The sequence below is a fragment of the Mesoplodon bidens genome (genome assembly GCF_964165515.1).
Source record: "Mesoplodon bidens genome assembly, chromosome: Y".
NCBI lineage: Eukaryota > Metazoa > Chordata > Mammalia > Artiodactyla > Ziphiidae > Mesoplodon > Mesoplodon bidens.
The window spans coordinates 27145346-27215308 of NC_138180.1; the positions used below are offsets into that span (position 1 = coordinate 27145346).

The 69963-nt window shown below is 51.8% G+C and overlaps 1 protein-coding gene across 1 annotated transcript; it reads right to left on the reverse strand.

Annotated features, from left to right (window-relative positions):
* Nucleotides 1-33744: 33744 nt before the first annotated feature.
* LOC308609662 (bromodomain-containing protein 3-like) lies at nucleotides 33745-56332 on the reverse strand (the record flags this gene model as incomplete). The annotated part of the gene is made up of 8 exons (XM_081223388.1): nucleotides 56237-56332; nucleotides 41301-41626; nucleotides 40313-40450; nucleotides 39587-39734; nucleotides 38632-38846; nucleotides 36463-36834; nucleotides 34042-34170; nucleotides 33745-33825 (listed from the first exon to the last, which is right to left on the reverse strand). The coding sequence occupies exons 2-8, from the start codon at nucleotides 41511-41513 to the stop codon at nucleotides 33745-33747; spliced, it is 1296 nt and encodes a 431-aa protein (XP_081079514.1). The 5' UTR covers nucleotides 41514-41626; nucleotides 56237-56332.
* Between the last annotated feature and the right edge of the window lie 13631 nt (nucleotides 56333-69963).

Here is a 69963-nt window from a genome sequence, read left to right on the forward strand (position 1 = left end):
GGGCGGCCTGTGGCCCGGGCAGGAGACTCTCCGCGTGTGTACCAAGGACCCATCAGCCTGCGAACTTCGGTCACCTGGCAGGAAGATACGATGCCCAGATCTATGGTTAGCTGTGCAGCGAGGTGTATTGCGTGGACAGGTTTCACACACACTTCAAGTAAGAGGGCGGCCTGAGTGGATAGGTGAGAGTTTGGGTATCTGTGCCGACAAAGAAGGCGCTCTTGGCATGGGCCTAAATGCTTGTGACACACCACTGGGACTGCCGGGCTCTGAGGGCCCTGCCCCGGGCCCCTGCTCCCCTGCCCTTTGTTCAGTCACAGCAGAGATGGCCACTCCCACTCCCTCAGTGAGGGAAGTGTTCCAACCTCCCTCACCCACCCTCCTCTCCGCATGTTACCATGGACTACAGATGCTGCATTCTGAGGCCAGGGCGTTCCGAGAATGCCAAGGGCAGACATGATGACTTTAAGTGACTTCCTCTTGTGTCAGTTTTGGTAAACTTTAGGAGCTAGGAAATGGTCCACTTTACAGAAATGTTCTAATTTACTGGCATTTCCTATATTCTCTGCTGTAACATTGTCCTGATTCTTTCTGTATATTCTTTACTTATGTTTGTGTTTTCCTAAATCAAAGTGTGTCTTTAAATCTTTTCAAAGAATATTCTTTGGACTTACTACATCACCTGAATTTTATACGTTTTCTGTTGTATTAAGTTCTGCTCATATTTTTACTTATCTTTTTTCTATGTTCTCAGGGTTTATTGTTTTGATCTTCTGATGTCAATTAAAACACTTGGTTATTCATTTTCATAAATCTATTTACTTATAAAGATTTGAACTTTTGAAGATTCCAGCTTACTTGTAAGTTTCTAAGGGTCAGGTCCTCTACATTGTTGTAGGCCTAAGGCTTAGTTCACCATATAGCAATGTATATATTGACCTATTTTCCCCTCGACTTTCTGTGATTCCCTACATCTCACCTTTCTTTGCAGACAAGCCATTTGAAATACACAACTTATTTCACAGCCAATAAGTCTTTGAAATAATGTGTATTTTTTAGCGAAATCTTCTTATATAATTAGGCAGAAAATCTGACATGCCAGAGTTTTCAAAACAGCATAATTTCACGCTTTTCTATGATGAATCTGTTGTATTACACAACCTTTTAATATTTAGCTTTGTCAATGATATGTACTTTAAATATGCTTTAGAGATCCTTCCAGACTTTGAAAACATCCTTGTTCCTTGTTTCAGTTCCAGTTTTATGTATATTATCTGCCTTGCACCTGATTATTCCAACATGTGATGAATGGCCTAGGGAATCTAATTCTGGTATTGATTGTTTTTGCTAATTGTCTCCCCCTTGTAGCTGATTTCTTCATTATTGTGTACATTTAGATCATGAGCTCATGTTTAGCTAAACAGTTGACATTGTAAGAGGCTTAGGTGTGAACGCTCGTAAGCTACATCAGAAATTCGCAAAGATTTATTTGTGTCCTTCCAAAGAGTTGCCCGCTAGGACCCCGTTTTCTACAAGTGTTGGTCCTATACTTCCTCTAGAGGCAGGGACTCAGACAGGGCTGCTTTGCGGCCCCCGATCTGGGGCCGGGGCCGTGAGCGGCCTGTGGCACGGTCAGGAAGCTCTCCGCGTGTGTCCCAGGGACCCATCTGCCTGCGAACTTCGGTCCCCTGGCAGGAAGCTACGATGCCCAGACGTATGGTTAGCTGTGCAGCGAGGGGTACTGCGTGGACAGGTTCCACACACACTTTAAGTATGAGGGCGGGCTGAGTGGAAAGGTTAGTGTTTGGGCAGCTGTGGAGACAAAGAAGGCGCACTTTGGCCAGGGCCTAAATGCTTGTGACACCCCATTGGGCCTGCCGGGCTCTGAGGGCCCTGCCCTGGGACCCCTGCTCCCTTGGCTTTGTTCAGTCACAGCAGAGATGGCCACACCCACTCCCTCAGTGAGGGCAGTGTTCCAACCTCCCTCAGCCCCCCCCCTGCCCGCAGGTTACCATGGACTACAGATGCTGCATTCTGAGGCCAGGGCATTCCGAGAATGCCAAGGGCAGACATGATGACCTTAAATGATTTCCTCTTGTGTCAGTTTTGGTAAACTTTAGGAGCTAGGAATTGGTCCACTTTACAGAAATGTTCTAAATTACTGGCATTTCCTATATTCTCTGCTATAACTTTGTCCTGATTCTTTCTGTATATTGTTTACTTATGTTTTTGTTTTCCTTAATCAAAGTGTGTCTTTTAAATCTTTTCAAAGAATATTCTTTGGACTTACTAAATCACCTCAATTTTATACGTTTTCTATTGTATTAAATTCTGCTCATATCTTTATTTATCTTTTTTCTATGTTCTCAGGGTTTATAGTTTGGATGTTCTGATGTCAATTAAAACACTTGGTTATTCATTTTAATAAATCTTTTTACTTATAAAGATTTGAACTTTTGAAGATTCCAGCTTACTTGTAAGTTTCTAAGGGTCAGGTCCTCTATATTGTTGCTGGCCTAAGGCTTAGTTCACCCTATAGCAATGTATATATTGACCTATTTTCCCCTCGACTTTCTGTGATTCCCTACATCTCACCTTTCTTTGCAGACAAGCCATTTGAAATACCCTTATTTCACAGCCCATAAGTCTTTGAAATAATGTGTATTTTTTAGAGAAATCTTCTTATATAATTAGGCGGAAAATCTGACTTGCCATAGTTTTCAAAACAGCATAATTTCACTCTGCTCAATGATGAATCTGTTGTATTACACAATCTTTGAGTATTTACCTTTGTCAATGACATGTTCTTTAAAAATGTTTTAGAGATCCTACCAGTCTTTGAAAACATCCTTGTTCCTTGTTTCAGTTCCAGTTTTATGTATATTTTCTGTCTTGCACCTGATTATTCCAACATCTGATGGATGGCCTAGGGAATCTCATTCTGGTATTGATTGTTTTTGCTGATGGTCTCCCCCTTGTAGCTGATTTCTTCATTATTGTGTAAATTTAGATCATGAGCTCATGTTTAGCTAAACAGCTGACCTTGTAAGAGGCTTAGGTGTGAACGCTCGTAAGCTTCTTCAGAAAGTCGGCAAAGATTTATTTGTGTCCCTCCAATGAGTTGCCCGCGAGGACCCCGTTTTCTACAAGTGTTGTTCCAATACTTCCTCTAGACGCAGGGAGTCAGACAGGGCTGCTTTGCGGCCCCCGATCTGGGGAAGTGGCAGTGGGCGCCCTGTGGCCCGGGCAGGAGACTCTCCGCGTGTGTACCAAGGACCCATCAGCCTGCGAACTTCGGTCACCTGGCAGGAAGCTACGATGCCCAGACCTATGGTTAGCTGTGCAGCGAGGTGTATTGCGCGGACAGGTTTCACACACACTTCAAGTAAGAGGGCGGCCTGAGTGGATAGGTGAGAGTTTGGGCAGCTGTGCAGACAAAGAAGGCGCTCTTCGGCCTGTGCCTAAATGCTTGTGACACCCCAATGGGACTGCCGGGCTCTGAGGGCCCTGCCATGGGCCACTGCTCCCCTGCCCTTTGTTCAGTCACAGCAGAGATGGCCACTCCCACTCCCTCAGTGAGGGCAGTGTTCCAACCGCCCTCAGCCCCGCCCCCTCTCCCCAGGTTACCATGGACTACAGATGCTGCATTCTGAGGCCTGGGCGTTCCGAGAATGCCAAGGGCAGACATGATGACCTTAAATGATTTCCTCTTGTGTCAGTTTTGGTAAACTTTAGGAGCTAGGAAATGGTCCACTTTACAGAAATGTTCTAATTTACTGGCATTTCCTATATTCTCTGCTGTAACATTGTCCTGATTCTTTCTGTATATTCTTTACTTATGTTTGTGTTTTCCTAAATCAAAGTGTGTCTTTTAAATCTTTTCAAAGAATATTCTTTGGACTTACTACATCACCTGAATTTTATACGTTTTCTGTTGTATTAAGTTCTGCTCATATTTTTACTTATCTTTTTTCTATGTTCTCAGGGTTTATTGTTTTGATCTTCTGATGTCAATTAAAACACTTGGTTATTCATTTTCATAAATCTATTTACTTATAAAGATTTGAACTTTTGAAGATTCCAGCTTACTTGTAAGTTTCTAAGGGTCAGGTCCTCTACATTGTTGTAGGCCTAAGGCTTAGTTCACCATATAGCAATGTATATATTGACCTATTTTCCCCTCGACTTTCTGTGATTCCCTACATCTCACCTTTCTTTGCAGACAAGCCATTTGAAATACACAACTTATTTCACAGCCAATAAGTCTTTGAAATAATGTGTATTTTTTAGCGAAATCTTCTTATATAATTAGGCAGAAAATCTGACATGCCATAGTTTTCAAAACAGCATAATTTCACGCTTTTCTATGATGAATCTGTTGTATTACACAACCTTTTAATATTTAGCTTTGTCAATGATATGTACTTTAAATATGCTTTAGAGATCCTTCCAGACTTTGAAAACATCCTTGTTCCTTGTTTCATTTCCAGTTTTATGTATATTATCTGCCTTGCACCTGATTATTCCAACATGTGATGAATGGCCTAGGGAATCTAATTCTGGTATTGATTGTTTTTGCTAATTGTCTCCCCCTTGTAGCTGATTTCTTCATTATTGTGTACATTTAGATCATGAGCTCATGTTTAGCTAAACAGTTGACATTTTAAGAGGCTTAGGTGTGAACGCTCGTAAGCTACATCAGAAATTCGCAAAGATTTATTTGTGTCCTTCCAAAGAGTTGCCCGCTAGGACCCCGATTGCTACAAGTGTTGGTCCTATACTTCCTCTAGAGGCAGGTACTCAGACAGGGCTGCTTTGTGGCCCCCGATCTGGGGCCGGGGCCGTGAGCGGCCTGTGGCACGGTCAGGAAGCTCTCCGCGTGTGTCCCAGGGACCCATCTGCCTGCGAACTTCCGTCCCCTGGCAGGAAGCTACGATGCCCAGACGTATGGTTAGCTGTGCAGCGAGGGGTACTGCGTGGACAGGTTCCACACACACTTTAAGTATGAGGGCGGGCTGAGTGGAAAGGTTAGTGTTTGGGCAGCTGTGGAGACAAAGAAGGCGCACTTTGGCCAGGGCCTAAATGCTTGTGACACCCCATTGGGCCTGCCGGGCTCTGAGGGCCCTGCCCTGGGACCCCTGCTCCCTTGGCTTTGTTCAGTCACAGCAGAGATGGCCACACCCACTCCCTCAGTGAGGGCAGTGTTCCAACCTCCCTCAGCCCCGCCCCCTCTCCGCAGGTTACCATGGACTACAGATGCTGCATTCTGAGGCCAGGGCATTCCGAGAATGCCAAGGGCAGACATGATGACCTTAAATGATTACCTCTTGTGTCAGTTTTGGTAAACTTTAGGAGCTAGGAATTGGTCCACTTTACAGAAATGTTCTAATTTACTGGCATTTCCTATATTCTCTGCTATAACTTTGTCCTGATTCTTTCTGTATATTGTTTACTTATGTTTTTGTTTTCCTTAATCAAAGTGTGTCTTAAATCTTTTCAAAGAATATTCTTTGGACTTACTAAATCACCTCAATTTTATACGTTTTCTATTGTATTAAATTCTGCTCATATCTTTATTTATCTTTTTTCTATGTTCTCAGGGTTTATAGTTTGGATGTTCTGATGTCAATTAAAACACTTGGTTATTCATTTTAATAAATCTTTTTACTTATAAAGATTTGAACTTTTGAAGATTCCAGCTTACTTGTAAGTTTCTAAGGGTCAGGTCCTCTATATTGTTGCTGGCCTAAGGCTTAGTTCACCCTATAGCAATGTATATATTGACCTATTTTCCCCTCGACTTTCTGTGATTCCCTACATCTCACCTTTCTTTGCAGACAAGCCATTTGAAATACCCTTATTTCACAGCCCATAAGTCTTTGAAATAATGTGTATTTTTTAGAGAAATCTTCTTATATAATTAGGCGGAAAATCTGACTTGCCATAGTTTTCAAAACAGCATAATTTCACTCTGCTCAATGATGAATCTGTTGTATTACACAATCTTTGAGTATTTACCTTTGTCAATGACATGTTCTTTAAAAATGTTTTAGAGATCCTACCAGTCTTTGAAAACATCCTTGTTCCTTGTTTCAGTTCCAGTTTTATGTATATTTTCTGCCTTGCACCTGATTATTCCAACATCTGATGGATGGCCTAGGGAATCTCATTCTGGTATTGATTGTTTTTGCTGATGGTCTCCCCCTGTAGCTGATTTCTTCATTATTCTGTAAATTTAGATCATGAGCTCATGTTTAGCTAAACAGCTGACCTTGTAAGAGGCTTAGGTGTGAACGCTCGTAAGCTTCTTCAGAAAGTCGGCAAAGATTTATTTGTGTCCCTCCAATGAGTTTCCCGCGAGGACCCCGTTTTCTACAAGTGTTGTTCCAATACTTCCTCTAGACGCAGGGACTCAGACAGGGCTGCTTTGCGGCCCCCGATCTGGGGCAGTGGCAGTGGGCGGCCTGTGGCCCGGGCAGAAGTCTCTCCGCGTGTGTCCCAGGGACCCATCTGCCTGCGAACTTCGGTCACCTGGCAGGAAGCTACGATGCCCAGACCTATGGTTAGCTGTGCAGCGAGGTGTATTGCGCGGACAGGTTTCACACACACTTCAAGTAAGAGGGCGGCCTGAGTGGATAGGTGAGAGTTTGGGCAGCTGTGCAGACAAAGAAGGCGCTCTTCGGCCTGTGCCTAAATGCTTGTGACACCCCAATGGGACTGCCGGGCTCTGAGGGCCCTGCCATGGGCCACTGCTCCCCGGCCCTTTGTTCAGTCACAGCAGAGATGGCCACTCCCACTCCCACAGTGAGGGCTGTGTTCCAACCTCCCTCACCCCACCCCTCTCCGCAGGTTACCATGGACTAAAGATGCTGCATTATGAGGCCAGGGCGTTCCGAGAAGGACAACGGCAGACAAGATGACCTTAAATGATTTCCTCTTGTGTCAGTTTTGGTAAACTTTAGGAGCTAGGAAATGGTCCACTTTACAGAAATGTTCTATTTTACTGGCATTTCCTATATTCTCTGCTGTAACATTGTCCTGATTCTTTCTGTATATTCTTTACTTATGTTTGTGTTTTCCTAAATCAAAGTGTGTCTTTTAAATCTTTTCAAAGAATATTCTTTGGACTTACTACATCACCTGAATTTTATACGTTTTTTGTTGTATTAAGTTCTGCTCATATCTTTATTTATCTTTCTTCTATGTTCTCAGGGATTATTGTTTTGATCTTCTGATGTCAATTAAAACACTTGGTTACTCATTTTCTTAAATCTATTTACTTATAAAGATTTGAACTTTTGAAGATTCCTGCTTACTTGTAAGTTTCTAAGGGTCAGTTCCTCTACATTGTTGCGGGCCTAAGGCTTAGTTCACCATATAGCAATGTATATATTGACCTATTTTCCCCTCGACTTTCTGTGATTCCCTACATCTCACCTTTCTTTGCAGACAAACCATTTGAAATACCGTTAACTTATTTCACAGCCAATAAGTCTTTGAATTAATGTGTATGTTTTAGCGAAATATTCTTATATAATTAGGCAGAAAATCTGACCTGCCAGAGTTTTCAAAACAGCATAATTTCACTCTTCTCTATGATGAATCTGTTGTATTACACAACCTTTTAATATTTAGCTTTGTCAATGACATGTACTTTAAAAATGTTGTAGAGATACTTCCAGACTTTGAAAACATCCTTGTTCCTTGTTTCAGTTCCAGTTTTATGTATATTATCTGCCTTGCACCTGATTATTCCAACATGTGATGGATGGCCTAGGGAATCTAATTCTGCTATTGATTGTTTTTGCTAATTGTCTCCCCCTTGTAGCTGGTTTCTTCATTATTGTGTACATTTAGATCATGAGCTCATGTTTAGCTAAACAGCTGACCTTGTAATAGGATTAGGTGTGAACGCTCGTAAGCTTCATCAGAAAGTCGCAAGGATTTATTTGTGTCCCTCCAATGAGTTGCCCGCTAGGACCCCGTTTTCTACAAGTGTTGGTCCTATACTTCCTCTAGAGGCAGGGACTCAGAGAGGGCTGCTTTGCGGCCCCCGATCTGGGGCCGGGGCAGTGAGCGGCCTATGGCCCTGTCAGGAAGCTCTCCGCGTGTGTCCCAGGGACCCATCTGCCTGCGAACTTCGGTCCCCTGGCAGGAAGCTACGATGCCCAGACCTATGGTTAGCTGTGCAGCGAGGGGTACTGCGTGGACAGGTTTCACACACACTTCAAGTATGAGGGCGGGCTGAGTGGAAAGGTTAGTGTTTGGGCAGCTGTGCAGACAAAGAAGGCGCCCTTTGGCCTGGGCCTACATGTTTGTGACACCCCATTGGGCCTGCCGGGCTCTGAGGGCCCTGCGTGGGACCCCTGCTCCCTTGCCTTTGTTCAGTCACAGCAGAGATGGCCACACCCACTCCCTCAGTGAGGGCAGTGTTCCAACCTCCCTCAGCCCCGCCCCCTGCCCGCAGGTTACCATGGACTACAGATGCTGCATTCTGAGGCCAGGGCGTTCCGAGAATGACAAGGGCAGACATGATGATCTTAAATGATTTCCTCTTGTGTCAGTTTTGGTAAACTTTAGGAGCTAGGAAATGGTCCACTTTACAGGAATATTCAAATTTACTGGCATTTCCTATATTCTCTGCTATAACTTTGTCCTGATTCTTTCTGTATATTGTTTACTAATGTTTTTGTTCTCCTTAATCAAAGTGTGTCTTTTAAATCTTTTCAAAGAATATTCTTTGGACTTACTAAATCACCTCAATTTTATACATTTTCTGTTGTATTAAATTCTGCTCATATCTTTATTTATCTTTTTTCTATTCTCTCAGGGTTTATTGTTTTGATCTTCTGATGTCAATTAAAACACTTGGTTATTCATTTTTATAAATCTTTTTACCAATAAAGATTTGAACTTTTGAAGATTCCAGCTTACTTGTAAGTTTCTAAGGGTCAGATCGTCTACATTATTGCTCGCCTAAGGCTTAGTTCAACATATAGCAATGTATATATTGACCTATTTTCCCCTCGACTTTCTGTGTTTCCCTACATCTCACCTTTCTTTGCAGACAAGCCACTTGAAATACCTTTAACTTATTTCACAGCCAATAAGTCTTTGAAATAATGTGTATGTTTTAGCGAAATCTTCTTATATAATTAGGCAGAAAACCTGACATGCCATAGTTTTCAAAACAGCATAATTTCACTCTTCTCTATGATGAATCTGTTGTATTACACAAACTTTGAATATTTAGCTTTGTCAATGGCATGTACTTTAAAAATGTTTTAGAGATCCTACCAGTCTTTGAAAACATCCTTGTTCCTTGTTTCAGTTCCAGTTTTATGTATATTTTCTGCCTTGCACCTGAGTATTCCAACATGTGATTGATGGCCTAGGGAATCTAATCCTGGTATTGATTGTTTTTGCTGATTGTCTCCCCCTTGTAGCTGATTTCTTCATTATTGTGTAAATTTAGATCATGAGCTCATGTTTAGCTAAACAGCTGACCTTGTAAGAGGCTTAGGTGTGAACGCTCGTAAGCTTCTTCAGAAAGTCGGCAAAGATTTATTTGTGTCCCTCCAATGAGTTGCCCGCGAGGACCCCGTTTTCTACAAGTGTTGTTCCAATACTTCCTCTAGACGCAGGGACTCAGACAGGGCTGCTTTGCGGCCCCCGATCTGGGGCAGTGGCAGTGGGCGGCCTGTGGCCCGGGCAGGAGACTCTCCGCGTGTGTACCAAGGACCCATCAGCCTGCGAACTTCGGTCACCTGGCAGGAAGATACGATGCCCAGATCTATGGTTAGCTGTGCAGCGAGGTGTATTGCGTGGACAGGTTTCACACACACTTCAAGTAAGAGGGCGGCCTGAGTGGATAGGTGAGAGTTTGGGTATCTGTGCCGACAAAGAAGGCGCTCTTCGGCATGGGCCTAAATGCTTGTGACACACCACTGGGACTGCCGGGCTCTGAGGGCCCTGCCCTGGGCCCCTGCTCCCCTGCCCTTTGTTCAGTCACAGCAGAGATGGCCACTCCCACTCCCTCAGTGAGGGCAGTGTTCCAACCTCCCTCACCCGCCCCCCTCTCCACAGGTTACCATGGACTACAGATGCTGCATTCTGAGGCCAGGGCGTTCCGAGAATGCCAAGGGCAGACATGATGACCTTAAATGACTTCCTCTTGTGTCAGTTTTGGTAAACTTTAGGAGCTAGGAAATGGTCCAGTTTACAGAAATGTTCTAATTTACTGGCATTTCCTATATTCTCTGCTGTAACATTGTCCTGATTCTTTCTGTATATTCTTTACTTATGTTTGTGTTTTCCTAAATCAAAGTGTGTCTTTTAAATCTTTTCAAAGAATATTCTTTGGACTTACTACATCACCTGAATTTTATACGTTTTCTGTTGTATTAAGTTCTGCTCATATTTTTACTTATCTTTTTTCTATGTTCTCAGGGTTTATTGTTTTGATCTTCTGATGTCAATTAAAACACTTGGTTATTCATTTTCATAAATCTATTTACTTATAAAGATTTGAACTTTTGAAGATTCCAGCTTACTTGTAAGTTTCTAAGGGTCAGGTCCTCTACATTGTTGTAGGCCTAAGGCTTAGTTCACCATATAGCAATGTATATATTGACCTATTTTCCCCTCGACTTTCTGTGATTCCCTACATCTCAACTTTCTTTGCAGACAAGCCATTTGAAATACACAACTTATTTCACAGCCAATAAGTCTTTGAAATAATGTGTATTTTTTAGCGAAATCTTCTTATATAATTAGGCAGAAAATCTGACATGCCATAGTTTTCAAAACAGCATAATTTCACGCTTTTCTATGATGAATCTGTTGTATTACACAACCTTTTAATATTTAGCTTTGTCAATGATATGTACTTTAAATATGCTTTAGAGATCCTTCCAGACTTTGAAAACATCCTTGTTCCTTGTTTCATTTCCAGTTTTATGTATATTATCTGCCTTGCACCTGATTATTCCAACATGTGATGAATGGCCTAGGGAATCTAATTCTGGTATTGATGGTTTTTGCTAATTGTCTCCCCCTTGTAGCTGATTTCTTCATTATTGTGTACATTTAGATCATGAGCTCATGTTTAGCTAAACAGTTGACATTGTAAGAGGCTTAGGTGTGAACGCTCGTAAGCTACATCAGAAATTCGCAAAGATTTATTTGTGTCCTTCCAAAGAGTTGCCCGCTAGGACCCCGTTTTCTACAAGTGTTGGTCCTATACTTCCTCTAGAGGCAGGGACTCAGACAGGGCTGCTTTGTGGCCCCCGATCTGGGGCCGGGGCCGTGAGCGGCCTGTGGCACGGTCAGGAAGCTCTCCGCGTGTGTCCCAGGGACCCATCTGCCTGCGAACTTCGGTCCCCTGGCAGGAAGCTACGATGCCCAGACGTATGGTTAGCTGTGCAGCGAGGGGTACTGCGTGGACAGGTTCCACACACACTTTAAGTATGAGGGCGGGCTGAGTGGAAAGGTTAGTGTTTGGGCAGCTGTGGAGACAAAGAAGGCGCACTTTGGCCAGGGCCTAAATGCTTGTGACACCCCATTGGGCCTGCCGGGCTCTGAGGGCCCTGCCCTGGGACCCCTGCTCCCTTGGCTTTGTTCAGTCACAGCAGAGATGGCCACACCCACTCCCTCAGTGAGGGCAGTGTTCCAACCTCCCTCAGCCCCGCCCCCTCTCCGCAGGTTACCATGGACTACAGATGCTGCATTCTGAGGCCAGGGCATTCCGAGAATGCCAAGGGCAGACATGATGACCTTAAATGATTTCCTCTTGTGTCAGTTTTGGTAAACTTTAGGAGCTAGGAATTGGTCCACTTTACAGAAATGTTCTAATTTACTGGCATTTCCTATATTCTCTGCTATAACTTTGTCCTGATTCTTTCTGTATATTGTTTACTTATGTTTTTGTTTTCCTTAATCAAAGTGTGTCTTAAATCTTTTCAAAGAATATTCTTTGGAATTACTAAATCACCTCAATTTTATACGTTTTCTATTGTATTAAATTCTGCTCATATCTTTATTTATCTTTTTTCTATGTTCTCAGGGTTTATTGTTTGGATGTTCTGATGTCAATTAAAACACTTGGTTATTCATTTTAATAAATCTTTTTACTTATAAAGATTTGAACTTTTGAAGATTCCAGCTTACTTGTAAGTTTCTAAGGGTCAGGTCCTCTATATTGTTGCTGGCCTAAGGCTTAGTTCACCCTATAGCAATGTATATATTGACCTATTTTCCCCTCCACTTTCTGTGATTCCCTACATCTCACCTTTCTTTGCAGACAAGCCATTTGAAATACCCTTATTTCACAGCCCATAAGTCTTTGAAATAATGTGTATTTTTTAGAGAAATCTTCTTATATAATTAGGCGGAAAATCTGACTTGCCATAGTTTTCAAAACAGCATAATTTCACTCTGCTCAATGATGAATCTGTTGTATTACACAATCTTTGAGTATTTACCTTTGTCAATGACATGTTCTTTAAAAATGTTTTAGAGATCCTACCAGTCTTTGAAAACATCCTTGTTCCTTGTTTCAGTTCCAGTTTTATGTATATTTTCTGCCTTGCACCTGATTATTCCAACATCTGATGGATGGCCTAGGGAATCTCATTCTGGTATTGATTGTTTTTGCTGATGGTCTCCCCCTGTAGCTGATTTCTTCATTATTCTGTAAATTTAGATCATGAGCTCATGTTTAGCTAAACAGCTGACCTTGTAAGAGGCTTAGGTGTGAACGCTCGTAAGCTTCTTCAGAAAGTCGGCAAAGATTTATTTGTGTCCCTCCAATGAGTTTCCCGCGAGGACCCCGTTTTCTACAAGTGTTGTTCCAATACTTCCTCTAGACGCAGGGACTCAGACAGGGCTGCTTTGCGGCCCCCGATCTGGGGCAGTGGCAGTGGGCGGCCTGTGGCCCAGGCAGGAGACTCTCCGCGTGTGTACCAAGGACCCATCAGCCTGCGAACTTCGGTCACCTGGCAGGAAGATACGATGCCCAGATCTATGGTTAGCTGTGCAGCGAGGTGTATTGCGTGGACAGGTTTCACACACACTTCAAGTAAGAGGGCGGCCTGAGTGGATAGGTGAGAGTTTGGGTATCTGTGCCGACAAAGAAGGCGCTCTTCGGCATGGGCCTAAATGCTTGTGACACACCACTGGGACTGCCGGGCTCTGAGGGCCCTGCCCCGGGCCCCTGCTCCCCTGCCCTTTGTTCAGTCACAGCAGAGATGGCCACTCCCACTCCCTCAGTGAGGGCAGTGTTCCAACCTCCCTCACCCGCCCCCCTCTCCACAGGTTACCATGGACTACAGATGCTGCATTCTGAGGCCAGGGCGTTCCGAGAATGCCAAGGGCAGACATGATGACCTTAAATGACTTCCTCTTGTGTCAGTTTTGGTAAACTTTAGGAGCTAGGAAATGGTCCACTTTACAGAAATGTTCTATTTTACTGGCATTTCCTATATTCTCTGCTGTAACATTGTCCTGATTCTTTCTCTATATTCTTTACTTATGTTTGTGTTTTCCTAAATCAAAGTGTGTCTTTTAAATCTTTTCAAAGAATATTCTTTGGACTTACTACATCACCTGAATTTTATACGTTTTTTGTTGTATTAAGTTCTGCTCATATCTTTATTTATCTTTCTTCTATGTTCTCAGGGATTATTGTTTTGATCTTCTGATGTCAATTAAAACACTTGGTTATTCATTTTCATAAATCTATTTACTTATAAAGATTTGAACTTTTGAAGATTCCTGCTTACTTGTAAGTTTCTAAGGGTCAGTTCCTCTACATTGTTGCGGGCCTAAGGCTTAGTTCACCATATAGCAATGTATATATTGACCTATTTTCCCCTCGACTTTCTGTGATTCCCTACATCTCACCTTTCTTTGCAGACAAACCATTTGAAATACCGTTAACTTATTTCACAGCCAATAAGTCTTTGAATTAATGTGTATGTTTTAGCGAAATATTCTTATATAATTAGGCAGAAAATCTGACCTGCCAGAGTTTTCAAAACAGCATAATTTCACTCTTCTCTATGATGAATCTGTTGTATTACACAACATTTTAATATTTAGCTTTGTCAATGACATGTACTTTAAAAATGTTGTAGAGATACTTCCAGACTTTGAAAACATCCTTGTTCCTTGTTTCAGTTCCAGTTTTATGTATATTATCTGCCTTGCACCTGATTATTCCAACATGTGATGGATGGCCTAGGGAATCTAATTCTGCTATTGATTGTTTTTGCTAATTGTCTCCCCCTTGTAGCTGCTTTCTTCATTATTGTGTACATTTAGATCATGAGCTCATGTTTAGCTAAACAGCTGACCTTGTAATAGGATTAGGTGTGAACGCTCGTAAGCTTCATCAGAAAGTCGCAAGGATTTATTTGTGTCCCTCCAATGAGTTGCCCGCTAGGACCCCGTTTTCTACAAGTGTTGGTCCTATACTTCCTCTAGAGGCACGGACTCACAGAGGGCTGCTTTGCGGCCCCCGATCTGGGGCCGGGGCAGTGAGCGGCCTATGGCCCTGTCAGGAAGCTCTCCGCGTGTGTCCCAGGGACCCATCTGCCTGCGAACTTCGGTCCCCTGGCAGGAAGCTACGATGCCCAGACCTATGGTTAGCTGTGCAGCGAGGGGTACTGCGTGGACAGGTTTCACACACACTTCAAGTATGAGGGCGGGCTGAGTGGAAAGGTTAGTGTTTGGGCAGCTGTGCAGACAAAGAAGGCGCCCTTTGGCCTGGGCCTACATGTTTGTGACACCCCATTGGGCCTGCCGGTCTCTGAGGGCCCTGTGTGGGACCCCTGCTCCCTTGCCTTTGTTCAGTCACAGCAGAGATGGCCACACCCACTCCCTCAGTGAGGGCAGTGTTCCAACCTCCCTCAGCCCCGCCCCCTGCCCGCAGGTTACCATGGACTACAGATGCTGCATTCTGAGGCCAGGGCGTTCCGAGAATGACAAGGGCAGACATGATGATCTTAAATGATTTCCTCTTGTGTCAGTTTTGGTAAACTTTAGGAGCTAGGAAATGGTCCACTTTACAGGAATATTCAAATTTACTGGCATTTCCTATATTCTCTGCTATAACTTTGTCCTGATTCTTTCTGTATATTGTTTACTAATGTTTTTGTTCTCCTTAATCAAAGTGTGTCTTTTAAATCTTTTCAAAGAATATTCTTTGGACTTACTAAATCACCTCAATTTTATACATTTTCTGTTGTATTAAATTCTGCTCATATCTTTATTTATCTTTTTTCTATTCTCTCAGGGTTTATTGTTTTGATCTTCTGATGTCAATTAAAACACTTGGTTATTCATTTTTATAAATCTTTTTACCAATAAAGATTTGAACTTTTGAAGATTCCAGCTTACTTGTAAGTTTCGAAGGGTCAGATCGTCTACATTATTGCTCGCCTAAGGCTTAGTTCAACATATAGCAATGTATATATTGACCTATTTTCCCCTCGACTTTCTGTGTTTCCCTACATCTCACCTTTCTTTGCAGACAAGCCACTTGAAATACCTTTAACTTATTTCACAGCCAATAAGTCTTTGAAATAATGTGTATGTTTTAGCGAAATCTTCTTATATAATTAGGCAGAAAACCTGACATGCCATAGTTTTCAAAACAGCATAATTTCACTCTTCTCTATGATGAATCTGTTGTATTACACAAACTTTGAATATTTAGCTTTGTCAATGGCATGTACTTTAAAAATGTTTTAGAGATCCTACCAGTCTTTGAAAACATCCTTGTTCCTTGTTTCAGTTCCAGTTTTATGTATATTTTCTGCCTTGCACCTGAGTATTCCAACATGTGATGGATGGCCTAGGGAATCTAATTCTGGTATTGATTGTTTTTGCTGATTGTCTCCCCCTTGTAGCTGATTTCTTCATTATTGTGTAAATTTAGATCATGAGCTCATGTTTAGCTAAACAGCTGACCTTGTAAGAGGCTTAGGTGTGAACGCTCGTAAGCTTCTTCAGAAAGTCGGCAAAGATTTATTTGTGTCCCTCCAATGAGTTTCCCGCGAGGACCCCGTTTTCTACAAGTGTTGTTCCAATACTTCCTCTAGACGCAGGGACTCAGACAGGGCTGCTTTGCGGCCCCCGATCTGGGGCAGTGGCAGTGGGCGGCCTGTGGCCCGGGCAGGAGACTCTCCGCGTGTGTACCAAGGACCCATCAGCCTGCGAACTTCGGTCACCTGGCAGGAAGATACGATGCCCAGATCTATGGTTAGCTGTGCAGCGAGGTGTATTGCGTGGACAGGTTTCACACACACTTCAAGTAAGAGGGCGGCCTGAGTGGATAGGTGAGAGTTTGGGTATCTGTGCCGACAAAGAAGGCGCTCTTCGGCATGGGCCTAAATGCTTGTGACACACCACTGGGACTGCCGGGCTCTGAGGGCCCTGCCCTGGGCCCCTGCTCCCCTGCCCTTTGTTCAGTCACAGCAGAGATGGCCACTCCCACTCCCTCAGTGAGGGCAGTGTTCCAACCTCCCTCACCCGCCCCCCTCTCCACAGGTTACCATGGACTACAGATGCTGCATTCTGAGGCCAGGGCGTTCCGAGAATGCCAAGAGCAGACATGATGACCTTAAATGACTTCCTCTTGTGTCAGTTTTGGTAAACTTTAGGAGCTAGGAAATGGTCCACTTTACAGAAATGTTCTAATTTACTGGCATTTCCTATATTCTCTGCTGTAACATTGTCCTGATTCTTTCTGTATATTCTTTACTTATGTTTGTGTTTTCCTAAATCAAAGTGTGTCTTTTAAATCTTTTCAAAGAATATTCTTTGGACTTACTACATCACCTGAATTTTATACGTTTTCTGTTGTATTAAGTTCTGCTCATATTTTTACTTATCTTTTTTCTATGTTCTCAGGGTTTATTGTTTTGATCTTCTGATGTCAATTAAAACACTTGGTTATTCATTTTCATAAATCTATTTACTTATAAAGATTTGAACTTTTGAAGATTCCAGCTTACTTGTAAGTTTCTAAGGGTCAGGTCCTCTACATTGTTGTAGGCCTAAGGCTTAGTTCACCATATAGCAATGTATATATTGACCTATTTTCCCCTCGACTTTCTGTGATTCCCTACATCTCACCTTTCTTTGCAGACAAGCCATTTGAAATACACAACTTATTTCACAGCCTATAAGTCTTTGAAATAATGTGTATTTTTTAGCGAAATCTTCTTATATAATTAGGCAGAAAATCTGACATGCCATAGTTTTCAAAACAGCATAATTTCACGCTTTTCTATGATGAATCTGTTGTATTACTCAACCTTTTAATATTTAGCTTTGTCAATGATATGTACTTTAAATATGCTTTAGAGATCCTTCCAGACTTTGAAAACATCCTTGTTCCTTGTTTCAGTTCCAGTTCTATGTATATTATCTGCCTTGCACCTGATTATTCCAACATGTGATGAATGGCCTAGGGAATCTAATTCTGGTATTGATGGTTTTTGCTAATTGTCTCCCCCTTGTAGCTGATTTCTTCATTATTGTGTACATTTAGATCATGAGCTCATGTTTAGCTAAACAGTTGACATTTTAAGAGGCTTAGGTGTGAACGCTCGTAAGCTACATCAGAAATTCGCAAAGATTTATTTGTGTCCTTCCAAAGAGTTGCCCGCTAGGACCCCGTTTTCTACAAGTGTTGGTCCTATACTTCCTCTAGAGGCAGGGACTCAGACAGGGCTGCTTTGTGGCCCCCGATCTGGGGCCGGGGCCGTGAGCGGCCTGTGGCACGGTCAGGAAGCTCTCCGCGTGTGTCCCAGGGACCCATCTGCCTGCGAACTTCGGTCCCCTGGCAGGAAGCTACGATGCCCAGACGTATGGTTAGCTGTGCAGCGAGGGGTACTGCGTGGACAGGTTCCACACACACTTTAAGTATGAGGGCGGGCTGAGTGGAAAGGTTAGTGTTTGGGCAGCTGTGGAGACAAAGAAGGCGCACTTTGGCCAGGGCCTAAATGCTTGTGACACCCCATTGGGCCTGCCGGGCTCTGAGGGCCCTGCCCTGGGACCCCTGCTCCCTTGGCTTTGTTCAGTCACAGCAGAGATGGCCACACCCACTCCCTCAGTGAGGGCAGTGTTCCAACCTCCCTCAGCCCCCCCCCTCTCCGCAGGTTACCATGGACTACAGATGCTGCATTCTGAGGCCAGGGCATTCCGAGAATGCCAAGGGCAGACATGATGACCTTAAATGATTTCCTCTTGTGTCAGTTTTGGTAAACTTTAGGAGCTAGGAATTGGTCCACTTTACAGAAATGTTCTAATTTACTGGCATTTCCTATATTCTCTGCTATAACTTTGTCCTGATTCTTTCTGTATATTGTTTACTTATGTTTTTGTTTTCCTTAATCAAAGTGTGTCTTAAATCTTTTCAAAGAATATTCTTTGGAATTACTAAATCACCTCAATTTTATACGTTTTCTATTGTATTAAATTCTGCTCATATCTTTATTTATCTTTTTTCTATGTTCTCAGGGTTTATTGTTTGGATGTTCTGATGTCAATTAAAACACTTGGTTATTCATTTTAATAAATCTTTTTACTTATAAAGATTTGAACTTTTGAAGATTCCAGCTTACTTGTAAGTTTCTAAGGGTCAGGTCCTCTATATTGTTGCTGGCCTAAGGCTTAGTTCACCCTATAGCAATGTATATATTGACCTATTTTCCCCTCCACTTTCTGTGATTCCCTACATCTCACCTTTCTTTGCAGACAAGCCATTTGAAATACCCTTATTTCACAGCCCATAAGTCTTTGAAATAATGTGTATTTTTTAGAGAAATCTTCTTATATAATTAGGCGGAAAATCTGACTTGCCATAGTTTTCAAAACAGCATAATTTCACTCTGCTCAATGATGAATCTGTTGTATTACACAATCTTTGAGTATTTACCTTTGTCAATGACATGTTCTTTAAAAATGTTTTAGAGATCCTACCAGTCTTTGAAAACATCCTTGTTCCTTGTTTCAGTTCCAGTTTTATGTATATTTTCTGCCTTGCACCTGATTATTCCAACATCTGATGGATGGCCTAGGGAATCTCATTCTGGTATTGATTGTTTTTGCTGATGGTCTCCCCCTGTAGCTGATTTCTTCATTATTCTGTAAATTTAGATCATGAGCTCATGTTTAGCTAAACAGCTGACCTTGTAAGAGGATTAGGTGTGAACGCTCGTAAGCTTCATCAGAAAGTCGGCAAAGATTTATTTGTGTCCCTCCAATGAGTTGCCCACGAGGACCCCGTTTTCTACAAGTGTTGGTTCAATACTTCCTCTAGAGGCAGGGACTCAGACAGGGCTGCTTTGCGTCCCCAGATCTGGGGCAGTGGCAGTGGGCGGCCTTTGGCCCGGGCAGAAGTCTCTCCGCGTGTGTCCCAGGGACCCATCTGCCTGCGAACTTCGGTCACCTGGCAGGAAGCTACGATGCCCAGACCTATGGTTAGCTGTGCAGCGAGGTGTATTGCGCGGACAGGTTTCACACACACTTCAAGTAAGAGGGCGGCCTGAGTGGATAGGTGAGAGTTTGGGCAGCTGTGCAGACAAAGAAGGCGCTCTTCGGCCTGTGCCTAAATGCTTGTGACACCCCAATGGGACTGCCGGGCTCTGAGGGCCCTGCCATGGGCCACTGCTCCCCTGCCCTTTGTTCAGTCACAGCAGAGATGGCCACTCCCACTCCCTCAGTGAGGGCAGTGTTCCAACCGCCCTCAGCCCCGCCCCCTCTCCCCAGGTTACCATGGACTACAGATGCTGCATTCTGAGGCCTGGGCGTTCCGAGAATGCCAAGGGCAGACATGATGACCTTAAATGATTTCCTCTTGTGTCAGTTTTGGTAAACTTTAGGAGCTAGGAAATGGTCCACTTTACAGAAATGTTCTAATTTACTGGCATTTCCTATATTCTCTGCTGTAACATTGTCCTGATTCTTTCTGTATATTCTTTACTTATGTTTGTGTTTTCCTAAATCAAAGTGTGTCTTTTAAATCTTTTCAAAGAATATTCTTTGGACTTACTACATCACCTGAATTTTATACGTTTTCTGTTGTATTAAGTTCTGCTCATATTTTTACTTATCTTTTTTCTATGTTCTCAGGGTTTATTGTTTTGATCTTCTGATGTCAATTAAAACACTTGGTTATTCATTTTCATAAATCTATTTACTTATAAAGATTTGAACTTTTGAAGATTCCAGCTTACTTGTAAGTTTCTAAGGGTCAGGTCCTCTACATTGTTGTAGGCCTAAGGCTTAGTTCACCATATAGCAATGTATATATTGACCTATTTTCCCCTCGACTTTCTGTGATTCCCTACATCTCACCTTTCTTTGCAGACAAGCCATTTGAAATACACAACTTATTTCACAGCCAATAAGTCTTTGAAATAATGTGTATTTTTTAGCGAAATCTTCTTATATAATTAGGCAGAAAATCTGACATGCCAGAGTTTTCAAAACAGCATAATTTCACGCTTTTCTATGATGAATCTGTTGTATTACACAACCTTTTAATATTTAGCTTTGTCAATGATATGTACTTTAAATATGCTTTAGAGATCCTTCCAGACTTTGAAAACATCCTTGTTCCTTGTTTCAGTTCCAGTTTTATGTATATTATCTGCCTTGCACCTGATTATTCCAACATGTGATGAATGGCCTAGGGAATCTAATTCTGGTATTGATTGTTTTTGCTAATTGTCTCCCCCTTGTAGCTGATTTCTTCATTATTGTGTACATTTAGATCATGAGCTCATGTTTAGCTAAACAGTTGACATTTTAAGAGGCTTAGGTGTGAACGCTCGTAAGCTACATCAGAAATTCGCAAAGATTTATTTGTGTCCTTCCAAAGAGTTGCCCGCTAGGACCCCGATTGCTACAAGTGTTGGTCCTATACTTCCTCTAGAGGCAGGGACTCAGACAGGGCTGCTTTGTGGCCCCCGATCTGGGGCCGGGGCCGTGAGCGGCCTGTGGCACGGTCAGGAAGCTCTCCGCGTGTGTCCCAGGGACCCATCTGCCTGCGAACTTCGGTCCCCTGGCAGGAAGCTACGATGCCCAGACGTATGGTTAGCTGTGCAGCGAGGGGTACTGCGTGGACAGGTTCCACACACACTTTAAGTATGAGGGCGGGCTGAGTGGAAAGGTTAGTGTTTGGGCAGCTGTGGAGACAAAGAAGGCGCACTTTGGCCAGGGCCTAAATGCTTGTGACACCCCATTGGGCCTGCCGGGCTCTGAGGGCCCTGCCCTGGGACCCCTGCTCCCTTGGCTTTGTTCAGTCACAGCAGAGATGGCCACACCCACTCCCTCAGTGAGGGCAGTGTTCCAACCTCCCTCAGCCCCGCCCCCTGCCCGCAGGTTACCATGGACTACAGATGCTGCATTCTGAGGCCAGGGCATTCCGAGAATGCCAAGGGCAGACATGATGACCTTAAATGATTTCCTCTTGTGTCAGTTTTGGTAAACTTTAGGAGCTAGGAATTGGTCCACTTTACAGAAATGTTCTAATTTACTGGCATTTCCTATATTCTCTGCTATAACTTTGTCCTGATTCTTTCTGTATATTGTTTACTTATGTTTTTGTTTTCCTTAATCAAAGTGTGTCTTTTAAATCTTTTCAAAGAATATTCTTTGGACTTACTAAATCACCTCAATTTTATACGTTTTCTATTGTATTAAATTCTGCTCATATCTTTATTTATCTTTTTTCTATGTTCTCAGGGTTTATTGTTTGGATGTTCTGATGTCAATTAAAACACTTGGTTATTCATTTTAATAAATCTTTTTACTTATAAAGATTTGAACTTTTGAAGATTCCAGCTTACTTGTAAGTTTCTAAGGGTCAGGTCCTCTATATTGTTGCTGGCCTAAGGCTTAGTTCACCCTATAGCAATGTATATATTGACCTATTTTCCCCTCGACTTTCTGTGATTCCCTACATCTCACCTTTCTTTGCAGACAAGCCATTTGAAATACCCTTATTTCACAGCCCATAAGTCTTTGAAATAATGTGTATTTTTTAGAGAAATCTTCTTATATAATTAGGCGGAAAATCTGACTTGCCATAGTTTTCAAAACAGCATAATTTCACTCTGCTCAATGATGAATCTGTTGTATTACACAATCTTTGAGTATTTACCTTTGTCAATGACATGTTCTTTAAAAATGTTTTAGAGATCCTACCAGTCTTTGAAAACATCCTTGTTCCTTGTTTCAGTTCCAGTTTTATGTATATTTTCTGCCTTGCACCTGATTATTCCAACATCTGATGGATGGCCTAGGGAATCTCATTCTGGTATTGATTGTTTTTGCTGATGGTCTCCCCCTGTAGCTGATTTCTTCATTATTCTGTAAATTTAGATCATGAGCTCATGTTTAGCTAAACAGCTGACCTTGTAAGAGGATTAGGTGTGAACGCTCGTAAGCTTCATCAGAAAGTCGGCAAAGATTTATTTGTGTCCCTCCAATGAGTTGCCCACGAGGACCCCGTTTTCTACAAGTGTTGGTTCAATACTTCCTCTAGAGGCAGGGACTCAGACAGGGCTGCTTTGCGTCCCCAGATCTGGGGCAGTGGCAGTGGGCGGCCTTTGGCCCGGGCAGAAGTCTCTCCGCGTGTGTCCCAGGGACCCATCTGCCTGCGAACTTCGGTCACCTGGCAGGAAGCTACGATGCCCAGACCTATGGTTAGCTGTGCAGCGAGGTGTATTGCGCGGACAGGTTTCACACACACTTCAAGTAAGAGGGCGGCCTGAGTGGATAGGTGAGAGTTTGGGCAGCTGTGCAGACAAAGAAGGCGCTCTTCGGCCTGTGCCTAAATGCTTGTGACACCCCAATGGGACTGCCGGGCTCTGAGGGCCCTGCCATGGGCCACTGCTCCCCTGCCCTTTGTTCAGTCACAGCAGAGATGGCCACTCCCACTCCCTCAGTGAGGGCAGTGTTCCAACCGCCCTCAGCCCCGCCCCCTCTCCCCAGGTTACCATGGACTACAGATGCTGCATTCTGAGGCCTGGGCGTTCCGAGAATGCCAAGGGCAGACATGATGACCTTAAATGATTTCCTCTTGTGTCAGTTTTGGTAAACTTTAGGAGCTAGGAAATGGTCCACTTTACAGAAATGTTCTAATTTACTGGCATTTCCTATATTCTCTGCTGTAACATTGTCCTGATTCTTTCTGTATATTCTTTACTTATGTTTGTGTTTTCCTAAATCAAAGTGTGTCTTTTAAATCTTTTCAAAGAATATTCTTTGGACTTACTACATCACCTGAATTTTATACGTTTTCTGTTGTATTAAGTTCTGCTCATATTTTTACTTATCTTTTTTCTATGTTCTCAGGGTTTATTGTTTTGATCTTCTGATGTCAATTAAAACACTTGGTTATTCATTTTCATAAATCTATTTACTTATAAAGATTTGAACTTTTGAAGATTCCAGCTTACTTGTAAGTTTCTAAGGGTCAGGTCCTCTACATTGTTGTAGGCCTAAGGCTTAGTTCACCATATAGCAATGTATATATTGACCTATTTTCCCCTCGACTTTCTGTGATTCCCTACATCTCACCTTTCTTTGCAGACAAGCCATTTGAAATACACAACTTATTTCACAGCCAATAAGTCTTTGAAATAATGTGTATTTTTTAGCGAAATCTTCTTATATAATTAGGCAGAAAATCTGACATGCCAGAGTTTTCAAAACAGCATAATTTCACGCTTTTCTATGATGAATCTGTTGTATTACACAACCTTTTAATATTTAGCTTTGTCAATGATATGTACTTTAAATATGCTTTAGAGATCCTTCCAGACTTTGAAAACATCCTTGTTCCTTGTTTCAGTTCCAGTTTTATGTATATTATCTGCCTTGCACCTGATTATTCCAACATGTGATGAATGGCCTAGGGAATCTAATTCTGGTATTGATTGTTTTTGCTAATTGTCTCCCCCTTGTAGCTGATTTCTTCATTATTGTGTACATTTAGATCATGAGCTCATGTTTAGCTAAACAGTTGACATTTTAAGAGGCTTAGGTGTGAACGCTCGTAAGCTACATCAGAAATTCGCAAAGATTTATTTGTGTCCTTCCAAAGAGTTGCCCGCTAGGACCCCGATTGCTACAAGTGTTGGTCCTATACTTCCTCTAGAGGCAGGGACTCAGACAGGGCTGCTTTGTGGCCCCCGATCTGGGGCCGGGGCCGTGAGCGGCCTGTGGCACGGTCAGGAAGCTCTCCGCGTGTGTCCCAGGGACCCATCTGCCTGCGAACTTCGGTCCCCTGGCAGGAAGCTACGATGCCCAGACGTATGGTTAGCTGTGCAGCGAGGGGTACTGCGTGGACAGGTTCCACACACACTTTAAGTATGAGGGCGGGCTGAGTGGAAAGGTTAGTGTTTGGGCAGCTGTGGAGACAAAGAAGGCGCACTTTGGCCAGGGCCTAAATGCTTGTGACACCCCATTGGGCCTGCCGGGCTCTGAGGGCCCTGCCCTGGGACCCCTGCTCCCTTGGCTTTGTTCAGTCACAGCAGAGATGGCCACACCCACTCCCTCAGTGAGGGCAGTGTTCCAACCTCCCTCAGCCCCGCCCCCTGCCCGCAGGTTACCATGGACTACAGATGCTGCATTCTGAGGCCAGGGCATTCCGAGAATGCCAAGGGCAGACATGATGACCTTAAATGATTTCCTCTTGTGTCAGTTTTGGTAAACTTTAGGAGCTAGGAATTGGTCCACTTTACAGAAATGTTCTAATTTACTGGCATTTCCTATATTCTCTGCTATAACTTTGTCCTGATACTTTCTGTATATTGTTTACTTATGTTTTTGTTTTCCTTAATCAAAGTGTGTCTTTTAAATCTTTTCAAAGAATATTCTTTGGACTTACTAAATCACCTCAATTTTATACGTTTTCTATTGTATTAAATTCTGCTCATATCTTTATTTATCTTTTTTCTATGTTCTCAGGGTTTATTGTTTGGATGTTCTGATGTCAATTAAAACACTTGGTTATTCATTTTAATAAATCTTTTTACTTATAAAGATTTGAACTTTTGAAGATTCCAGCTTACTTGTAAGTTTCTAAGGGTCAGGTCCTCTATATTGTTGCTGGCCTAAGGCTTAGTTCACCCTATAGCAATGTATATATTGACCTATTTTCCCCTCGACTTTCTGTGATTCCCTACATCTCACCTTTCTTTGCAGACAAGCCATTTGAAATACCCTTATTTCACAGCCCATAAGTCTTTGAAATAATGTGTATTTTTTAGAGAAATCTTCTTATATAATTAGGCGGAAAATCTGACTTGCCATAGTTTTCAAAACAGCATAATTTCACTCTGCTCAATGATGAATCTGTTGTATTACACAATCTTTGAGTATTTACCTTTGTCAATGACATGTTCTTTAAAAATGTTTTAGAGATCCTACCAGTCTTTGAAAACATCCTTGTTCCTTGTTTCAGTTCCAGTTTTATGTATATTTTCTGCCTTGCACCTGATTATTCCAACATCTGATGGATGGCCTAGGGAATCTCATTCTGGTATTGATTGTTTTTGCTGATGGTCTCCCCCTGTAGCTGATTTCTTCATTATTCTGTAAATTTAGATCATGAGCTCATGTTTAGCTAAACAGCTGACCTTGTAAGAGGATTAGGTGTGAACGCTCGTAAGCTTCATCAGAAAGTCGGCAAAGATTTATTTGTGTCCCTCCAATGAGTTGCCCACGAGGACCCCGTTTTCTACAAGTGTTGGTTCAATACTTCCTCTAGAGGCAGGGACTCAGACAGGGCTGCTTTGCGTCCCCAGATCTGGGGCAGTGGCAGTGGGCGGCCTTTGGCCCGGGCAGAAGTCTCTCCGCGTGTGTCCCAGGGACCCATCTGCCTGCGAACTTCGGTCACCTGGCAGGAAGCTACGATGCCCAGACCTATGGTTAGCTGTGCAGCGAGGTGTATTGCGCGGACAGGTTTCACACACACTTCAAGTAAGAGGGCGGCCTGAGTGGATAGGTGAGAGTTTGGGCAGCTGTGCAGACAAAGAAGGCGCTCTTCGGCCTGTGCCTAAATGCTTGTGACACCCCAATGGGACTGCCGGGCTCTGAGGGCCCTGCCATGGGCCACTGCTCCCCTGCCCTTTGTTCAGTCACAGCAGAGATGGCCACTCCCTCTCCCACAGTGAGGGCTGTGTTCCAACCTCCCTCACCCCACCCCTCTCCGCAGGTTACCATCGACTAAAGATGCTGCATTATGAGGCCAGGGCGTTCCGAGAAGGACAACGGCAGACATGATGACCTTAAATGATTTCCTCTTGTGTCAGTTTTGGTAAACTTTAGGAGCTAGGAAATGGTCCACTTTACAGAAATGTTCTATTTTACTGGCATTTCCTATATTCTCTGCTGTAACATTGTCCTGATTCTTTCTGTATATTCTTTACTTATGTTTGTGTTTTCCTAAATCAAAGTGTGTCTTTTAAATCTTTTCAAAGAATATTCTTTGGACTTACTACATCACCTGAATTTTATACGTTTTCTGTTGTATTAAGTTCTGCTCATATTTTTACTTATCTTTTTTCTATGTTCTCAGGGTTTATTGTTTTGATCTTCTGATGTCAATTAAAACACTTGGTTATTCATTTTCATAAATCTATTTACTTATAAAGATTTGAACTTTTGAAGATTCCAGCTTACTTGTAAGTTTCTAAGGGTCAGGTCCTCTACATTGTTGTAGGCCTAAGGCTTAGTTCACCATATAGCAATGTATATATTGACCTATTTTCCCCTCGACTTTCTGTGATTCCCTACATCTCACCTTTCTTTGCAGACAAGCCATTTGAAATACACAACTTATTTCACAGCCAATAAGTCTTTGAAATAATGTGTATTTTTTAGCGAAATCTTCTTATATAATTAGGCAGAAAATCTGACATGCCAGAGTTTTCAAAACAGCATAATTTCACGCTTTTCTATGATGAATCTGTTGTATTACACAACCTTTTAATATTTAGCTTTGTCAATGATATGTACTTTAAATATGCTTTAGAGATCCTTCCAGACTTTGAAAACATCCTTGTTCCTTGTTTCAGTTCCAGTTTTATGTATATTATCTGCCTTGCACCTGATTATTCCAACATGTGATGAATGGCCTAGGGAATCTAATTCTGGTATTGATTGTTTTTGCTAATTGTCTCCCCCTTGTAGCTGATTTCTTCATTATTGTGTACATTTAGATCATGAGCTCATGTTTAGCTAAACAGTTGACATTTTAAGAGGCTTAGGTGTGAACGCTCGTAAGCTACATCAGAAATTCGCAAAGATTTATTTGTGTCCTTCCAAAGAGTTGCCCGCTAGGACCCCGATTGCTGCAAGTGTTGGTCCTATACTTCCTCTAGAGGCAGGGACTCAGACAGGGCTGCTTTGTGGCCCCCGATCTGGGGCCGGGGCCGTGAGCGGCCTGTGGCACGGTCAGGAAGCTCTCCGCATGTGTCCCAGGGACCCATCTGCCTGCGAACTTCGGTCCCCTGGCAGGAAGCTACGATGCCCAGACGTATGGTTAGCTGTGCAGCGAGGGGTACTGCGTGGACAGGTTCCACACACACTTTAAGTATGAGGGCGGGCTGAGTGGAAAGGTTAGTGTTTGGGCAGCTGTGGAGACAAAGAAGGCGCACTTTGGCCAGGGCCTAAATGCTTGTGACACCCCATTGGGCATGCCGGGCTCTGAGGGCCCTGCCCTGGGACCCCTGCTCCCTTGGCTTTGTTCAGTCACAGCAGAGATGGCCACACCCACTCCCTCAGTGAGGGCAGTGTTCCAACCTCCCTCAGCCCCGCCCCCTGCCCGCAGGTTACCATGGACTACAGATGCTGCATTCTGAGGCCAGGGCATTCCGAGAATGCCAAGGGCAGACATGATGACCTTAAATGATTTCCTCTTGTGTCAGTTTTGGTAAACTTTAGGAGCTAGGAATTGGTCCACTTTACAGAAATGTTCTAATTTACTGGCATTTCCTATATTCTCTGCTATAACTTTGTCCTGATTCTTTCTGTATATTGTTTACTTATGTTTTTGTTTTCCTTAATCAAAGTGTGTCTTTTAAATCTTTTCAAAGAATATTCTTTGGACTTACTAAATCACCTCAATTTTATACGTTTTCTATTGTATTAAATTCTGCTCATATCTTTATTTATCTTTTTTCTATGTTCTCAGGGTTTATTGTTTGGATGTTCTGATGTCAATTAAAACACTTGGTTATTCATTTTAATAAATCTTTTTACTTATAAAGATTTGAACTTTTGAAGATTCCAGCTTACTTGTAAGTTTCTAAGGGTCAGGTCCTCTATATTGTTGCTGGCCTAAGGCTTAGTTCACCCTATAGCAATGTATATATTGACCTATTTTCCCCTCGACTTTCTGTGATTCCCTACATCTCACCTTTCTTTGCAGACAAGCCATTTGAAATACCCTTATTTCACAGCCCATAAGTCTTTGAAATAATGTGTATTTTTTAGAGAAATCTTCTTATATAATTAGGCGGAAAATCTGACTTGCCATAGTTTTCAAAACAGCATAATTTCACTCTGCTCAATGATGAATCTGTTGTATTACACAATCTTTGAGTATTTACCTTTGTCAATGACATGTTCTTTAAAAATGTTTTAGAGATCCTACCAGTCTTTGAAAACATCCTTGTTCCTTGTTTCAGTTCCAGTTTTATGTATATTTTCTGCCTTGCACCTGATTATTCCAACATCTGATGGATGGCCTAGGGAATCTCATTCTGGTATTGATTGTTTTTGCTGATGGTCTCCCCCTGTAGCTGATTTCTTCATTATTCTGTAAATTTAGATCATGAGCTCATGTTTAGCTAAACAGCTGACCTTGTAAGAGGATTAGGTGTGAACGCTCGTAAGCTTCATCAGAAAGTCGGCAAAGATTTATTTGTGTCCCTCCAATGAGTTGCCCACGAGGACCCCGTTTTCTACAAGTGTTGGTTCAATACTTCCTCTAGACGCAGGGACTCAGACAGGGCTGCTTTGCGTCCCCAGATCTGGGGCAGTGGCAGTGGGCGGCCTTTGGCCCGGGCAGAAGTCTCTCCGCGTGTGTCCCAGGGACCCATCTGCCTGCGAACTTCGGTCACCTGGCAGGAAGCTACGATGCCCAGACCTATGGTTAGCTGTGCAGCGAGGTGTATTGCGCGGACAGGTTTCACACACACTTCAAGTAAGAGGGCGGCCTGAGTGGATAGGTGAGAGTTTGGGCAGCTGTGCAGACAAAGAAGGCGCTCTTCGGCCTGTGCCTAAATGCTTGTGACACCCCAATGGGACTGCCGGGCTCTGAGGGCCCTGCCATGGGCCACTGCTCCCCTGCCCTTTGTTCAGTCACAGCAGAGATGGCCACTCCCTCTCCCACAGTGAGGGCTGTGTTCCAACCTCCCTCACCCCACCCCTCTCCGCAGGTTACCATCGACTAAAGATGCTGCATTATGAGGCCAGGGCGTTCCGAGAAGGACAACGGCAGACATGATGACCTTAAATGATTTCCTCTTGTGTCAGTTTTGGTAAACTTTAGGAGCTAGGAAATGGTCCACTTTACAGAAATGTTCTATTTTACTGGCATTTCCTATATTCTCTGCTGTAACATTGTCCTGATTCTTTCTGTATATTCTTTACTTATGCTTGTGTTTTCCTAAATCAAAGTGTGTCTTTTAAATCTTTTCAAAGAATATTCTTTGGACTTACTACATCACCTGAATTTTATACGTTTTTTGTTGTATTAAGTTCTGCTCATATCTTTATTTATCTTTCTTCTATGTTCTCAGGGATTATTGTTTTGATCTTCTGATGTCAATTAAAACACTTGGTTATTCATTTTCATAAATCTATTTACTTATAAAGATTTGAACTTTTGAAGATTCCTGCTTACTTGTATGTTTCTAAGGGTCAGTTCCTCTACATTGTTGCGGGCCTAAGGCTTAGTTCACCATATAGCAATGTATATATTGACCTATTTTCCCCTCGACTTTCTGTGATTCCCTACATCTCACCTTTCTTTGCAGACAAACCATTTGAAATACCGTTAACTTATTTCACAGCCAATATGTCTTTGAAATAATGTGTATTTTTTAGCGAAATATTCTTATATAATTAGGCAGAAAATCTGACCTGCCAGAGTTTTCAAAACAGCATAATTTCACTCTTCTCTATGATGAATCTGTTGTATTACACAACCTTTTAGTATTTAGCTTTGTCAATGACATGTACTTTAAAAATGTTGTAGAGATACTTCCAGACTTTGAAAACATCCTTGTTCCTTGTTTCAGTTCCAGTTTTATGTATATTATCTGCCTTGCACCTGATTATTCCAACATGTGATGGATGGCCTAGGGAATCTAATTCTGCTATTGATTGTTTTTGCTAATTGTCTCCCCCTTGTAGCTGCTTTCTTCATTATTGTGTACATTTAGATCATGAGCTCATGTTTAGCTAAACAGCTGACCTTGTAATAGGATTAGGTGTGAACGCTCGTAAGCTTCATCAGAAAGTCGCAAGGATTTATTTGTGTCCCTCCAATGAGTTACCCGCTAGGACCCCGTTTTCTACAAGTGTTGGTCCTATACTTCCTCTAGAGGCAGGGACTCAGACAGGGCTGCTTTGCGGCCCCCGATCTGGGGCCGGGGCAGTGAGCGGCCTATGGCCCGGTCAGGAAGCTCTCCGCGTGTGTCCCAGGGACCCATCTGCCTGCGAACTTCGGTCACCTGGCAGGAAGCTACGATGCCCAGACCTATGGTTAGCTGTGCAGCGAGGGGTACTGCGTGGACAGGTTCCACACACACTTCAAGTATGAGGGCGGGCTGAGTGGAAAGGTTAGTGTTTGGGCAGCTGTGCAGACAAAGAAGGCGCCCTTTGGCCTGGGCCTACATGTTTGTGACACCCCATTGGGCCTGCCGGGCTCTGAGGGCCCTGCGTGGGACCCCTGCTCCCTTGCCTTTGTTCAGTCACAGCAGAGATGGCCACACCCACTCCCTCAGTGAGGGCAGTGTTCCAACCTCCCTCAGCCCCGCCCCCTGCCCGCAGGTTACCATGGACTACAGATGCTGCATTCTGAGGCCAGGGCGTTCCGAGAATGACAAGGGCAGACATGATGATCTTAAATGATTTCCTCTTGTGTCAGTTTTGGTAAACTTTAGGAGCTAGGAAATGGTCCACTTTACAGAAATATTCAAATTTACTGGCATTTCCTATATTCTCTGCTATAACTTTGTCCTGATTCTTTCTGTATATTGTTTACTAATGTTTTTGTTCTCCTTAATCAAAGTGTGTCTTTTAAATCTTTTCAAAGAATATTCTTTGGACTTACTAAATCACCTCAATTTTATACATTTTCTGTTGTATTAAATTCTGCTCATATCTTTATTTATCTTTTTTCTATTCTCTCAGGGTTTATTGTTTGGATGTTCTGATGTCAATTAAAACACTTGGTTATTCATTTTTATAAATATTTTTACTTATAAAGATTTGAACTTTTGAAGATTCCAGCTTACTTGTAAGTTTCTAAGGGTCAGATCGTCTACATTATTGCTCGCCTAAGGCTTAGTTCAACATATAGCAATGTATATATTGACCTATTTTCCCCTCGACTTTCTGTGTTTCCCTACATCTCACCTTTCTTTGCAGACAAGCCACTTGAAATACCTTTTACTTATTTCACAGCCAATAAGTCTTTGAAATAATGTGTATGTTTTAGCGAAATCTTCTTATATAATTAGGCAGAAAATCTGACATGCCATAGTTTTCAAAACAGCATAATTTCACTCTTCTCTATGATGAATCTGTTGTATTACACAAACTTTGAATATTTAGCTTTGTCAATGGCATGTACTTTAAAAATGTTTTAGAGATCCTACCAGTCTTTGAAAACATCCTTGTTCCTTGTTTCAGTTCCAGTTTTATGTATATTTTCTGCCTTGCACCTGAGTATTCCAACATGTGATGGATGGCCTAGGGAATCTAATTCTGGTATTGATTGTTTTTGCTGATTGTCTCCCCCTTGTAGCTGATTTCTTCATTATTGTGTAAACTTAGATCATGAGCTCATGTTTAGCTAAACAGTTGACATTGTAAGAGGCTTAGTTGTGAACGCTCGTAAGCTTCATCAGAAAGTCGGCAAAGATTTATTTGTGTCCCTCCAATGAGTTGCCCGCTAGGACCCCGTTTTCTACAAGTGTTGGTCCAATACTTCCTCTAGAGGCAGGGACTCAGACAGGGCTGCTTTGCGGCCTCCGATCTGGGGCCGGGGCAGTGAGCGGCGTGTGGCCCGGTCAGGAGCCTCTCCGCGTGTGTCCCAGTGACCCATCTGCCTGCACACTTCGGTCCCCTGGCAGGAAGCTACGATGCCCAGACCTATGGTTATCTCTGCAGCGAGTTTTACTGCACGGACAGGTTCCACACACACTTCAAGTAAGATGGCGGCCTGAGTGGAAAGGTGAGAGTTTGGGCAGCTGTGCAGACAAAGAAGGCGCTCTTTGGCCTGGTCCTAAATGCTTGTGACACCCCACTGGGACTGCCGGGCTCTGAGGGCCCTGCCTTGGGCCCCCTGCTCCCCTGCCCTTTGTTCAGTCACAGCAGAGATGGCCACACACACTCCCTCAGTGAGGGCAGTGTTCCAACCGCCCTCAGCCCCGCCCCCTCTCCCCAGGTTACCATGGACTACAGATGCTGCATTCTGAGGCAAGGGCGTTCCGAGAATGCCAAGGGCAGACATGATGACCTTAAATGATTTCCTCTTGTGTCAGTTTTGTTAAACTTTAGGAGCTAGGAAATGGTCCACTTTACAAAAATGTTCAAATTTACTGGCATTTCAGATATTCTCTGCTATAACATTGTCCTGATTGTCTCTGTATATTCTTTACTTATGTTTTTGTTTTCCTTAATCAAAGTGTGTCTTTTAAATCTTTTCAAAAATATTCTTTAGACTTACTACATCACCTGAATTTTATACGTTTTCTGTTGTATTAAATTCTGCTCATATCTTTATTTATCTGTTTTCTATGTTTTCAGGGTTTATTGTTTTGATCTTCTGATGTCATATAAAACACATGATTATTCATTTTAATAAATCTTTTTCCTTATAAAGATTTGAACTTTTAAAGATTCCAGCTTACTTGTAAGATTCTAAGGCTCAGGTCCTCTACATTTTTGCAGGCCTAAGGCTTAGTTCAACATATAGCAATGTATATATTGACCTATTTTCCCCTCGACTTTCTGTGATTCCCTACATCTCACCTTTCTGTGCAGACAAGCCATTTGAAATATCCTTAACTTATTTCACAGCCAATAAGTGTTTGAAATAATGTGTATTTTTTAGAGAAATCGTCTTATAGAATTAGGCAGTAAATCTGAGCAGCCATAGTTTTCAAAACAGCATAAATTCTCTCTTCTCAAAGATTAATCTGTTGTATTACACAACCTTCGAGTATTTATCTTTATCAATGACATGTACTTTAAAAATGTTTTAGAGATCCTACCAGTCTTTGAAAACATCCTTGTTCCTTGTTCCCACGTGCCATCTGCCTTGTGGTCGGGAAAGCAACAGGCTGCACAAACAGCCGTCCCCCACTACGACGCCCACGGGCCTCACAGGCAGGCTCCTGACAAAGGGCCCTCGGCCCGCGGTGAAGTGCAGGGCAACGGGTGTCTGCCTTCTCTCCGCCTCTGCCCTGGCTAGAATGCCTGCTAGCCCCCAGCTGCTTGCCGCTGCCCACCTGAGCCTGCAGCTCCCAGGAGGCAGAAACTGGCCTCTTGGCCATCGCGTCCCTGGGGAGCAGGCTCGGGGCCTGGCCTCCACTTGGCCGCCGCTCAGGGGAAACGTGCCCGTGGATTAGGTCCCCAGACACCCCACCCCTCGACCCCACACCTCCCCTGGGAGACATGCCCTCCCCGACACCCATGTCCTTCCTGGGCACCTGCCCTGAGCTGCTGATCCCTCCTGTGCCCAGGGGATCCCTCCCCACACAGAGCACCTGGGGTTACCTGCAGCTTCCTGGCCATGGCCACCACCTCGTGGTCTGGGGGCTTGTACTTGTAACAGTTGGAGAACATCAACCGGATGTCGGCTGCAAAGCCCTGTGCGTCTGGGTACTCACGGCTGTCCATCTTCTTCTGTAACACACAAGCCACGGGGCGTGAGGGCACCGCTGTGCCTCGGGACCCTCCGCATGTCCACCGCCAGCCCGAAACCTCGTCTGGGAGCCCAGGGAGAAGGTGGAAGGGTGGCCCCGAGGGCTTGGAGGGGAGGGTCCAGGACCCCACAGAGAGGCTGACACTCTGGGAGAAAGAAAAAGGTGCTCCCAAAAGTCCCAGCTCCCGCAACCAAAGTCCCCAGCTCTACGTTTCGGCTAACTTTTCACACGCCGATATCCCCATTGGCAGGAGCTCCGGTGGGGAGTAAGCAACTTGTGGTGAAAAGTCACTCTCTACCAGTTTAGGGGGCTACTCAGTCCTCAGAATGAGACATTTAATTTTCTCCCCTGAGAATTCAGGTGCTGTTAGCTAGCCTGCTTCACAGAGCACCAGGTCGTCCCACTGCCCCGCCGGGAGCACGGGATGACTGGCTCTGCATGTGGGGACAGAAGTGCAGCCAGCCAGGGACCACAATGTGGCAGCTAAGATCGGGGCAGACGGGGCAACGGCTCTCGAGGGAGAGAGCTCCCCACGCCTAGACGGGTTCACACAGATATGAGCTCATCGGTCAAGGACCTCGTGTCGGGGGTATGAGGCGCCCGCTCATGCTGGGGGCCATGCTCTGCTGCAGCAGGACACTGTGAGCTGGAGCCTAACCACCTACCTCGCCGGCACCTAGACTAACAAAGTCCTGGCCTCGATGGAGGGGTTGGTGGTGGTCAGACTCTACAGCCTAGGACAAAACCGTCCTCCTCTGCCCCGCCTGGAGAGCTTCCAACAGCACTGGGGCTGCCTAGCTCCAGCCCTCTGCACAGCCTCCCCAGTCTGGGGTAGCTCAGCCAGGAAGGAGAAATGGGCACCCGAGACCCTCTCAACTTCTGTAAGATTCTCAGACTCTGGCCCTAATCTGACAGCCGGCCACTTTCCTGGTGCATGTGGGAGCCCAAGTACCACTGCCCCACAGTCAAAACCTGCTGGAAAGAGCCAGCCTGAGCCAGGAGCTAATCCAGAGAGATGGAACCAAACCATTAGCTAGAAACATCTCTGGAAAGGGTGGCAACGATACCAGAGGTTAGGTCTTCTCTCCACCCACCTCTGCTTTGCTTGGATTTTTGACCCTCTGTTCCTATCTTACTCACACAAATTAAAAGAAAAAATCAGTCAAAGAAAAGTAGCTGACACCCCTGGGCTCCCAGTAGGAACAGGGCCACTGCAGCACTGAGCGAGTCCAAGAAAGCCGGAGCCCTGCCCTCGCAGTCAGGAGGTGGATCAGAGAAGGTGACGAAGCTGCTCAGTCACCCAGCCCAGCCAGGCCCTCCTGACTCAGCCAGTTCCCCGGGAACCACTGCCCTAGGTGGCCAGGTCTGTCCTGTCCCTTGGCGGGGAGAAAGACTTCCATTAAGGAGAGTCCGCCCCAGACAGGTACTCGAGGCAGAATGACTGAACCCAGCGGCTCAGGGCCCAGACCCCATGGGTGCAAAGAAACCACCTGCCCCTTTTGTGGGGTTACCGTTCCAGGTAACGGTCCAATGGCGAGGGACGTTCCTCAGACCGTCAGAGACTGATCCAGACCGAGGAAGGGCAGCCGTGCTGGGGCCCAAGCCCGACGGGGGCTCAGGAAGCCCTCCTGCATGCACTCAGGGAAGACCCCGGGTCCCCTGCCCTCGAGGCTGCCGCTGCCAGCCGGGGAATTTTCTCCATCTCTGCCTGGCCCAGACCTGCTCTTCTCTGCTTGTACACAACTGAGCTGACCTGGAGGAAACCCCACAAAAGCCAAGGGGGAAGCCCCCAGTGCAGGAAGACCCTGCTGCGGGAATCGGGAGGCCGGGGCTCCTGGTCTCAGCTCCGCCACCACCCCCTCCAGCGCCCACTTCTGTCCAGGGAGGGGCTGGGCCGTGGGAAAGGGCCACCTTGCCTAACATTATGACAAAGACCTGCAAACGCACTGGGATGAAAGTGAACGAGATGACGAGACCGGCTCAAGAGGAACAGATGACCAGGAAGCTGCCGGTCCCGTGAGCGTAGGGCAGAGCACACTTTCCTCCCCGACCCTGCCAGACCCACGCCAGGGCCCCAGGCCGGCCCTGAGGCCCCGTGTGCTGCTGGAGGGCAGGCCAAGGGAGCCGGGCGATGCCCCAAGCCTACCGAGCTGCCCCCAGGCTGGCATAAGACACCAGCACCGCGACAGCCGCTCGGGACGCCAGGCCGCCCTGCAGATGCCAGGGGCCGCCCAGACGGGGAGCGGGCCCGGCCGGCTCGCCGCCCGCGTACCTTGACGGTGCTCAGGTCCATCGGGTGCTTGACGATGTCATGGTAGTCGTGCAGCTCCAGGGCCGCGGCATCCACTGGCTTGTAGAAGGGCCAGGCGTAGGCCGCATGCTTCTTGGACAGCATCTCCCTGAGGATACTGTCGCAGTGCCGCAAGTGCTCCGAGAGCCGGCCCTTCTTGCCCGCGTGCTGGGGCACCTCGCCATCCTCTAGGTCCTTCTTGGGTGGCTTGATGGGGCGGCCCCCGCTCTCCCACCGCACCACCACCTTGGCCTGCTTGGGGTCCGACAGCGGCGGGGGCGACTCGCTGCGGCTGGCGGTGATGGCGGACGTCGTGGGCGTGGTCGTGTCTGCTTTCCGCTTCACGCCCTTCTTCTGCGACAGCAAAACAACAGTGAGCCCCGGGATCCGGGATCAGAACCGCTGCGGTGGCGCCCCTGGAGCGCGGACCAGCTGCCGGGCACCGTGCGAAGCGAGGACATGCATGGCCGTGGCCATCCTCCCGGGGCCCCGCGCCACGCAGGACGCCGAGGCTCAGAGGGGCCACGTTGCCGACCCGAGGTCACACAGCTGGCAGTGGTGAAGCTGGACTCCGAACCTACCCCCGGGCCGTCCCTGGGCCCCGCCCACCCGCCAAGACCCCAGGCCCTGCGCCGTCACGGCGGGCGCTCACCACCACAGCAGTGTGAGATGCAGCACACGGCCCGCCCGCGCCCAGGGTTGGGCCGCGGCTCAGGGACTCGCACAACCGAGGTGGCACCGTGACTGGGACCATCGCCAAGTGGGGCTGGGGCTTGGGGACAGCAGGGACGAGAGGACCCCCGCTGGTCAAAGGCCAGAGGGGCGTCCCAGACGCGGGCCTCAAAGCTGGCGCTCCCAGGACAGTGGCAGCCACGGGACGAGGGGTGCAGGAGGAGCATGCGGGGGGCGGGGCAGGGGCAGCGGCCCAGCCGGGAAACACAAGCAGCAGCACAAGTTTGGGGACCGAGGACTCCGGGGGGCTAAGTGCCTGGGCAGAGCTGGACTTGACCCTGAGGGCAGCAGACGTCACAGAGCTACTTCCCACCGGGGAGGAAACACTGAAATGACCAACGAGCACTTGGTGGGTGTGTCCAGTGCATGAAAGCGTGTTTCGTGCCTGGGTGGCCAGGGTCGCTGTGACCCCGAGGCCAGCCCGGGGGGCTCCCCTCCCCTCAGCTCGGGCGGACGGAGCAGCCCCTGGGAGCCAGGCGCACCTGGGCCGCCGGCCTCACGGGGGTCTGCCGTCTGAGCGCCACCAAAGTCGCCGCCCCAGCCAAGCCGCTGCCCCCAGGCTGGCGGGCACGAGCCAGCCACCCACACACACTTCACGGGCGCCCACGGAGGCCAAGCAGGTGCCACGGGGCCCGTGGGCTCATTGGGCCATGGCAGACGGGACATGCTCCAAGACAGCCGGGAGCTGAGTGAGGCGGCCGGGCCAGGCGCCGCCCGAGTACAGGCAGTGAAGGCCACGGGGGAGAGGAAAGCGATGGAGATGGCATTTTACCTTGGGGGAGCCATTTAACCCCTCTGAGCGCCTGCTTCCTCATCTGTAAGATGGGGGAAATACTGCCTGCCCCAGAGGGTCGCTCGCTGTGAGGGTCAAATCGGAAAAGACGATACACATCAGTGGCCGGCGCGGGGGCCTGCTCAGAGCAGGAGACTCAGCCGTCCTCGCTGGCCCCGGATCTCGCGGGGAGCGCCCGCTCGGAGCCCAGGCCCGGCCGTGGAAAGCCCCCAGGGAGCCGGGGGAGGGACGTGCGCGCACACTCATGGCGGCCGCGAGGAGCGGGCGGAGGCCGCCACCGCCCTCCCCACGCCCAGGCAATCCGAGCGCAAGCGCGGGCGGCGAGGGCCGGGACGCCCCTCCTTTCTGCACCCCCCGCCTCGGCCCACGCCCTGCAAAGGCCGGCGAAGCTGGGGCTCAAGCGCAGCCGCCCTCACCAGCTGTGTGACCTGCCGCTCCGAGCCTCGGGCTCCTTGTCGGTGTCAGGAACCGTGGCCCACCTCGTGGGCGTGGCGGGGGAGGGGACCCGTCCAAAGGCACATACGCCCAACGCCCGACGAGCGGTCGGTGCCAGGGGAAAGCGGCGGAGCGCCCTCCTGCCCGCCCCGCACCCGCCTGCGTCCAGGATGCCCCCGGGGGAAGCTCACCTTGACGACGGGCGGCGTGGGAGGGACCACGGGGATGATGGGCGTCGCGGGCGGGGGCGGGGCGGCAGCCGGGGGGACAGGGGCTGACGTGACGTTTGCAGTGATGGTTGGCACAGGGGTGGCAGCAATGACGGGCGTCTGGGAGACCGTGGGGGGGACGCTCTGGAAGGGGGTGGCCGGGGAGACAGAGGACACGGCCGCCACTTGCTGCGTACCTTGAGGACAAAGGAAAGGACGCTGAACTGACCCGGCTCCACCAGCGATGCTTCTGGACGTTGCCGGGACCATCCCCTCCAGCCAGGGCCCGCCGGGTGCCAGCGGAGCCCCTCCTGCCGAGACCCTGGCTCTCATCGTGGCTGCCTCCGTGGTCCAAATGAGTGAGCCAGGACAAAGCGCACAGCCCGGAAGGAAGAGCCAGGGGGTTGACTCGGGTTCCACAGGTAACCAGCCTCAGCCCCGTCTGTGAGTGTGAAACACCCTGGCCTCTCTGGAGGGCTGGGCCGCCCAGGAAGCTCACCATCGGGGTGCACCTTTGCTCCAGGTTCCCGGACCAGGTAAGGTCACCCCCCGTGCTGACCCTAACCCCCACCGCTCCCTGACAGGCCACAGAGAACACAAAGCATGCTGAAGAGGCAAATTCCTCAGAGGGGACAAAGGGACAGTGTGGCTTCCAGAAGAGGTGTCCTCAGAGCTGGGGGGTGAGGGGGGTGGGAGATGGGCAGCGCAGGAACACAGCAGGAGCACGATCCCTGCCCGGAGCAAAGGTCACCAGGCCTGCAGGCCACACACAGCAGAGGCCCGGTGCCCGGAGCTCTGGTCATCACTGACCCAACCTTGCAGAGTGGGTCAGGAAAACGGAGCCCAGAGGGGCGGAGGGACCCTCAGAAGATACGCTGTCATCGGCACCCTGCCCATCTGCCAGAGGTGGAGAGGACTGCACGATCCACCCCTTTACCTGCACTCTGGGTTCCCGAAGCTGGTTTCCGGCCTTTGCCCTTTGGAGCAGGGGGTAATAACTCAAATTCCTCCTGGGGCATCTGGGCCACTTTCTGCAGAAAAATCTTCTCTAAGGCTTGGGCCATGAGCACTATGTCATCTGTGGGCTGAAGACACAGGAGAGGCAAGGTTACCTGCTGGAAATGAGCCGAGTGTCTGCAGCAGACAAACACATGGTGGTTGCTCAAGAAAAATATTTATTTAGAAAGCTGTGAAGGGATGTGGCAGGGCAGGAGGGAGGCAAAAATAATATATTTTAACGTGGAAACTCTTGGAAGAATTCAAAAAACACAAAGGATAAAAACCACCCTTCATCCCGTCCCACGGAGGAAAAAAGGTCCAAGCGTGTGGACTTTTTAAAGCGTCTGGTATGTATCAACACCCTCCAAAAAAAGGCTGTTTTAATGTTCCCTCCTTGGAGCAGGGGACGGGGCCGGGGGGGAGGGCAGTCCACACACAAGGCGACCGCTCAAACGCGTGGCCTGTGGGGCCCGCACAAGGGGATCGCGGCCAGACAAGGGCTGAGTGCGAGGCTGGGATGCACCCTGGGCCTGTCTGAGAGCTGTGCAAAGTGCCCAGCCCGGCGGGCACCGGCCAACCCCAGGCTGGCCCTCCACCCCAGGCCTCCCCGGGCCGGGGGCAGCTCACAGGGGCGTGCAGGGCCCACGCCACACCGTCTTCTTACCTTGTTATAAATATAACAATTTGTAAACATGGTGTTGAAGTCCTGCATATATTCACTCGCGCTCCAGTAATAATTATTCTCCAGTCTCTTCTTAATAGTTCCCATATCCATTGGGTTTTTAATTATCTTATGATAATCCTAAGAAAGAGATTTTCAGGGGTGTTACTGTTGGATTCAAATTCATGACGACTTTTGCGATTCCCAAGTACAGAGATCGTGCAGGAGACAGTCTCCTCAGGGATCTGGGTACTAGGGCTGGACCCAAGTTTCTGTTCACCTGAGGGCAGGTGGGCGTGAGGTCTGGGGCGAGCGCTCGGCCAGCATAATCCCTGCCAAGCCCCTGGCCTAAGCAGGGTCCTGTGTGGACGCACAGACCCACAGAGCTGGGGCAGAGCCCAGAGCTGTTCTAGGCTCCGGAGGTGGGGCTGAGACCCCTCCCCAGATTCCAAACTTCACTTGGGGGCCCACAGGGCCCGGGGGCCAAGCTGGCCCAGGACCCAGGCCGCCAAGCGCTGGCCCAGGGCTTCCCCTCACAGGACTCAGGGGCTCTCTACTTGGGTCCAAAAGAGAAAGCCGTCAGATGGTCAGGTCGGCACCGGGCATGCAGCTGAGGCGCTAACCCTGGGAAAGTGGGCCACACCCCTCTCGAGCACAGGGTTTCAGGTGTGGACGCATCATTCTGCAGGACAGTGCCGGGCACAGGATGAAGACACAGGTGAGCCTCTAGGCCTCAGCCCCATCGCCGCCTCCCCCTTCATCCCCCCACAGGCCACGGGTTCTCCCCGCTTCCTGCACCTGGGCAGCCGCCCTCCATTGCCCCACTCGCCTAAGTATCCTCTCTGCTACTTGGTCATTGTGGGTCCTGAGCTGTGCCTGGCTTATCAGGACCAGCCGCCTCCAGGCACCATCTCTGCCAAGACCAGGGGGGCCGTCCTCCCAGGAGTCGGGCCCGCGGAGGGGCAGGGGCGGCGGGTAGGGGGCCACTCACGGGCAGGTTCAGCTTGATGGCGTCCACGGGCTGGTAGAAGGGCCAAGCGAACTGGTGTTTCCAGAGCGTCTTCACCACCACGTTCTGCATGTACTGCAGCTGGTTGGTCTTGCGGCCAGGCTTGGAGGGGTTGGAGACCTCCGGCGGGGGCGGGTTCACGGGGCCCGGGACCGCCGGGATCCCCGCAGGGGCGACCGTCGTCGTGGTGGACATCCTCCGGCTGCTCGCTCACTGGCCGTCACGGCAGCAGCTCGGCGAGGCCCTGGCTTCCTCTGTGCTCCCCGCCGAGGTGCGACATCCCATGTCTGGGCCCAGCCAGGCAGCACCTGCGGGGGAGGAGGGACAGCAGGGAACGGCCGGTCACCCCAGGCCCCTCCATCTCGCCTGGGTCCCCGAGCACAGCCGCGCGGGCGTGTGAGGCCACGTTGGCGCGCTGCCCCCGGTCAGGCCAACCCTCACCTGTCAGAGAACCACTCACCCACTGCTGCCCTCAGGCTGGGGCAGGGAGAGACACAGGTGACGGGACAGAATGCCAGCAGGTGCCACCTGGGCAGGCGGGGCGGCGGCCGTGCAGGTGGGGGCCCCTGTTGGCTCACTGCCCACCAGCCGCCTGCTGCTCTTGACCGTCGCAACTTTTTAGGGAATGATCCACACGTAGAGGGCTACGACGTGGACGGGCACACGGGGACCGGCACACGTGGACCACACAGGGCAAGGGCCCTCTGAGTGAGGCCACCGATGAAGGTTCTAATGTAACCATGAGCACGGGCTCTGGTTTGTGATGGTGGCTGGGCCCTCGGCCAATCGGGGTGAGGGGGGTGGGAGAAGGCGATGGGAGCCGGCAGCCTCAGCGAGTGAGGGGCTGCAAGGCCACACCCCGACTCTCGGAATGTTCTGAGCGTGGAGCTGGGAAGGAAGCGGCCGCCACTGCCCCACGTGTGTCACCAGGAGACCGACTAGCACCAAGAAAAATGTTGTGCCGTAAAGGATGAAGGGGCCGCCCCCAATATCAAAACCCCACGTCTTGGGAGGAAGTCAGTGGCCCCAATGTCACTTGAGGCCACAGAATGCCCTGGGGGCTGCATACGAAATCTGGACCCGGGCGGCATCTGTGCACGTTGCGACCCCGTAGGTATTTATGTGCATCTGTCACGGGACTGAGCCGGGTTGGGCTGGGTGGCAGGGCCCGCCTGGGGGCCAGCCTTTGGGAGGACACAGCAGCGCGTGTCGGCCGCTGGAAGCACGCCCTCTACGACTTGCGAAAGCAGATCGTTAAAACTTGGGAGAGTGTTCGAGCTGGCTGACGGACGTCCTGCCGGCAGCCTGCTGTGCCACGTGGGCGTGCTTACACCACGGTCATCAGCACGAGGTACAGACCAGGGCCCCCCATGCCGGCTTGTTAAACCCCAGCCAGCGCCTCCTCAGCGCCCCCCGACCAAGAGGGAAGAGGACTCGAACCAGACGTCGCGCACATCTCGCCACCGAGCAAACCTGCCCCGCTTGCCCGCCCTTCCTCGGAGGAATGCTCTGGAGCACCCCTAGGGGCCACCCGCCCGCTGTCCTGGGGGCCTGCAGCCCCTCTCCTCCACGCTCTCCCCGGGCGAGCGGCGCCTCTCATGCGCCCCCGTCTTGCCAACCCGGGGCAGCGCCCTGGCCCCCAGGGCAGCTCCGTACAGAGGGCGGCCGTGCCCGCCGGGCCCCCAGACGGAAAAGCGCCGGAGCGCTCACCCTCGAGCCCCACCCCCAGCAGGTCTGACCTCTTCTGGCCCAGCACCACCGCCTCCTGCTGGGGTCTCTGCGAACCTCCCACGGGCCTGCCCTCCCCTCGACGGCCTTGCCCCACACGGGGCTCCTGTCCAGACCCGCACTGCCTGTCCGGCTCTGGCCAGTGGCTCGTCTCGCTGTCCTGGCCGCTGTGGCTGCGCAGGCCCGCGCCCTCCCTCCCTCTCCTCCTCTGGCGCCTCTGCCCCAACGCCACCGGCCGCCAGGGCCTCCCGGACCCTCCTGGAGCCCGGGCAGCTCAGGGGTGCACAGCAGATGCCGGGGCCAGGCTCCTGTTCGCAAACCCAGCTCTGCCCTTCGCCAGCCGTGGGATCTGGTCCCCGTGTCCACACGGGGCTCTGTGAGACTAAAGGGATCCAACGCAGAGCGCTCGGGTCAGTGCTGGACACGTACCAATCGCCGCACGGTCCTGCCGGGACGGCTGCAGCGGCTCCCTACGTGGGGGGACCCGGGATCCGTGAGGGGAGGATGCACCCTGTTCCCATCACACACCCCCACCCTAGATGCCGGCCCGGTGCACTGCGGGCCGCCAGATGTGGGGCGGGTGGGCAGATGCCCAGTACCCAGTACCCAGCGCTACTGCTGCACGGTCCAGGGAGCAGGGAACGGGCGGCACACAGCACACCGGCCTCCTCCGAGCACAAGGACAGATGGACACAGCTCTCTGCGGGGACGTGCCGGGGCCGCCGTCAGGACCCTCAGCCTGGCCTCTGCACTGCCTCCCTCTTCTGGCCAATGACCGACTACCCCACCCCCGCGGCTGAGCAGGAAGCCCGCAGCAAACACAGGACACGTCCCCGTCGTGGGGTGAGCACCCGGCGGCTGCGAGGCGGAGTCGGGCGGTCCCAGACTGCGTGGCTAAGCTCTGAGCCCAGGGCCTGGCCCGGCACATGCTCACCGAATGCCAGCGTTCACCCCAGGCCACAGGGAGTCCCGAGGTGTGGAAACACTTGGGACCCCAGCAGGGTCTGTGAGGTCTAGAGGCGACACATGCAAAAGGTGCTGGATGCCCCACGGCCTGGGGGACGGCACGTGGCAATGGGACCTCCCCCTCTCTGCAAACAGGAATGTTGCCCCCAGCACCTCCACTGGGACGAGGCGGGGGTCCCCCCATGCACTCAGAAGCCTGCAGGAACGTGCGGATGACCGCGGGGGTCGTGGTGTCCCCTGTCAGGTGGTGCCACATAGCACCCCCCACGGCAGAGGCAGGCGCCTGGCTTGTCCTCTGTCCCCGGCAGCCTGGGCACCAGCTCAACAGGGAGGAAGGAAAGGCAGCTAGAGCGTGAGAGGTTGGGGGGGCACCCCCCTCCCCAAGCCCCTTCCATCCCAGGAGCCAGGACCCATCTCCTGGGAAGGGCTGCGTGGCCGGGGAGGAGACGGGCAAGGGACAGCCGGGGCACTTGGGCATGACCCTCTCCGGTGGGACATACGGGTCGCACAGGTCACCCCGCGCTGTCCCCTCTGGGGTGGCGGGTGGAGTAAAGGGGCCACGCAGCTCCCTGCTGGGGCACAGCCTTCACTCCTTCACACGGAGCGCAGACCTCAGGGCCGGCACATCCAGGGCAAGCGGAGCCGCAGCGAGAGCCTGGCCTTGCCTGTCCCGCAATCCCGCAGACCCAACAGCGACCCCGAGGAAACCAGACCCCGGCTGAGCAGGGATGGGAATGCAGAAGGCCACACGCCGCCTCAGGACGTTCCCACGAGGGGCAGGAAGATGATGGAGGCCCCCAGCCCTCAGGACCTCACACCCACAGCAGACGGGCCCCAAGGCTGCTTCCTCCCTTTCTGCTGGCGGTTCTGAACCGGTGGATTTTTTTTTTCTTTTTAAGAACGTGTTACTTTTGCAAAAAGAGAAAAGTGTAAAGGGATTTCTCTTTTGGAAAAATGTACAAACATAGCCAAGCATCTCAGAGCTCGTTTCCCTTCCTCTGGGCCTGGGGACACTGCCCCAGAGTCTGGGGACAGGCCAGGCAGCCCCGTGTGCTCCGTCCAGGGGAAATCCGGGGGCCGCGACGCCCCCGAAGTCTTGGCTCGCCCTCGGCAGGGCCACCAGTGGGAGGCGCGGTCAGCCGCCCCCGTGTCGCCTGGAAGGCCGAGAAATCCCCTCAGCGCCCACCTGTCGGGGCAGCAGAGGGACGAGGATGGACGCCAAGGGTGCCGCCCACGCTCCCCGCCGCCAGCAGCTGTGCTGTCCGTCAGCCTCCCGGTCTGGGCAGGGGTCAGGGCCACATTCTGAGACCGGAAGGCACAGGCGGCTTCCAGAGAGAAGCTGGAACTTAAACCGTCTACCAGCTGACCCTCTCACAGGGCTCAGCCCTGAACCGATACCACTAACGGACAAGAGGTGTGGAGGGACATGGGGGTCTGAAACACCAGGAAGGGGAGACTGCGGGGGGGGGTCCCCCACTACCCACGCCCAGGGTCCCCCAGCCACACAGGAACAGACTCTCACCGTGCTTCTTGGAGAAGCACCAAGAAATACACTGGGTGGTCGGCCACGGCCAAGAGCCCTTCAAACCTCTGCTGAGGGTGAGACACCATGTGATCCTATGAGGTCAGTGACCAGGCCCATCGCACAGATGACAAAGCTGAGGCTCCTCCATCCCTGGGCTCTTTCCTGAGCGTACCCACATGGAGATTCAGGGACATAAGCCCAGGACCCCGTGCCTCCCCGAACTGGCTCCTGGCATCACGGGTGACACAGGGTGAGAGGAGGAGCCGGGCAGCTAAGGAACCAGGTGACCCCACTGCAACCAACAGCAAGGCTACCTGGCGAGCCCTGGGGGCAGGCACAGGCCAGCAGTGCCCCTCCAAGTCCCTGGTCTGATCCTAACTTCCGGCCAGAGATGCAAAGAGGGCCCCAGACACGAGGACCATGCAGAAGGTCGGCGGGGAGTGCCCACTTGGGCCTGCCACACTGGGGTTCAAATCCCAGCTCCCCTCCTGGCTGAGCCCCGGCAGCATGGCCATCAGCTGTCTAGTGCCCCCAACGCAGCCCCACGGATGGAGGCATGGCTCCCCACCCACGAGGACGTGGGAGGCCAGGGACATCACGGAGAGTGGTTAGAGAGCTGGGTGACACTGGCCCCTCGGGCGGAAAAAAGGAGGTGCCCGTGGTTCCCAAGCCACGCGGGGAGGAGCCACAGCAAAGGGACAGAGCCCGAGGGTCCCTAGATACCCACCTCTGTGTGCCATGAAGACACAATGAGGTCACACTTGGGATGGGCCCAGCCTGTGCAATGGGATGGATCCGTTTAAAACACAGATGCAGCTTCCCACTTCTCCCAGCCGCCACGTCCCAGAGCACCAGGAGCAGCCCGTCACCCTCTTCCCGACTCCACATGGTCCTGGCAGGGAACCACAGGCCACCCAGCTGAGGCGCCCTGGCCGGAACCGGGGAGCCGGGCAGGAGACGACAAAGGTGCAGACAGAGGCGGCCTGTCCATCGGAGAACGAGGAAGCGTCCTGCTCCTCCCCACAGCTCCCCCCGGGCCTGTCCCCTCCTGGCGGGCGCTGGCCCCTCACGTGGTCTCCTCGGCCCAGCAGGCCTAGGCTCCATGTGGGAACACAGGCCATGCCAGGCCCCACCCAGGAGAGAGGCCTGGTCACCCTGCCCACCAGGCCTCACCAGCTGGGGACCCAAAGTTGCCATGGGGGCCGCCAGACCTCCTCCTCGAGGGAATCCCAGTGGGGTGCCCACAGGCCCCCAAATCAAGGGAAACAAGGCAAATTCAGAGCAGGGGGTGGGTACCAGAAGGGTCCGGCCTGTTCCCATGTTTCAAGCCATTGAGGCTGGGCGGAGACACCACGAGGGGCCACAGAAGGAGCAGACGGAAGGTCCGGCTGGGACCCCACCCCGGGTCCCCCAGTCAGCCCGTGGCACCCAGAGCTCACAGGTGGCGTGTCAGCTCAGGCTCTCACCACACTGTCGAGCTGCCCCCTGGGGGCAGGAGCAAAGCCCCCACAGACGCCCACCCTCCTGGGACAGCCCGTGAGCCCTGGGAACACCTGACATCCCCTCTCCACAACTCGGACACGAGAAGGAATCGCCCGCTGGGAACAGGGGGAGCAAACACCGCCCCCCGGCCTCATGGGACAGGCCAGAGCCTGACAGCCACTCTCCCCGAGCCAGGCGTGTCCTGAGTGAACCTTTCCGGTCTCAGAACCCAGCGAGTGCACCATTCCGTGGGGCAGGGGGAGGGGGTCTCCCAGAGACACCCCCAGCCCCCTGGGTCTGAGATAACATACCAAATCAGACACGACATTCTGCAGGGAAACACACAAATGTTCAGTCTAAGAGTAAAAAAGGACCACAGACAGCCTTGTATCAGCTGTCAAGGGTCAGCTTTCATCGCAAAAGAATCAGGAGAAAAGCTCACCCCCCAGAGTAGTGTTCTGGGGTCACAGCTGGAACGGAGGAAGGCAGCCCATCACGGGGGTCGGATCCTCCGCCCAGCCCGGGACCCCTCCCGGCCCCCACGTGGCCTGGGGGGAGGATGGCCGGGGCAGACGAGGTGGTGGCGCCCGACCCCAGTGCCTGCCCTGGGCCAGTTTGTGAGAAACACCTGCCGGGCAGTGAGGCAAGAGGCATTTACTTCAACACTGTCTCTCTGACCATCTTTGGGATCCAACGTCAACGCTCTGGGGTTGACGGTGGTGCTGTGGCTTTTTATAACTCTTAAAAAGCCCTTGTCTTTTAGACGCGGGCACCAAACGTCTTACGAAGGAAATGTGCCTGGAGCTTGCTTCGTGATAACGGGGAGGTGGGAAGGGGGCTGAAATGAGCGGGGGTCTGGAGGGGACAGGACGGAGCAGGGGTGCTCGTGGCAGAAGATGAGCACCCTGGGGGCCTCTGCTGTCTCTCGACTGGCCACACTGGAAAGCCCCTGCCCCACCACAAGAAGAGGGTGATGCCCCCTTTCCCTGGGTGCTCAGGACCCTGCACTGCCCACCACCACAGCAACAGCGATATTTGGGGGACATGACCCTACTCCTTGTCCCCCCCACCCCGCCTGGCAGGGAAAAGGACTACAGGTGGGGGGGTGGGGGGAGATGGACTCAGGCAGGATAACCCGGGACCGGGTGGGGCAGTGCAGGTGACACAGCCCAGCGCCCTAAACCCAGATGTATAAAACCTGCAGGCTACCAAGTCTCACCTGCACCACCCCCCAGCCCCCAGCGGGACGGGGGTGTCTCATCTCCTGCGGGCAAAGACGTGCAGCCCGATCTCACCGGCGTCACAGCCCACCGGGCCCGCTCCACACTGGCCGGGCTGGAAACCAGCCTTCTAGGAGGTGGGGTTTGGAAAGGAGCCTTGAGGATCCGCTGGCCCGGCTGGTGGTGCGCACCGCGCGGGGACACCCAGGCCGAGGGCAGGGACGGGGCCCCACTCCTCAGACGGGAAAGCGAGGCTCGGAGAATCCCCCCCCACCCCCACCTCCCAGGGCTGCCCGACGGGGCGGGAGGCGGCACCACAAACGGGGTGAAGGTCAGAATGAAGACAACCTTCCCTCGAAGCGAGAGGATCTGAAACCGCCCAGAGAGGAAATGCTCAGACAAACCACAAAAGCCCTTGAACAGCAAGAGAAAACCCAGAGACGGGGGTTTTGGCGGGATCCTGAAGAAGCATCCAGAAAGCCAAATGGCCGGCCAGCGGCAGGCGGGGGACACGGGCCGGTCACCCCACCCTCCGGAGTCACACACTCGCCACTCCGTGAGGGACTCTGAGCTGGACACACCTGGCTGCAGAGCGGGGGAGGGGGACCCGAGAGTCCCCGGCTCTGGGGCAGGCGGACCCGGAGGTCATGGCCATCTCCCCGCCCTTGGACTCATCCCCTGGGGCCCACCTCATTCCCCCCTGGGGAACTGGAATCCGAAAGAAAATGCAGAGAACCGGCCCCTGTAGGCTCGCTCAGCCCAGAGGGACACATCAGAGGAGCCTGGACACCAGGGCTATTCAGCGTCCTGGACAAACAAGGAGAGAGTGGGGACCTCTGTCCAGGTGCCACTGTGGGAAACACCCTGAAAATGCAGCAGCAGCAGCTCCAGCCCTCCTGCCACAGACAGGACCACAGCAGGCAGAGGAGGGCACGCCGGGGCAGCCTGGACCCCGATAGGTGTTGGGGGGATGCTAGATGGAGGGTGCCGGACGGAAGGGCAGAAGGAGCCTCACTCACCAGCATCAGGGGAAGGGCCTCCAGCCACGGGGGCGGGGATGAGGCTGGGGGTCAGAGGAGGAGGCAGGTGGAGGGGGTCCTCAGGAGGCTCCTAGGTTGGAGGGCGTTGGGCCTGAAGAGGGAAGTCCTGAGCCAGGTTCAGGAAGGAGGGGAGGCTTGTAGGGGGTGCTGACATTCAGAGGGGTGGTCAGAGGTAGGAAAAAAGCCAGGGACTGACTCCTCCATCCTGGGGCGTGGGGCGGGGAGGGGCAGGGCCTGCGCTCCCTCCGCCTCCATTCTTGCCCTGCTCAGACCCACTAGCCCTGCGGGAAACGAGAACAGCCTTCCTGAGTCGCGTGGCTCAGGGGTCAGGTGAGTCAGGTACCCCTGGGGGGCACCACGCTACACGGCCCCAACTCCCTGGGCCCCATCCTGGCGTCAGTGGGGGTCACGTGGGCTGCACTTTCCAGGTGGGGGGGCAGAGGCTCAGAGATCAAGGGGCACGAGGCCATCCAGTCAGAAGCAGAGCCAGGCTGTGAGCAAGGCCGTCCACCCAAACCCAAAGACTCCTCTACCTGACCTCCCTGGTGGCACGGTGGTTAAGAATCCACCCGCCAGGCTTCCCTGGTGGTGCAGTGGTTAAGAGTCCGCCTGCCAATGCAGAGGACACGGGCTCGAGCCCTGGTCCGGGAAGATCCCACATGCCGCGGAGCAACTAAGCCCATGTGCCACAACTACTGAAGCCCGCGCTCTAGAGCCCATGAGCCACAACTACTGAAGCCCGTGTGCCTAGAGCCCAAGCTCCGCAACAAGAGAAGCCACCTCAATGAGAAGCCCACGCACCGCAACAAAGAGTAGCCCCTGCTCGCTGCAGCTAGAGAAAGCCCGCGCGCAGCAACGAAGACCCAACGCAGCCAAAATTAAAATAAATAAATAAATTTATTTTTTTTAAAAAAAAGAATCCACCTGCCAATGCAGGGGACACGGGTTCGAGCCCCGGTCCAGGAAGGTCTCACGTGCCGCAGAGCAACTAAGCCCGTGCACCTCAGCTACTGAGCCTGTGCTCTAGAGCCCGCGTGCCACAACTACTGAGCCCACGTGCCACAACTACAGAGCCCGCGTGCCAAAACTACTGAAGCCCGTGCACCTAGAGACCGTGCTCCGCAACAAGAGAAGCCACCACGATGAGAAGCCCGTGTGCGGCAACGAAGACCCAACGCAGCCAAAAATAAATAAAACAAATAAATTTATTTAAAAAAAAACCACTCCCCCACCGCCTCTCGGAGCTCCTGCGACAATCCCGCAGAGACAGGGGGCGGCAAGCTGCAGGAAGGGGCCAGGCCCGCCGCCCCAGCTCCTGTGCCCCCGGGCAGCCGGGCCTCAGGAAACAGGATCCGTGCAGGCAGGGTCGGCTTCAGTGACAGACGGAGCCCACTGCCTCCTCCCGTGGGGCCCCAGGGGACGTTAGGTGGGCGAACGGGGGCCCTCCGCACACTGGGCCCTGCTGGCCACCACCCCCTGCCCGGGCAGGAAGCAGTGCCACCACAGCTGCCCCCGAAGGGGCTCTGCCCGGAGCACCTTGGCCCCGACCAGGGCCCCAAGCCCACCGCCGGTCTGGATCACTTCTGCTCCCCACCGGCAAGGGACCCCATCGGTCCCACGGAACGTCTGCAGCACCCCAAGGCCTGAGGGGTCTCCTAAGTCACCCGGCCTGGCCCACTGAGGGGCCGGCGGCCGTGGTCCCCATTCCTGACGCCACCGTGTCCTCTCAGCTCTGCACCCCCGGCACCCAAGCACCTAAGCCTCCTTCTCCATCCGGTTTTCCCTGACGCCCCATGTTTCTCCCCAGCCTGCCAGCCCCCCTCGGGGAAGTCAGCCTCTTAAGGTTTCCTTTCTGGCCAGAACATCGGCCTCACCGTGGACCCGAGATACCAGCTCTGGTGGGCGTCGCCAGCCCTGCTGAGTGGGGCTCACTGTTCACGGCGGGGGTCAGGCCAGCCGCCCCCCCCCCCGTCACCTCTGTGAGGCTCTGTCACCTCCCACCTTTCAACCAAGCTACCCAAAAGAAAAACCAACTGAAAAACCACAAGAAGCTGCTGTACCAGCGATGTGTGATGTGTGTGTGTGTGTGTGTGTGTCGGGGGCGGGGGGGCATGTAAAGCTCCATGGGGCTCCTGGGAGGGGGGTGAGGGACCCACCACTCGAAGGGGAAGGTCCTCAGGGGACACAGTGAGTGAGGACAGCGTGACCGGCGCCACACTTTGTCTTGGAGAGGGAAAGGGGGGACCATCCTCTCTGGGTCAGTCGGTCCCACAAAGGATGCTAGGGGTCAGGGGGTCACATGAACTTACAGGGGGACCCGGCCCTGCGAGCACCCAGGCTCGGCATGCTGTCATCACCCACGGGGGGTGTTCTGTGCCTGTCCCAACAGAACACCCCCCATTCAACGCCCGACGCCTGTGCATTAGCAACCCTGAAAACCCCCAGCCAGGCACTGGATCCCAGACCAGACCACGGAAATGGCTGTCCCCCCAGGTCCCTCTCAACCTGAGACCCCAAGGAGAAGCCCTCGGAAGGAAGCTCTGACCCCATCACCCCACCTAACAGATGGGACATGAGGCAGAGAGGGCCTGGGAGGCCACGGAGCCCAGAGGCACAGCGGCAGGCAAGCAGGCTGGGAGCCCCCGACCACTGCCGGATCCTGATGTCGAGGGGCAGCCAGCCTTCCCCACCCCTCCCCCTAGCTGCCCCTCGGGGTCAGCGGCAGGAGGGGTAGCCCACCGGCGCCAGCCCAGAGCGGGGCCGAGGATGGGATGGTCCAGCCTCCGTAAACCAGGGTCTGAGTTAGGCTCTCGCCTCCCCCACCCTGCCCAACACAAACACATTCCCACGCCTTTCCAGAACAGCAGGTGCTCCCATGGGAGGGCTGTCCGGAGCCTGGAAGCCCTGGAGAGGGACCGGCATGCATTCCGGAGCACAGGGAGGCGGCCGTGCCCCAGCAACCAGCACCAGGCTTAGCTCAGGCTCCCAAGGGCTGGGCACCCTGGCCCGCCGTCCTGGGACGTTTCCCACAGCCGAGTGCTCGCATGCCTACCAAGGGCATTCTGCGGCCTCTCCCAGCCTGTGGGGCGTGGGGAGGGAGTGTCTGTCATCCCAGGGGACAGTCACACGGTCACTGGTGTCTCCCCACCCCAGACGTAGGACAGCCTGGCGGCAGCTAAAACAACAGAGCACAGGGTGGGTGTGCGCCTTATCTGGGGTGCACAGCCAGCAGGGCCCCAGCTCTTAACAAGCAGCCTCCAGCACCGGGCTGGCACCTCCACGGCTCTGCCCGACGGCGCAAGCGGGCTTGGAGTTGGGCAGCGCCCCGTTCCTGCCTTTCCTTTCCCTTTGCCCCTGAGTTTCATCCCTGAGACACCGTCAGGCCAGGCTGCCCCCAAGCTCCGCCTCCTCCTGATAATGCGTCACGAGGGTCCAGCCACGCGACGCGCATTCGGCCTCACAGGAGACGAGGACATTCCTGCCCCCATGTACCGGGGACCTCGGCGGGGACCCTGGAGCCCCAGCTCCTCACGACGGTTTGGCACCTGTGACACAGGTACCCCCAGCCCCCCGAACACTCTCCTGACCACACTCCTGAACACCACTGTGGAAACGCTGCCACACGGGTCACCGAGCCCAGCTTCCAGCACTGGCAGAAAAACCCCACTGGGGCACCTGAAGCCCCCCCAACCCCGCTCCCAAGTGGCAGTTCCCAAGCAGCGGCGAAAGGACTCTCCCAGGCACCTCGTTCCCTTCTGGTGCAGGAGGCAGGTGGAGGGGGTCCTCCCAGTACTGCAGCGGGGAGGGAGGGGGGCTTCCCCCCAAATGCACCTGCCGGTTCTAACTTGAGGTTATAAAGACCCTAAAAAAGGAGTTAGGTTGAGAACTGATTCTCCTGTGGGATAGTTAAAACCTGGCAAAAGAAATAAACACTCACCCACAGCACTGACACAGCAGAGTCTCCGGGCTCTGGACAGACACCCCCACACAGGTAACCGTCATCTCCACTCCAGATCCAGAAACTGACGCTTTGCCTTTAAGAGGCCCGTGCTTCTCAGAGGCAGGACCACAGGAGCAGGGGTGCGGGTGCCAAAGGGATTCACAGTGGGCGGGGCGGGGCGGCTGAGGAGGTGCAACAAGCCACTCATCACCTGGGCACCTACCAGCAGCCCCGAGCCAAGCACACCGGGCCGCTGCGCGCTGCTCTGACACCTGCTGCAACCAGGGGGCAGAGCCTCGGGTGGGACGGCGGGCGGGCTCCCAAGCAGGAGCTGCCCTGACAAGTTCCCAGCAGGCAGGTATACAGCAAGCAGGATGCTGCTTTCTGCCACAATTCACTAAAGTCTCCTTCGGAAGCAAGGAATGCTGACTAGATACTGACCTGCTAATGTAGGGTCTGTGGGCCCTGCCTGGGGGTTCCGTCACTTTACAGCTGGGCCATCACGTGGGGAGACGGGAAAGGCAGACCAGGCTACTCACCCACCCACACGACCGCCCCGAAAATCCAGCGACCTGCACAGAGGCTTGAAGCAAGCGGCCAGGTGCAGCCGCTCGCTGGGGGGCGGTGGGCCCCCCCACTCCCGACCCGGCCCAGCTCCCCCTGGACCCACTGGATGAGACCCGCTCTCCCGAGGAGAACAGGGCCCACCAGCGGTGGACGGAGAGCCAGGCAGACGCTGGGGCCGGCCCGCGGAGGTGGCCTGCTGGTCCCGAACCAAGCACTCCACTCGGGGCCGCGGCCAGCACTCCCCAGAGAAAGCTCTGCCGCCGAGAACCAGGAAATGGCCGTGCGCCTCGCCGCTTGCCCGGCGCAGGGCTCGGGCAGCTGGCAACTCGCCAGCCTGGAGGCAGAGGGCGCAGGAGCAGCCGCCGGCTGCGGCGGGCGGTAGGCGGTTCACTTTTTACCCCGCCACCACCCCCCACTTTCACTTTCTGCCCGTGACCACTCTGCTGGGCCAGGCAGGCAGGAGCAGAATAATTACAAATCCTCTCCCTTTATTCAGAGCTCACTTCCCAAGCACGCGCGGGCTGGGGTGGAGAGAAAGCAATTACTCCACTTTCTAAAAACAAAACAAAAATTGACCTGGTGCTGCCCGTCCCTCCTCCCCGGACGTCCCCGTGGCAGGGCTGGGACTGGATCGAAGCTTCTGAGAAGCTGCTTGGGGCGGGATTCCAGAGTCCTGGGGCCCCCGAGGTTACCAGAAAGGTCAAAGCGAAATGGCCCACACCGCCCGCCCCAGATGCCGTATGCCCTATCTCTCCCGATCTGTAACCACCAGCACACATCAAGGCCTCAAGACAGAAAAGGGCAAACACAGAGCTTTATTTGCAAATGAGAGGCCGCACTCAGGGCTGCCAGAGGACGGAGGGAGGTGGGGAGGAGGGAAGGGGGGGAGGGGGGGAGGGAGGGAGGGAGGGAGGGAAGGAGGTCCCTAACTCCTGAAGACAGCCTTGCACGGGTTCAGGCCTTTTCTTGATACCCTTGAAAGCCAACTACTCCCCCAGGAGACATGCCGCCCAGGCAACTTTGCGTAGATTTCAGGATCTCCCCAGGGCCACTCCATGGACCCAGGAAAAGAACCCCTATTTAAAGAAAGAGTCAGGAGGAAAGCCTACAAAAGCAGGATTAAAAAAGAAAAACAAACAAACAAACAAAAACTTTCTTCTTCGTCTTCACTTGTGGGGGGGGCACGAGGAGGAGGGGCCAGAGCGACTCCTTCATTTACTTGCCTTCCGCCCTCCAGCCAGTTTGCCCACTGATACCCAATACCACCTCCCCATTAACTCTGCAGCCACAACCCAGGGAACACACGGGGGCAGCCCCAGTCATGCACTTCTGGGTAGAAAGCTTTCAGCCAAAATGAAGGATCGCAGAATGGTCAGGGACTGGGCCCAATTGCGGGAACCCTCAGGATGGACCACCGGACCGCCCCACGTGGGTCTCCAGGCGGACCGGTTCCGTGCCCCCACTTTCATCTTTCCAAAACTGCCCCCTAGCCCCGAGGGAAAGGAGGCGGCCCAAGACCTCCACCCCGGCCTGCCCCCGGATGAGCAACCGGTGGAGGAAGAGGACTCCCCCGAGCCCCAGCTTTATTCACGGGGAGTCCACGAGGGCCGGGGGGCCGAGTGAGGTTTGGGGTGGGCACTTCTCCCCGATGGGCTTGTGCCGTGCTGTCAGGCCGCGGCCCACCCTGAATGGGAAGGAGGGCACGCACCCCCGCTCCTCCCGCAACTCAGCCTTGCCCGGATTAAGCGCTTTTCGGGCTGATTTCAAAACGGGAACTGGGTCTCCTCTTGGCCGCGCTGCAACGACCCAGCAACTCCAAAGGGCTCAAAGTCAGCTCGGGCCCCTAACTCTGGAGAAAGCGGCCTCCACGCCACGCCGCCCGCTCCCTGGCCCGGCCTCGCCCCCCGCCCCAGCCGCGGCGACGGCCCCCGCGTGAGCCCCGCGGCCAGGAGCCAGGACGGGCGGGACGGGCGCGGGGAACGGGGCGCGGGGAAAGTGGCGCCGAAGCGCACCTTCCCCTCCACATCCGCCCCGATCCCCCCTTCGAAAGATGGCGGGCGGAAGAAAGGGGGAAAAATCCTTTCCGTGAGGGAGGGCGCACGGGAGATCGCTGGCGCGGGGCGCGCAGGCCGTGCCAACTCTGGGCTGCGCGCCCCGGCCGCGGCGACGCCCCCGAGCCCGGGACGCGGGCGGCCGGGAGGGCGCGGGCAGAGGGGAGGGGGCCCGCGCCGCCGCCGCCGCCGTCGCGACCCCGGGCCGCCGCCGCGCTTTGTTGCATCGTGGCCGCGCACAAAGGCGGAGGCGGCGACGGCGTCCCGGGCGCCCGGCTCCCCGGACGCGCCGGAGGCCTGCGCGGGGTGTACGGGGCCGCGCTCCCCGCCCCGCCCGGCCCGCCGCCACCCGCGCCGCCCGCCGGTCCGCGCGCGCAAGGAAGCAAGAGAAAGGCGTACTTGGCCTCGGCGGCTCCGGCGGCCGTCCCCTCCCGGCCCGCGCGGCCGGCTCCTCTTTGGCTCGCCGGCCCCGGCAGCATAATAGACGCGCCGGAGCCGAGCAGGGCTCATGCGCTGCGCCGCGGCGCCTGGCGGGAGTCGTAGTCCGCGGCCGGGCCCGCGCCGGGGCCGCCCAGGAGAGGCCGTGGCGCGCGGACTACATGTCCCGGCCCTGCCGGCGCCGCGCCCCGCCCCTCCCCGCGCGCCCCCGCCCGCCGCCCGCCCCGCCCCGCCGACCCGGCCGCGAGCGGGCCCGGGCCGGGGGGCGCGCGGGGGCGGGGCGCGGGGGCGGGGCGCGGGGGCGGGGCGCGGCGCCGGCGGCGACTCGGGGACCCGGCGCGGCCCTCCCGCGCGCCCTGCCGCGCAAGGGACGTGCGCCTCTGGGAGTATTTCCTGATGCTCGGGGAGGCGCGCAAAAGGCGGGAGTGCGGCCAGCACTCGCTCGCCGCTGCCGCCCGCACCGGAGGACCCCGGAGTCCGGGGGGCCGCCCTCGAACCTTAGGCGCGCACGGTCTGGGCGGCGCGTACCTGCCGGGCGCCCATGTTTGTAAACAAACCGCGTGCCTAATTAGCCTGGCGGGGGCGCGCGCAGGAGGGCAGGGGCGGGGCGTCGGCGCGCGCGCAGGGGCGGCCCCGCCCGGGGAGGAGTCTCGCTCGGTCGCGCCCCTATCTACCTACCTCCCCCAACCCCCCACCTCCCGTTCCCACCCACATCAGGCCAGGGCCTGGGCCCCCCGAGTTCGCTGTCGTGGGAGAGGGCGCCAAGTGCCAGGAGCTGGCGAGGAGCAGGGCATGTTCCCGGCTCTCCCCGGAGACCTGGCCCCCCAGCCTCTTTTCCCATCTGCCCAGTGAGGGGCAGGAATGAGATCAAAGGTCCCTAGCCTGAGGTTCCAGCAGTGGGCCACAAAGGTAAAACCTGGGGACTCTGGCCCTTTTTCTGTATTTTTGAAAGGTTCAGCTCGTGGACACGTTTCAGATCTTATTTTCAGTGGCAGTTCCTCCTGTGTATACTTTAAGTTTTTATCCAGCTGTAACTTAAGGTGGACGCACGTTGTGTATATTAAACCCCCATAAAAAGTCAAAAACAAAACAAGTTTTCCTTGGTACCCACTGAACCTGCCAACTACAAGGTCGAGTTGCCTCGTGTGGGCTGAACCCCTCCCAAGCCCCTGGGGTCACTGGGTTTATTTTAGGTTGAGCAAGAGCACTACTACCGCAAACACATACGTCTTTATAACATTAAAGTGAATGACGACTCGGCTGAGCCCATGCAGCCCCACACCCACCCAGGACAGGCCTTCTGTGCCCGGCTTACAGGTGAGGCAACTCTGGGAGGTGAAATGGCCCTGGGTCACAGAGAGCTGAGATGCCAAAGCCTTGGGTCCTGGGAAACACAGCTTGCAGGAGAGGCCAAAACCTCCCCCCACCCTCCCCACTGTCCCTTTCCTGGGAGCCCAGGACTTCCTACACCCCCGGATGCCAGACTCTGGCTGGGGAAGACCTTTGCCTTTTTAGTTTACAAAGTGGGAGAAAGTCGAAAGAGGGAAGCGTGGATGGTGAGGACCTGCAGGTTGACCCCTTTGGAACCATCATCCTGGTTGCATCCCTCCCGAAGCCCGAGTTTGGTACTCCAGTTTGCAGACTTCTGTTTTAGTCACCTCCAAGGCTACATCCCCTTCCTTCCACCTGGGTCTCATTCTCTTGGACATTCTGGGGTCTCTGGCCATCAGCAGGGTGCACCGCACTGCTAGAAACGATCCCACCTCTCTCCTCATGAGGCCGAAACAGAGAGTCTCTCCACCTGGTCTTAATGTTGCAGGGCTTGGATGGAGCGCACACAGAGGCCACCCGAACCAGCCAGGCTGGCAAGGCTGCCAGCCGAATGCCCAGGACCCTGATGAGCCCCCTCTGCCCTGCCACTGGCCTGAGGAGTCCCTCCCAGGAGTAGAGAAGGACCCTGGGCCACCCTGGGAGGCTGGCTCTGATGGAAGGACCTAGGTCCCTGCCTCTCTCTTCCCCAGGCCCACTCACCCATAGCCCAGGGAGCTTGGTGGAGTGATCTTCCCTGAGGCTAAAGAAATCTCTGGAGGCAGAATCTGTAGGAGAAATGTGACCGATACGCACATTTGAGCATCTCAGCCCCTGGGCTAACGACCCCTCAAGCCTAGTGCAGGAGCCCCTCCCGGGGGCTTCTTGGGAAGCCCCAGGCTTCCCCAGGCTGCCTTGGGAAGGGATTTGGGTGGCCCTGACTGTCCCCACCACCACCACCAGACACCGTCTTCTCCCTTCCCAGGCTCTTGTAGCTTCAACGCCAGAGGCTGGGCCTCCGTGGACTGCTGTGTGCCTGGGGTACAGCCACTTAATCTCCCCAACCGGGGTTTCCTCATCTGTCAAAGGAGGACTAAAAATAGGACGTCATCCTGCAGCTGTGGGAGAGGAAAGACGGTGCAGGCTGGGCCTCTAGCCCCTCTTGGTCGTGGCTCACCTCTCTGCCTTGGTCTCTTATTACTGGGCTGTTTATTGGCTGTCTCCACCCTCCACTGGGGCAGCTCCCTGAGAGCAGGGCTCTAGACCCCCAGGGCCTACAATAGGTCTGGCACGGCGTGGGTGCCCCATACATATTTGCTTAGTGAATAAACTTTCTCTTCTGTACATCTGTCCCACTCTCCAGCCTCCATCTGCAAAACTTGGTGTAGCCAGACCCCTACCAGCTAAGGCAGCTGCCACGATCTCCCCCACTGGAGCCCTGCAGACCTTAAAGCCATGGCCTTAAAGCTTGCAGTTGGCCTTAAACCCTTGCTCAGGCCAGCCCAGGGCTGAGGCCTTGGCTCCCTCCTGCTGCCTCCTGCAGTCTTCACCCACGATGCCCCAGGAGGCACAGAGCAGTTATGGTATTGCTTTATAGTTAATACCTGAGTCTCTTAAAAGTTTAGTTCTCGGGCTTCCTGGTGGTGCAGTAGTTAGGAGTCCACCTGCCAATGTAGGGGACACAGGTTTGAGCCCTGGTCTGGGAAGACCCCACATGCCGCAGAGCAGCTAAGCCAGTGCGCCACAACTACCAAGCCTGCGCTCTAGAGCCTGCGAGCCACAACTACTGAAGCCCGCACGCCTAGAGCCCGTGCTCCGCAAGAGAAGCCACTGCAGTGAGAAGCCCGCGCACTGCAACGAAGAGTAGCCCCCACTCACCACAACTAGAGAAAGCCCGCACACAGAAACGAAGACCCAACACAGCCAAAAATAGTAAATAAATGAAATAATTAAAAAAAAAGTTTAGTGTGCATGAGTCCTTCCCCCAGAAGCTGATCAGCACTCGCCAACAGCTAAAAAGGAATTTCTGTCTCCACCAAGCAAAGGCTGCACCATGGCTGATGGGGAGCAAAGGTTTCTACTTATACCAGTACAATCACGTATTGACCATTTACTGTGAGCCACGCACTGTGTCAAGAGTTTTATATACATAATTTCCCTGAATCACCAATTTTGTGAAGCAGGAATAATTCTGCCCACTTTTTATAGATGAGAATGAAGGCGCTGTGAGGTTAAATTACTAGCCTGAGCTTTGGTTTGAACCCAGGGGGGTGGGGTTCACATTTCACCTGCAAAATACATTCCAGGAGCTGCGTTGTGGTGGGAGAGATGAGGTGAGTGTTTGAGGCCGCAAACACCCAAGTATGTTAGTTGGTTCTCTTATAAAAGCATGGGGAGCCCCTGGGATGGGATGGAACTTGGAGTGAGCCATCTCACTTCCCTGTTTTTCCTGCTCCTAACGTGGAAGATCATTATTAGAAAAGTAATAATAAAGTCCTTAGAAACACAGTGTGGAAATGTCTTGGACATGACTTGGGGCTCAGGTGAACAGAGAGAGAGAGTGGGCTATGCTGCAGCTGCATAAATATGGCCGCAGAAAGACGGTCAGCAGGAGGCAGGGCGAGAAGACAGGTGGTGGCCCCCAGGGTTTCAGTCTACGCGTCTCTGAAATAGGATAGTAAACACCTGCCTTGTAGGATTGTTGTGAGGGTAAATGCGGTAGACGTTTTCATTCATAAGACGGCACGTGCATTTGTTCGTTCACTCCAAAGGTGCTGATGGAGGGAATGGTGCCCCACACTCCCGCTTCCCAGCTCTGCAGGTACAAGAGGGAGCAAGACAAAGTGCCAGCTGCTGCAGAGCTGACATGCTCCCGGGGATGCACAGACTATCAGAAATAAGTAAAATATGCAGTGTGCCTGACTGTGCTCAGTGCTGTGGAGAAAAATCAAGTCCGGAAGGGAGCTGGGGAGCTGGGCTAGTTGGCTCATGGCAGCTAAATATGGAAACTAGGATTCTGGGTGATTTTAGTTTATTTTTCTTCTTGATCACTGTTTTCCCAAGGCAAACGGATTGCTATGTAATGAAAAATGAGTTTTGTTTGAAGAGGCGATCATTGTGATATGATGGAGAGAGGGTTGGCCTCTCAAGCGCTTCAGTCCCTGGGTCTCCTGGAATCCTTGCTCAAAGTTTAGGTGCCCCTGGAATCCCTGTGGCTCTGATGGCTTAAGAGATGATGTAACCAGCCCTTCTTGGCTTTGCATCCACAGGAAAGCTTTCTGCATTGATGTCCTGCGACACCATGGCCCTGTGTCCCCTCCCTATGTCCTCTGCCTCTGAGAAGGAACCCCAAGGCTATGAAATAAGTGTGTTTAAAATGATTGAAGAAGTGATTAGGACTGAGCACTTCCACCACAGGGGGCATGGGTTCGATCCCTGGTTGGGGGACTAAGATCCCACAAGCCATGGCACAGCGCCCCCTCCAAAAAAAAGTTGAAAAGCAACTAATGTAATACACTATATTAAAAGAAAGAAAGGAAAAAAACACACACGATCATGTTATGGGCTGAATTGTGTGCCCCCAAAATTTATATATTTAAGTCATAATCCCCAGTACCTCAGAATGTGCCTGTATTTGAAGATAGGGTCTTTAAAGAGGTAATTAAGTTAAAATGAGGTCATTAGGGTATGCCCTAATCCAATATGACAGATGCCCTTATAAGAATAAAAAATGTGGACACTGACAAGTATAGAAAAAATAATCTTTTCAACAAATAGTGCTGGGATAACTAGATATCCATATACAAAAGAATAAAATTGGACCCCTACCTCACACCATATACAACAATTAACTCAAAATGGATCAAAGACCTAAAGATAAAAGCTAAAACTATAAACCTGGGACTTCCCTGGTGGCACAGTGTTTAAGACTCTGCGCCGCATAGGCAGGGGGCCCGGGTTTGAACCCTGGTCAGGGTACTAGATCCCACATGCATGCTGCAACTAAGAGTTCGCATGCCACAACTAAAGAGCCTGCCTACCGCAACTAAGGAGCCCACCTGCCACAACAAAGGAGCCCACATGCCACAACTAAGGAGCCCACCTGCCACAACTAAGACCCAGTGCAACCAAGTAAATAACTAAATAATAAAACTATAAAAACCTTGGAAGAAAGTATAGGGTCCTGGTCAGGGAAGTAAGATCCCTCATGCCATGTGGTGTGGCCAAAAAAATTTTTAATAAAAGGAAGATAACCAGTATTGGCAAGGAGGTGGAAAAATTGGAACCCTCATACATTGCTACCCTGGGAATGGAAAATGGAGCAGACCCTTCAGAAACTAGTTTGTTAGTTTCTGAAGAAGTTAAACATAGCTTTACCATAGGACCTAGCAATTCTACTCCTAGATATGTACCCAAAAGAACTGAAAACAGATGTTCGAAATTGTACACAAATGTTTACAGGAGTACTATTCATAATAGTCCCAAAGTGAAAACAAACAAAATGTCCATCAACTGATGAACGATAAGTGAAACATGGTATGTCCACACAATGGAAAATTATTTAGCCATGAAAAGGAATGAAGCACTGATACATGCTACAACATGGATAAACTTTGAAGCCATTGTGCTAAGTGAAAGAAGCCAGAAACAAAAGATCACATATTGTATGATTTCATTTACATGAAATATCCATAATAGGCGAATCCATAGAGACAGAAAGCAGATTAGTGGTTGTTGTGGGCTGGTGGGTGGGGGGAATGGGGAGTGACTGCTTGATGGGTGAGGGGATTTTTGGGGTGATGAACACGTGCTGGAATTAGGTAGTGGTGCTGGTTGCACAACATTGTGAATATACTAGAAGTCATTCACTTTAAAGTGGCTAAAGTGGTGAATTTTACCTCGATAATAAGAATACTTAAAAGCTACTGGCTGACCCTCATTTTTAAAAATTATTTATTTATTATGGGCTGCGTCGGGTCTTAGTTACGGCAGGTGGGATCTTCGTTGTGACATGGGGGCTTCTCTCCAGCGTGGCGCGCTGGCTCCAGAGCTCACGGGCTCAGTAGTTGCAGTGCACGGGCTCTCTACTTGTGGCTTCTGGGCTCTAGAGTCGGGGGGCTTAGTTTCCCCGCAGCACGTGGGGATCTTAGTTCCCCAACCAGGGATTGAACCTGCGTCCCCTGCATTGGGAGGCAGATTCTTAATCACCAGACCACTGGGGAAGTCCTTTTTTTTTTTTTTTTTTTGCTGACCCTCATTTTGATGGCTGGTTGACAGGGAGACTGCAGGAAGGGAAGGGGATGGCTCCACCCTTGGAAAATGCCTCTGGTCTGGAGCATGGGTCTTCAGAAGCCATGGGGTCCTGGGTAGGTTGGTTTTGGTGAGGAGGAGAAGGGCATGGGGCTGGAGGTCAGTTAAATAAGAGAGAAAACAACCAGCGGAAAGGAACGTGTTACCTATGAAGGAGCGGCAATAGAACAGCGCAGGGCTCCCAGCAGCGGTGATGGAAACGCTGGGTAACAGCGGCGTACGGAGAGAGCACAGCTGTCAGCCCCAGTTCTCTGTCGCTTACGGGCTAGGGCAAAGGAAAGCCTTGTGCAGATTAATGTTAGAGCCCTCGGCACAAAGAGACCTCGACCTCGTTCAGAAGACCACTGAAATTTACACTCCAATGAGAGGACATTGCACCCAGAAGGACCGATGGCTGCTACAAGGGATGGTGAGCCAGGAAGTCGACAACATGTGGGTAACCACTGCTGAGCGTGGACTGACCGTAGGGCGGATGGCGGGGTGACCTCAAGTGTCCATGTTCCCCCTTCCTGGGGCCACACGTTGCCTTTGCTCTGCCATCTGCAGGATCCCCCATCCCGCGAGCCCTGGCCATTCCCCCCGGACTCTGTTTCCACGGGAGAGAAAGAAAGTCCAGTTCTGTTGAGGGTGTGCTGCTTTGGGCTTCTCTCTCCGGAAGCTGATGTTAACCCAGCTCATCTAAAGAGAGAGATTTGGGGGCGGCCGGGGGATGAGAGCAGCGCGTTCTGAGTTCTCTCCACACTCGGGAGGATGACAGAGAGCCACTTTCGTCTCCAAGGAAGGAGGTCTTTAAAATGCCAAGGGTAACCGCTACCATAATAGCAATAGGATGGGTAGCTCCCAAGCCATCACAGGACACAAGAAAATAAGTGATCCTCCATTGCTTGCAGTGCATCGCCCGCACTGCCTGGGCAGGAGGTCACGGGGATTCAGAGCAGCGCTCCCTGGACATCTGCTGTTGAGAGGTGGCACGTGCGACCCTGGAGGGCACCCAGAGTTTTGGCGTCTCTCATACCTGGGTTGAATCTTAACGGCCCCCTCTCCTGTGACCCGCAGCAGCTAAACCCCTCTGAGTCTTGGTTTCCTCACATGGGAAGCAGGGACGAAAACAGAACCAACATCATAGGGGTTCTGGGGGACAAATAATAAGAGGGGCCTGTGTGTGGAGGTGGAGCGGCCCCGGCCACGGCCCTGAGAGGCGAGCTTATGACTGAGCAGCGGGCCTCAGGCCTGGCAGCTGAGACCTGGGAGGTGGCGGGCAAAGGGCAGACCCGTGGGACACCCCGTCCCCCAAACGCCCCAATAGAAACTGGCATTACCCTTGACTCCCGCCGCCCCCCCTGCCCGCATCCAGTCGGCCACCAAGTCCTGTGGATTCTACCTCCTACCTACCACTCCAGGATGTCTGGTCCCTCTTTTGCTGTACAACCGCAGCAGCCTCTGGCTTCCACAGAACAGCTGGAGGAACACCTCATTGCTGCTCGTCAGAGCTGTGCCATGTCCCCAGCCCAGCCTGCAGGTCCCACGCGCTCCAGCCCACCACATCCTGGGCACGCTGGCCACCTCCCAGACCCTTGGGCTCGCCAAGCTCCTTCCTGCCACAGGGCCTTTGCATAAGCTGTTCACTCTGCTTATAACACTCCTCCTGTCCCCTGCCTCACTGCCCCTGGCTCCTGCTGCTGACCTTCAGGCTCTCAGGGGCCCGCTCCTCAGGAGGCCTGCCCGACCTGCCTCACACTCTGTAGCCCACACGCACGGCTGCACCCACCCATCGCAGGACTCGCCCCCACTGAGGGGCACAACCCTTGGGCCGTGTGTTGCTCCCAAGGGCCGTGGTGCTGAGGCTGTTTCCGTCCACCTGCACCGCCCTGGTGCTTAGCACAGGCGAGCTCTCAGCCCTCGGGGGTGAGTGCTGGGCAGGGCTTGGTGCACGACCCTTGCCGGACAGCCAAGGGGAGACACCAGGAGCAAATGAAGTCACCGAGGCAGTCCTTGGTGTGTGGCTGCTTTAATTGTAATAGCTGCTCATTTGAGAAAGAAGACTTTTATCTTGTTTATTTATTTAGTCTTAGTCGTGGCACGCGGGCTCCTTAGTTGCGGCATGCATGTGGGATGTAGTTCCCTGATCAGGGATCAAACCTGAGCCCCCTGCATTGGGAGTGCGGAGTCTTATCCACTGCACCACCAGGAAAGTCCCAGAAAGACTTTTAAAGCTTTTCAAATTGATGCTGTTTCTTTTCTTTTCTTTTTTAAAATTTATTTTATTGAAGTATAGTTGATGTACAAGGTCGTGTTAATTTCTGCTGTAGAGCAAGTGATTCAGTTTTACGTATATACATTCTTTTTGTATTCTTTTCCATTATGGTTTATCACAGGATATAGAATATAGTTTTCTGTGTTATACAGTAGGACCTTGTTGTTTATCTATTCTATTGAATATATATAATAGTTTGCATCTGCTAATCCCAAACTCCCAGTCCGTCCCTTCCCACCCCCCTCCCCCTTGTCAACCACGAGTCTGTTTTCTAGGTCTGTGAGTCTCTGTTTTGTAAACAAGTTCATTTGGGTCGTATTTTAGATTCTAGATGTAAGTGATATCATATAGTATGTGTCTTTCCCTTTCTGACTTACTTAACTTAGTATGGTAATCTCTGGGTCCATCCATGTTGCTGCAAATGGCATTACTTCATTCTTTTTTACGGCTGAGTAATTTTCCATTGTATATATGTACCACATCTTTTTTTTTTTTTTTCTGCTGCACTGTGCAGTTTCTGGGATCTCAGTTCCCCAACCAGGGATTGAACCCGGGCCATGGCAGTGAAAGCCTGGAACCCTAACCACTAGGCCACCAGAGGACCCCCTACTACATCTTCTTTATCCATTCACCTGTCAATGGACATTTAGGTTATTTCCATGTCTTGGCTATTGTGAATAATGCTGCTGTGAACATAGGGGTGCGTGTATCCTTTCGAATTATAGCTGCTTGTGCCTTTTCTTAAGTAGGAAAATGAATGGCTATTCAAGTCCGTCTACGCTCTCCCCTCCTCCCCCCCAACATGTCTCTGCATTAGGGGGGGATGGGCAGAGTGATGCCCCGTGAGACCTTCTCTAAGCAGGGAGAAGAGTCGTCTTCCTAAAAGCCTTGAGACACAGTAGAAAGTACGTGTGAGGGGCAGAAGGTGAGGGGGCCCTCACACCTGCCTCTCCCTCCCGGGGGGCCTCCGTTCCTCCACCTGGGTGCTCCCTCTGAACCACTTTCCACGCAGGACCAGGCCGCCCCACCACAACGGCAGCACTGCCCTGCTCCAGCTCTGCACCGACCCTGGAGCCTCCACACCTGCACCTGCACTGGGTGCTGCTACTGACCCACCTTACAGAAGAGAAACCGAGGCTAAGGGGATGTAGGCATCAGTAGGTGTCATTAGGTATCAGAGCCGGGATCGGCCAACACCCAAAAGGGCTCCCCCACTGGGCTCCCCTGCATGGACTGTGCCCATATTGGCAAAGTTCTGCACACAACACCAGGAGGTCCACAGAGGCCAAGGGGGTGCAGGGACCCCAAATAGGCGGGTCATAGAGCGGAGCAGGGAGCGAGGGCGGGGCACAGTCGCGGTAACCCCTAGAGCTTGGCCGGGCTGGGACAACACCACAGAGGGAGCTGCATTCAGCCCTGCCGGTCTTCCCGGTGCCCGAGGCCATCCAGGGCAGCCACACCACCAGGGGAAGAGAGAGAGCCGGAGAAGGATGGACGCCTGCCTCTAGTTTACAGTGTCTGTGCGCTGCAGTGAGCCCAGGCGTCTACACACCCACAAGCCTGTGACCCTTGCCTGGCCCCTCCAGTCTCTCTCTCTCTTTTTTTTTTTTTTGCGGTACGCGGGCCTCTCACTGCTGTGGCCTCTCCTGTTGCGGAGCACAGGCTCCGGACGTGCAGGCTCAGAGGCCATGGCTCACGGGCCCAGCCGCTCTGCGGCATGTGGGATCTTCCCGGACAAGGGCACGAACCCGTGTCCCTTGCATTGGCAGGCGGACTCTCAACCACTGCGCCACCAGGGAAGCCCCCTCCAGTTTCTTTAAAAGTAAGCTTTTAATTTTGGAATGGTTTTAGATTTACAGAAAAGTTGCAAATGGCTCACAGAGTCCCATAGACATTTCTCACAGTTTCCCCATCCTTCCCATCTTACATAGCGCAGAACGTCCGACACAACTAAGAAGGCGCCTTTGGCACAGACTGCATCTGGGGTTTGCCAGCGTGTCCGTTAGCCTCGTCCTCTGTTCAGAATCCCCAGATACCGCTTGGACTCCAGCTGTCTGCCTCCTCCCCACTGTGGCAGTTTCCCAGATTCTACTTGTTTGGAGAAGCATTGGTGAGGTGTTTCGCAGAATGTCCCCCAACCTCGTGTTGTCTGAGGTTTTCTCATGATGAGTCTGGGATTATGGGGTCTGGAAAGAGACCACAGAGGTGGAGAGCCCGTGTCATCCCATCTCATCCTGTTGGGGTCCACGCTGTGCATCGCTGCCTGAGGCCGTGCCTTTTGAAGTGAGTCACAGGCACTTTCCACCCCAACTGGGCAGAGGGCTAAGCGCCCCCTCCTGGAGGGGGCAGTTACTACATGTACGATTTGGGCTGCTTTGTCTCTCCTCCTCCCTCATTTTTTAAAAATAAATTTATTTATTTGTTTATTTTTGGCTGCATTGCGCCTTCGTTGCTGCACGCAGGCTTTCTCTAGTTGCAGCAAGCGGGGGGCTACTCTTTGTTGTGGTGCGCGGGCCTCTCATTGCGGTGGCTTCTCTTGTTGTGGAGCACGGACGCTAGGCACACGGGCTTCAGTAGTTGTGGCAGGTGGGCTCAGAAGTTGTGGCACGTGGGCTCTAGAGCACAGGCTCAATAGTTGTGGTGCATGGGCTAAGTTGCTCTGCAGCATGTGGGAATCTTCCCGGACCGGGGCTTGAACCTATGTCCCCTGTGTTGGCAGGTGGATTCTTAACCATTGCACCACCAGGGAAGTCCCTCTCCTCCCCCATTTATTCAGTCATTTCCTTTTATCAGTGTGGACCCATGTACATCTATTTTATACTTTGGGTCATAATCCAATGCTATGTCATTTATTTACTTATTTGCTCAAGTCACTCCAGCTCTGGCCTGCAGCATCTCCTTCGGGTCCCCCCTCCCCACCATGTCCCTGTGACTCACCGCCATCCTTTTGTCTTCCGAGCAACTTCCAAACTTTCTGGCACCACAAGGTGCTCCAGGCTTGTACCAAACGCTGCCACACCCACTCTCTGGCTGATTGACTAAATCCTTGGTAAGTTTCTTAAGCACCTGCTGCCTCCTGCTGCTGTAATGGCACCAGGAATAAAGTTGGGGTTCCTAAAGTGTCCTCCCATCCTTCTGCTCAGCAAAGAGCAGCTCGTGAAGCCGGTGCTTCATCTCCAGGGTTGCATCCAGCTCGGGGAGCTCTGGAGAGCATGATGAATGTAGCAATAACTCTGTAATTAGGAGCGTGATGAGGTTGAGGCAGGAGGAAGTCATGGGAAAGTTTGGAACCTCTCAAGTAGATGGAGACTGTAAATCTCTGACTCTTTGGAGCCAGCCACCATCTCCATCCTCTTGGCAACCACATGGCACACAACAGTGTGCACAGCACCTCTCCAGAATCCTCTCTCGTTCTACGGGTGGCTCCTTGGACACGGAGGTGGAGGGAACCTGAATACAGGTCTGTCTGAATGGCCTGGGCACAGGATGGCAAAGCTGGCAGGTATCACCATGGCAACCAGCCTCCCATCCCTGGCAGCCCTCAGCTGAGGGCACTCTGGTTTCCCACACCTGGGTGGGGAGCAGGGGCTGGTTAGCTGAGCCACATTCAGGGCAGGTGCTATCTCAGGCGCTATTGTGTTATGACCATAGCTGATGCTGTGATGTTTCACCTGCACTGTGTACTGGCCTCCTGATGGCCTTTCCTGTATTCTGTTCATCCATCCATCCAACATTGATTGACTACAACATGCAGGCATTGGGATGTTGGTATGTCCTAAGCCCATTTCTACATTTATCTTTCTAAAGCTGCCTCAAGGTATGTTATTTCCTAGTTCAAGATGAACCAGAAGCACTTTTGGAGGGCTGCTAGTTGGTATTTATTAAATTTTAAATGATTTCTGCTTCTGGGAGAATGGAATGCCATGGTGGTGAGTTCCTTGGGTTTTCCTTTTGCCTCTTGAATTATAGTTGAAAAGCCAGCAACCTGGAAATGAACAATGGTCACAGACACAAAAGCCCAACAAAAGCCTGCTCTACTGAGGCAAAGTACCACAAAAGAGGCAGCCTAGCAAGACAAAAAACTTTTAGATAATAACAACTCTTCTGTAGCCCAACAACACAGAAAGCACTGTGGCACCACCCCAACCAGGCCAGCAAAAACCGAGTGGGGAGATGACTTCTACCCTCTCCAGGCTGTACTGGGGCACCTAACCCTCCCCCCACCCCCCTATGCTGCTGGGGCAGGGTCAGAGAAGGACAATTAGGAAGCTAGGAGTTTCATCCCTGCTGGGTGGAAACACCCCCTCCCCAACGGCCACAGTGCCCCTGGAGGCCACATTGGGGGCAGTAATGAGGTATTCCTACCCCTTCCAGCTGGGAAGGTATCAGTGGAGGCCCACAGGAGAGCTGGAAGCCCTCGCCTCACATGACTTTCCCATGACTTCCTCCTGCCTCGACCTCATCACGCTCCTAATTACAGAGTTATTGCTACATTCATCATGCTCTCCAGAGCTCCCCGAGCTGGGTGCAACCCTGGAGATGAAGCAGCGGCTTCACGAGCTGCTCTTTGCTGAACAGAAGGATGGGGGGACACTTTAGGAACCCCAACTTTATTCCTGGTGCCATTACAGCAGCAGGAGGCAGCAGGTGCTTAATAAACTTACCAAGGATTTAGTCAATCAGCCGGAGAGTGGGTGTGACAGCGTTCGATACAAGCCTGGAGCACCTTGTGGTGCCAGAAAGTTTGGAAGTTGCTTGGAAAAGGATGGAGGTATGTCACAGGGACACAGTGGGGTGGGGGGACCTGAAAGAGATG